General features: G+C 39.6%; 1 protein-coding gene across 1 annotated transcript; it reads left to right on the top strand.

The window, feature by feature from the left end:
• The first annotated feature begins 16,737 nt into the window (after nt 1-16,737).
• On the top strand, nt 16,738-59,800 carry peli1b (pellino E3 ubiquitin protein ligase 1b). Its single transcript, XM_053332887.1, has 7 exons — nt 16,738-16,790; nt 42,946-43,271; nt 50,952-51,081; nt 52,285-52,386; nt 53,939-54,136; nt 54,611-54,799; nt 59,186-59,800. Exons 2-7 carry the CDS (start codon nt 43,189-43,191, stop codon nt 59,762-59,764), a joined length of 1,281 nt encoding a protein of 426 aa, XP_053188862.1. The 5' UTR covers nt 16,738-16,790; nt 42,946-43,188; the 3' UTR covers nt 59,765-59,800.
• Nucleotides 59,801-60,201: the final 401 nt, after the last annotated feature.

Here is a 60,201-nt window from a genome sequence, read left to right as displayed (position 1 = left end):
TTATAGATGAAATGTATCTTAAGTGAGAGGATTGTTGCTTGTTGCAGTATATCATGGGAACCCAAAGCAGAATTTTTAGGTGCTGATCGCTTGACTCTGTCCAGGAAATTATCACCCATTCTGGTTTCCCACAGCAACCGTGTCTTCTCTAGTTCAGCTTGCTCTGTTCAGTTTAGTTTTCCTGTCTGGTGAGTAACAGGAAGTGGTATCTGTGTCCCGGCTCGGTGCGTTACCAGGTGCTTGCAAACCGCCGTTTAGAAATGCGTCGTCATCAGTTCAGCTGTTGTTTTCAGTCTCTGTAACTTGTGTTTTGTGCCTGCATCTCCTATGGGAGAAAAAACTGGGGGTTTCATGTTGGTGATAGGAAAGTTTTCGTTCTGTATCATTTTTTTTTTTTTTTAATACTCTCCACTTTGCTGGACAGAGTGGAGGCCGTTGGGTAGATTATTTTCACAGGTCAGACTCTTCAAGCCGTCCTGCATCCATATGAAATATATTTTTACTCAACAAGCTGTTCATACTTTATATTTTGTTTATTCATCTTTCACCAACAATAACAGATTTTTTTTTTTAAAGCACAGAGGAATTATGCTGTTTTGGACTCAATATGTCTTGGAGATGTGCCTTTGGGATGTTGTGGTGTCACTGTGGGAAAAGGGAAGAAAAATCCAATCAAAATCCAAAAATGAGGAAGATATCTTTTTTTAAACTGCAACCCAGCTGTTTGGGTAAGCTAGACTTTTTATTAAGACTTAAATTGTGGGGTATTTTTCCAATTTGAAGTGCAAACAAAATATGTACATGTAAAAATAACAGATAATGAGATCGGAGTGGCTACTTGCTAAGAAAATGTAACCTGTCACTATAAAAGATAACTGCAGTCTGATTTGAACACGTTATCGTCACTCTACTCTATGAAGACCGGACATATTGATCTCTAAACCAGCAAACTCTTTGATTTGCACATTGCTTGTAAAGCAATGGTTTGACATTTTGGAGAAAAAGGATCATTAGATGAGAGGATGGATACCACTTTTATCAGAAGCATGCTAAATATGAAGCTTAGGTTAGCATAAAGACTGGAAACAGTGGAAACAGCTAACCTGGTCCTGTCAAACGGTAACACAATCCACCCCACAGCGCCTCTGAAGCTCACTATTGATTAGTGAGTATTGATTTCCTGGAGTTTGTTAGGTAATGAGCAGAGAGTCCAGCATATGACCACCTGTTACTTGTTTTTGTGCAGATTAAACAAACTAGATATAACCTTGTTAATTGTCGGCAGTACCTTCATATTTAACTGACAAACATGAGAGTGGTATCCATCTAACACGCAGCAAGAAAGCACGTAAATGTGGTCCAAATTAAGTCCAGATTCACATGTTGTACCAATGTAATAAAAAATGTTTACATTCATCTAGAGGCATGCTTAATAAATCTGAACTTTTTTTTTATTGGCAGATATTTTACCCAGTTGGACTGTAAAACTAGACACATATACCAGCATGTGTTGTGTTTAGATGTGTTTGTGAATGTTCCTTCTGCCTCGTAGCTATATGATGCTACACGTTGCAGTGCCGGTAATGCCAGTAATACTCATGTAATGAAGAACTTGTGTTTCCATTAACAAGATTTATAATGAATCAAAATGACCTTTGGTTTTGCGCTGGATTACGTCATGGTCCAATGGTGTACAAGTATATACAGTATGATGTGTATAGTGTTAGGTGTTGAATATTTGGGAGACAGTTCCCCGCACTGTAAATCTGCTGTTGCTGTTATTGCTCTGCAATACATTCATCAGTGTTCCTATCGCACATTGTTAAGGGATGTAGTTTTCTTGTATGATAGAAACAGAGGAGCGATAGCCTCTCGCTAATAGAAGCAGCTTTCTATCACGATCACATGACACCGAGATGCTTCTAACTGGAGGATATATTCTGTAGCTCTGTTCACATTATTTCCATGACAGGAAGTTGAGGATAATTCTCACATACTGGTGGGATTACCTCATTACCTCATCGCCTCCCAACACACTGACTTTAATATAGATTTACAAAATGAGTTGAAAATGGAGGACAATCTCTGGTAAAATTGGTGTCACTGAGGTGAAAGTATGGACAGTTTCTGGAATATTTGGGATATTATCACCAAAAACTGTGTATGACTGTCACGTGATATAGTGTATTTTAGAGGAATTACCTTATGTTCACTCGTAACATTCAAATACTCTTACTCCAGTCTGTAAATCTACCCATAAAACCAACTAACCATTATATAAAAATAAGAAATAAAACTTCTCATGCATAATACATTTGACAGTAATTACATGGACTGCAATTATCTCACTGAAGACACTATTCAGGGGCTGGTTTTATATCACCATGTTGCTGCTGTGAGTTAACCTTTGAAATGACGAAATACCTTAAAAATTCAAACCTATTTTCTCAATCAGTTTCCTGATGTGAGCGACGGGATCACACATGAACACACTATTTTCTGCCAACAGTCAATCAGATTATTCCACATGGGAGATTTATGTCAGGTATTTCCGTCTATCAATCAGACTATTAGTTACTCTTGAATGAATCTGAATCAGATGACATTTGAGGGGGTTGTTTGTTCATATTTTCTGCCCACTTATCTCAAATCTGATCAAACTACACCCAGTTCTGATGAAGACTTTCCAAGTTCATGAGTGTTAAACTCTAAATAAATAAATAATAATAGCTTAACACATGTTATCTGAACTTTAACTTTGATTGTTGCTTCTTTACTTACAAGTTTAGAGAAATACCAGATTTTAGTGGCTTTTAAGGTGAATACATTCATTCATATTTTACTTTAATTAAGTTGATTATAAAATCCTGCTAACTGTAAGTATCCAGCTCTGATTCTGAGTCCTGTCTTCATCTGGTTAATATGGGGTTATTGCAGTTCATGTAAACATATGAAAGTTTGTGTAACCAGGATGAATAACGTCCGCTCTCCTCTAAACTCCAGTCGACTACCTCCGCTGTCTCTCCCTCAAAGGGCATGTGAAGCATTTACACTCCTGTGTTGTGACATGTATGCACTGTGACGGCAGACATGCCTCGATGAAGTTCTGTTCATGTATTTTGAAACAATAAACCTCGATGAAAAAAAAAAAATCCTCTCTTTGTCCCGTGCTTCTTGCCGTTGTAGAGCGCTGCCAGATTTTACTCAACACCAAAGTACAATTCCTGTGGTTACAAAAACACCCAGAGGCCGTGGACGACAGATTTATTTAATGACATCATGCTCGCTTGCATCACTGTGTTGTTTGCTGCCATGGTGATGAAGGTGACCGTGTTGCCTTTGGTAGAGTTTAGATCCTCACCTGACCGACTGTTTGAATTTTGTTTGTGTGTATGTGTGTGTGTGGATTGTGGGTGTGCCTTGGTATGTGTGTTTTTTTCATATTCACAGGGTTAATGGGTCTGTGCATGCTTATGTTTCCTGTGATGTGTGTTCACTATCTCAGCGTATATGTGTGTGTGAGTTAACTGTTAAAGTGCAGCTTTTTGTGTTTCTCCTATTGCAGACAAAGGCAGAAATGTGTCCTCATATAATCTAAATTTAAAAGCAATCATTTAGCGTTACAGCCACATAATATTTCAGTGAAAAACACAAGAAACAGTTTTAAAGATCAAATAGTGATTAACTAAGTAAAACTTAATTTACTGACAGCTGAAGTGCTTGAAGTGAAAGCAAAATGTTTAAAGGTCAAATATAAATAGCCCACCGTTTTTTCCATTATCCATCAATCTAGTACACTTAAATCATTTTTTTTAAACAGGTCATGAATCTAGAGTTTGATTTGTTGAAAATAGTAAAATATTTGGGGCTACTTTCAGCAGATTAATACACATTTGGTGCTCTGATTATTTCTGCCAGAAGACTAACAACACAACTACTGTGTGTGTGTGTGTGTGTGTGTGTGTGTGTGTGTTCTTTGTAATAAATTGGCATGTCACTCAGTGTACTGCGTTCCCACACATACACAGGGATGTCTGACTTACCAGAACGACTCTCCGGAGACTGAAAATGTGATCGTCGTTAGTCTTTGGAGCCGTTTCTAAACAAACTAACGTGCTCCAAACTCTTTGTGCAACAGCGTGGCTCAATGACATGTTTTAATAGTTTTTGGACAACTCATGCACAGTTGAATACGATATTATTTGTCTTTTAACAGGATTTATTGTCAATAAGAAAAATATATGAAATCATTGCACTTTAAGGATAAAATATTACCTACATATCTGTGTGTGAATGGTTGAATGTCTATATGTTTGAGAATTTGTATAAGCCTAATGTGGTGTGTTCATGTAAGAAAATGCATTTTGTACATGTCTTTGTGTGTGTCTGTGTGTGTGTGTCTGTGTGTTCCTGTCTCAGATGACTTCTCTTCTTAAAACCCCTGTGGAGGGCGATGCTCGAAGAGATCACACGTGGCTGCCAGCGAGTTTCCATCAGATACCTGAACCCCCTGAAGACTCCATGTGAGTTTCCACCTTCTCATCTCCCCTCTATTAAACCCACTATTAGCATTGCTAGTGTGGTTATGTTTCCTGGAGTCACCTGACCCCAAAAACACATGTACGTCAAGAGCAACAACTTATTTCCTCCACAAGCAGTCCCCGTGTGTATCTGTTTCAAATGTACATATGCATACATAAGCTTGTGTGTCGGCAGTTATGGTTGCGAAAATCCCCCGGAGCTATGATCTTTTGTGTGTGAAACTGTTGATCATCATCTGTGTGAGTCTAACATTTCAACAAGGCCATAGCACACCTCGTAATGTGACCACTGGAAAATAGATAACGGCCTTAGTGACAGGCTGCTATTAAAATAGTCCTTAGTTCAGCGTGAAATGAGTGTCTGGTTGTCTGTCTGCAGCCAATTACAGTGGTTGGTAAGCTTAGTGACGACACCATACCTAATTACAGTCAATGACTCTGTAATTACATGCAATGACACCCAAAGTCTCAAAGGACCATATTGTATATTCCTCCTATAATAATACAAGTAACATGAGACAGTATGGACAGAATGTGCAAAGTGCTCCATTGAGTTGTAATGGTTGATGATGATTAATCAAACATGGAAGGACTGATGAAACTCATCCAGATGTTGCAATGTTTCTTAAAACTTTAATTAAAAAAGAATTCCAGTAACCTTTAGAGTTAAACACAATTTACGGCTGTCTGCATCTGGTTTACATTTCCCTTAGTCATTTTGCAACACGTCATATACGGTAATTATATTCACAAATGTTTCCGTTCATTTCTCTCTCTTTTTTTCAGAAAAACATGGAAATTCATCTCGAAACTACACCTTGTAATTAACCCAAGCTTCAAATTAACTGCAGTCCAAGCTACTGTCAGAGAGATACACTAAATGAGAAGACAGGGTATCACATAGTGCATATGTGGCAGTAAATGTTATGATGTAATCGAGGGGGGGATGATTTCATCTCCTCATCTCCGCAACTGGGACATGATCAACAAACCCTGACCAAATGAACCAAATAAAGCTAGACGAATGCTCCACATTTACTGGATGGATTACATCAAAGTTTCGAGGTTGTTTTGAGCACCACATTACACATTTCTGCTGAAGGAGGAAATGTAAATGGAGAAATGGAGCAGACCAATCGAGATTACCCTAACCACAAACATTTAAAAGAAAGGAGGAGTTTAATGATTGATTGTAATGTATTTTATTATACAGTGTGCATGAGTTTAAATGGGTTGAAGGGTTATTTAAAGTCTGGGGATCTAGCCTCTGTCCTCCATATTTTTAAGCCAATATAAGTCTAAATGGACATATTATCAAGTAACCTCTGTCTTAACCCTCACATACTGTTCATACTTGAGCTGTCACAGTATATCCTCACCTAATCAGTATCTATAGCAAACCACAAAGAACCACAAATCATTCATAAAGACCTCATCAGTCACAGATAAACATGATTTATCCTTAATGACACTTTCAGAGAGGAGAGAGAGTTTATTCTTTAGTTTTTTATCATAAAACTATAAACTATAAAAGACACTATACTATGGTCCAATGTTACATAAAACATGAGAACTATTTCAAATATATTTCCTTTTTGTATTCTGGGTCACATTAGGGGAAGACATAAAATTTCAGGTTAAAAGAAAAAATATTTTTACAGTTCTCAGATGTAAAAATGGGTTCAATTTGACCCTGAACCGTATGTAAGGGTTAAGAGAGATGTTAGGTTAGTAAAATTGAAAGGTTTCCAAGAATATTTAACTTTACATTCACCTCTGTACTGACATTACAGCTCAGGACATTCATTCCTCTCAGGCTGGATAGTCAGCAGCACTGGTGGTCACATACAGAATACATTTTCTGTGCATCATAGGCTATCCCAGGATTTTACCAGCACCATGTCCAATTCCAGAGCTTTTTCTCTTAACTCCTGGCTACAGCCGATACCACTATATCTGCTTTGTGATGGTTCTCAGCTGCAGTCTGTAATAGCTTACCCGCCTTTTTCAATTTGTCACTACATCATACCGAGACAGCTCCCTAAAGGAGTAGTCGGTGGACGGTGTTTGATCTCCCGGTGACCAGCAGAATGCCAGTTCTAAAATGTCATCATTACGAGGGTCCTTCAGCAGCTCTTGTTTAGATAGAGGACACATGAACAGCTGATGGTTTTTATATGTTTGAATTACCTTCAGAAAACAGAGTAATTCAATCAAGTGAAGTGCAGTGCACAGTTTGTGAGTCATGAATTGAAGCACTGCAGCCACCAGCTTGCAGGGAAGTTTCACCATATTGACACAAATGATGCAAGCATAACAAGTTATCATGCTAACTGTGCATACAGGATGAAACAGTAAGTAGGTCAAAGGAAGAACTGTGCACAAAGTGGAACTCTGGTCAAAACCTCATCCACAAAAAAGAAAGAAACCTCAATAGCATCTCAAATTTTTTCTTAAGCATAATAGTAATGCAAGGTCAACAAGTGGACATGCAAATTGTTAGCACGCCTTTTGCAAATGTCTCTATTATTGTAGCTTATGTTCATCACAACTTTCCATTTGTGCAACATACCTGCAACAGGAATACGACTACAACCATGCTCACTATCTCAGATAAATGCTTAAATCAAAGTGATCATAGACAACGCTAAAATGCTGATGTTTAGAAAGTATAATGTTTACTATAATATTATATTATAGCGTGTGAGCATGCTGACAGTTGCTAACTAATCACAAAGAACAGCTGAGAAGTATATGTGACAAGTTGTAATTTTGATCTGAGTACAGCGCTAGAGGAAATGAATCATATAAATGAATCATCAAAAGCATCAAAAGCTTCAACAAAGTTCGTGATCATCTATTCAGTTGTTGAGACATTTCACTCATAATGACTCTAGAAGTAAAAGTCTGAAAGGTCATTCAGGTACATTGTTTAGGAATAGGGCTGGGTATCGGTACTCAATACCTTTGTAGTATCGAAACGTGTTCCGTCAAATGATACTTGCAATCAACCAGAGCTAGAAAATATGACTACTTGTATGGACTTGCTGACAGCCAATCAACGCAAGCATTTTTCAATTTAATACGACATGTAATTGGCCCACTTCCACAACAGCTACAACCTGTCTATGGTGGCGATGTCGCAATTTAATGCTTCTATTCACATGATGGGTATCGAATTAATTACTTAGTTGGTATATCGGTATCACTTTAAGGGTACTGGGATTGGTACTGGTATCCCGCCCTATCTAGGAACCAAATTTAGTGCCAGTCTATAAAGAAGATGGTAGTGGTGGCTACTTCAGGAATATTAATGCAGTCACCAAGTATCAGTGAGATCTGTTGTATCGGGGAACATCGATATGTGTACATGTTGCCATCTGTGGAGCCAAATGAATCAAGCACAGATGTTCAGTTCATAAATGCCTCCATATAATCCACACCTGCTCCACAACTTTTATACAGTTGAAATTAACGCATTGTATATAAAGTTTTATGTATTCGAATTTTGCAAAAATCACAGTTTAAACGGCGTTAATCAAGAGTTTTGGGTGTGGTCAGTCTTATCTTGGTCAGCTAACGTGGGAAAAAGAACATCTTGGCTTGGCTTTTATGCCTTTTGTCTTGGCAGGTTTATCTTCTCAAACATCTAATAACCAGTTAATAACCCGCGTGCACTCATAGTTGCCAAGTGTGAGTGGGCCACACTGATTCATTTATGTCCTATGAGGCATCCAGGCAGGTGGTGGTATTTTCAAATATTATCAGAAGACACGTCATCTCTACTCACAATCAAGAAATGCCGTTGCCAAGTGAAGAGTTTCCTTAGTGTTTTGCGTTTACTACAAAACAACATCTGGAGTGAATTATAGCACATATTGCAACATATGTACAGATCACATTATACAGAACATTATACTACTTCACTCTCAAACCGAAATGTCGCCGTATAGTTATAATAATCAGTCTGTCAGTAGGGAAATGGTTAAATGCAGCAATGTTGAGCAGTGCCAGTACATCCATTCACAATATGAGCAGTTGGCTTCAGTATGTTAATTAAATACAGAATGTAGCGCACACACACACACACACACACACACAGACACACACACACACACACACACACACACACACACACACAGACACACACACAGAGCCATGTTTCCATCACTGCAGAGGACATTACATTGACTTACATTCATTTCCTAATCTTAACCATAACCACCACTTCCCTAACTCTTGGATTGTAAAAAAATAATGGACGTAGCCACCGTGACATCACCCATTGATTTATAGACTCCTGTTTTGAAACCTCAAATTTTGCATCGTTTACATTTTGACTGCCATCTTGGATTTTTGGAGCCAGAAATGACCAAATTTGGAGCTGAGCCTAAAGCTAGCTCTTAGCTTAGTTAGCACGGTACATGGAACATGGTGCATTTAAAGTCTGTGGACAACTGTATGCAGTGGAAAACTGAATATCAGACTACTTCAGGGGCCCTTTTAGTTCCACCAAATGCTGAGAAGACTTTTTTAGGTGACCAGAATGTTCTGATTAACTTTGATGAACTAAAAACAAACTGAAATAGCTGTTGGGGGTTGGATTACTTATTTTGATGTAACAACGTTTAAGTACTCAGTTGTTTAGTTACGTTTTCAAAAAGATAATCCATTATCATTTTTTAACCAAATATTCCTGTAGCCTACCTTTTTGCCACAAGAAAAGAAAATCCTCCATAAATTTGCACCGTTACTATTTCTTTTGGCAGGCAGGCAGGCACCTGGCTACGTGCTATGGTTATATCACTACGCGTGTGTACGACAGCTCGGTGAGCAAGATGGGATCGCGTTCACTTTGTGGAAGCAAATAAGGCCAAGACCATTATAATAACTGTGTTAGATGTGGCGGGTAACAAGAACCTGTTGCCCTGTTGTAAGTGATGTAAGTATTTGTTTTAAAAGCTTATGTGTAGTTTTATAACTTGATAAGCCTAGACACTTTTGTACAATAAAAAGCTGTAAATGAGACATTGTGTCTGCCATTCCTGCCATAAATGTAAAGATTTACAGATTATGGGCCAGACTTGGCTGATGATGATGGCTGGTGATGATGGTAGAGTCATTATATTTAATCTTTTCGTCTGGACAAAGGGGTTTTCATTTAAAGAGTTTCTTTTCTCAGAAGGTAATGCTGTAATGTAACAAGTTACTTTTTAATGGCAATAATTTTGTAATGTTCCCCAACACTGATCTCCAGCTATGCCTATCGTCTGTTCTGTGAATCCGGGGTTATGTTACCCACCCAACATTGTTGCTGTGGTCGCGACATGCCTGTGACGGCACCCACCTGTCAGTCAAAGCAGTCACACCCTTAATTAACTTTAAGCCTTAAACATTCATCCCTAGAACAGTTGTCATGAGCAAGAAATTAGCTCTAGAGACTAAAACCATCTTTACCATGCTGTAAACATGTTTAATTCTGTTGTAAAGGGACTACAATTGGTTTTGGCACTTAGACATTGGCTTCATTTTTCAGTCCCATAGGTTTCTGCTCGGACTAACCCTAACCTTAACATGACCCTAATCCTTAGCTTTCAACCAAGACGTTAACCTAAAATTAATGATTTATGTTAGACGGACTTGCTTTTTGGGAGGCAAGTAACCAAAACATGACTGTGAAGACAGATTTACATCCCCACAACATGAGTAATACCTGGTACACAAACACACATACACACTCCTGATGTGTGTGGTCTGATTACAACCCTCAGGTACACATGCTTCCTGCCTGCACTTGTGTTTTCACACCTTATGAATTCTTGCTTGAGTGCAAACCCATGTTATTCTGTAACGTTTAGTGCATATTATCTTTCAGTACTGCACTATATGTCGTATATAGGCCTATTAATTATTTTTATTTTATTCTTTTGCAATGACAATAATTCCATATTTCCTTCTTCCTTTCTCATCTAAAAGTAGAAGATAGAAAAACTAGTTTAAGAAGATATAACAACAGTAAAAAGTAAAACCATTTACAATCCCGTACTGTCCTCTTATCTTTATGTTCATTGATTTTAATCTATTCAAGATAAAAAAGTTTTACAGTAAGATAGACGTCAGCCTTATCTTGATGAGACTGCAATAAAATGCTTGTAATGAATGACTATCTTTATTTAAATCATTAGGAAATGTTTCTTCAAACAAAAAGAAACACAAATTTGCTTAATTAATAACATTTAAATGTAAAATATTTAGGATGTTGATGACAAAAGTATCATCATTCTTGAGTCCTGAAACCAGACTGCAAGTGAATCAGGAGTGCCTGAAGAGAGATTTAGGCTGCAGTAGCTGACAGAAAATGTCTGCGATGCTAAGCATCATGTATAATTATTAAAAATATTCTAATCATATCTTAATTCTAAGTTTCAACCAGAGATGTATTTTGCCTCTTGGTCTGTGCTTGTGTTGCTTTTTCTGCATTCTGACTGAACTAAAGAGGAAAAGTTGCTTCAGTCTGGACAAAAAGTACATTTTTAAGTTCCTTAGTTGCATCAGAACTTCATCCCAAAATACTGTTTCATAACTGATTTTCAATGCTCAGTATTAACATGTGTAGGCTGGGTAGGCTGGGGCTTCCTGCTAACAATCTGGTGCAAATTACATTAAGTGAGCGGGTTACTGTATCTGAGAGGATGCAGGTCTGCTACTGAATGTTTTGACAGAGATTGAACTATGACCTCTGGTTTATGAGTGTGTTTATCCACTGGAAAAGCTCCAACTCATTAAAAAAAAGACAGTTTTCAAGTTTTAAATTGCTTGCTATTTTAAAAGAACAGGGATCAAAATAGCTCATATTCTCATTTTTCTTCACCAGCTGAAGTTTTGTTTTGTCAACAAACTCTTTGGTTACAGCCACACAAACAGTTCTGTTTTTGTCCTGACTTACTTGACTTGATAAATTTCCCTAATATGATGTAAGTGCCCTGAATTTCAACAAAAGCATCTGCTCTTGTCCCATGTGATGCAGACAGTGGACAAAGTGTATGGGATTGCGCTAAGGGCAGACTGTTCTCAGTAAGCATTTTATCCTTTGTTGTTGTTGTGCGATAAGACCAAAACATAGCAACAGCTGGGCTGCGTTCAGGGAGTCAGAAGGGCTGCACGGAGAAGTCTTCGCTGGTGTGACAGGATTATGTGATAGAAACATGCTGTGCTCATGCGTTGCCAAATATTAAATAACACTACTGTCCTGTGTTTGAGGGGCTGAGCTGAGTGCTGTTGTCATGCTGCCATGGTGACAGTAACCATGCACAGGATAATGTTTACAGAATGTTTAGCATATCACAAAGCAGGCACATAGGGTGACTAGGCCAGATGAATCAAGTGTGTGTGTTTGTGTGTGTGTGTGTGTGTGTGTGTGTGTGTGTGTGTGGTCGAGGTATTTTTCATGTTGTGGAGACATAAATCTTTTTACACAGTCATATTGTGGGTATTGTGGTGACTCGCTTCCCTTATGGGGACAAAAAGCAAGTCCCCTTAGTGTACATCAATAACTTTTGGGTGAAGACTTGGTTTAATGTTTTTTTGTGTGTGTGTGTGTGTGTGTGTGTGTGTGTCAAGTGTGTGTGTGCTCTGTCGGAGGCTACTTTTGGGGACAAAATGCAGACTTAGAAGCAGTAAATTCGGGATGGTTTGTCCAAAGCTGTGTCCTTAAATGAGGAAAAGACTCTTTTTAGGGGGTTAGGTTAAGGATTAGATTTAAACAAATAGTGTTCATATTTAGAGTTAAAGTAAGTCACCAGGAAATAAATGTAAGATGATGTAATGTCCTCAAAAGTGACCGTGGCCTGATATTTGTGTGCGTGCATGTCTCTGCTGCATTTTTCATCATTTCCTGACGCTTCACATAGAAGTGCAGCCCCATTGGCTTTTGGAAAGAGAAGCACTTGTCAAAACATCCATCAGAAGTGAAGTGAAGTGAACTGGCTGGAGTGCCTTCGCCCCGTGGAATCAAAGGAAGGTGTGTCTGCTGCATCCAACCTTGGAAACGGCCATGAGGGGTGTTGGCGTTGTTACCATAGCGACATAAACATGAGGGTTCAAACACAGATTAAAATGTGTGCAAAGATTATGTAAGGTGTGTGCAGGACTCAGGGATTCTTAAATTTCTTCAGGCAAAGGCTTAAAGTCTGTCAGCGTCTGCAGCTCGTTGAAAAACACTTCTGCTTGCAATGCCCACTACTCACTGCTGGCGTTCAGGGTTTTGCAGCAGGCGTGTATTTTATTAGCAAACGTAAGAGTGTGTTTTACAGTGTCTCAGCAGCATAAAAATAAGTCTGTCTCTGTGCACATATGCAAGTGTGTGTGTGAGAGTTTGTGATTACCATGAGGGAAGTTAAGTTGTAGTTAATCTGTTCTTGGCCTCACCTGATTTTTCCACTCATTCTCACACTGAAGTAGTTGTCTCCCCCTTAGTCCAAATATATATATATATATACACACACACACACACACACTCACAAACTTAAAGTCTTCTGGTATAAATGATCTTGCAAGAATCATATACACACAGCTGGTGGTGTATTGAAAGTGGTGTTGTTTGCTCCACATCTGGGACAGATTCACTCTCCAAGTCTTTGGAGGAGAAAGGTCATTTTATATGAATAATATAAAAGGTCTTTTGTGCCCTCAGCAGTGATTTTTAAAAATAAAATCTGATGTTTCCCCTTTATAGGTTTCGTTTCATATTATTTTTTAAAGCTTTCTATGTTTATTCCCTGTTTTTGCTGTTAAATGTATTGAATACTGTGTTTTTTCTTGCATGGCTTTGTGGGCTCCTGAGCTAATCTTATAATGTGTGCATGTGTCTTTAATTTTTTGTCTGTTGAAACCTGTCACATTTGTGTCTCTTTTGTTTTTTGCTGTTGTGCGTGGCTAACCAAACTAGTTTCCCCTCAGGAAATGAAAGAAATAATCTAATCTGATCCAACTATATTTGGACTCGAAAAACAGCCTTGACACACTGAGCATCACGGAGCAGTTTGGAATATACAGTATGATAGTCTGATAGGGGGTAAATCTTCAAAAAAAATCCCCTGTCCTTGTTTTCCAGCTTGCAGCTTTAGTAGTGACAGTGTGAAAGACAGATAGGAAACATGGGACATGCAACAAATTTCCCCTGCTGGAGTCAAACCAGGGATGTTGCAGTTATTGGGTATGTGCCTTAACCACCAAGCTACCGGGTGTATGTCTAAATTTCTAATAGTAAAATGGATTTAAAAGGCTAATTATATGTGTGTATTTGTGCAGCTCCAGGTTATTGCAAGAACTAGTGAAGAGATTACAATGAAATTTGGCAGATAATAATGCTGCAGGTAAAATAAACCCAAAACAAAACTTGATTTCCATTTTCGTACCAACTTGAATCCAGATGTGTTCAACATAATTGAGTATTTCACATTTTTTAAAATAAAAAACAATAATGATAAGAAAGTCATCCACATCTATCAGCTGATTTTATTCATTATGATGCAAATCTGGATCTTTATGCAGACTGAAAATCTATCATCCAGCATTGTTTTGGTGATGCAGGTATGAGCTCTCAAGTGACTGTCTAGTTTTATTATCTGACGAAATAACAATAACAAAAACAATTTAAAAAGTCACAGCAGCAATCCAGAAAATGATGCCAGATTTCCTCTCTTACATAAACTATAAACTGTAAACTATTGAGTTGCTGAAACATGCTGAAATTCCTGCATCTGTTAGAGTACGGTATGTGCACTATTTCTTGATCAAAATTAAACATTTTGGACATGATAAAGCACAACTGAATAATAATCTCTCCAACATACTTGCACCCACCTACACACACACACACCTGCGTATTCACACGTGCACATACAGGAGGGAAGAAGGCATGCAGCATCTGGAGCTAAAGATAAATACAGACGTGTCAGCAGCACAGGCAGAAAGAGCCCTACATGCATGGTTTCATTCCAGTTGGGTCCACCCCTAAAAGTTTAAGCACTCATGGTATGTAAGTTGTTTTGAATGAAAGCAAGCAGGAAAGGGCATAGTTCAATGTGGTGGCAATGAACTGCTGAAGGTCTTAGTAGTGTTCAAGGTGAACTCATGTGACCGTCTGCTGTACGTCAACTCACAAGACTTTGAGTGGTGAAAAGTAACTCAACATGTTCTCAGTTACTGTAATCTACAGTAAGAAGGATCTGACCTTTTAAAATGAGTAACGTTTTGTGAGACATTTTACCACATTTATCTGACGTGATATTTTGCAGGTTTAGATATTAGATCATATCCAGAATATACAATACATTTATAGCTTTAACACTGTATTATTTAATCAAGAGTGAAGTTCAAATTTGATCACCTCCTGATTGTTAAAGCTTACAGTATAAAATATTTCTGACACACCAAAACTCCACACAGTAAATATATAGTATCAAAATACTAAAAAACGATTTTTTTAAAAAGGCACAAGATGAATGTGCCTTTATGAAAGTATGAAAAATGCAAGTAATATGTAAAAATTGATCAAATCAGCATTTTTGTAGTAACAAAACCATTGCACGACCATTTGTGTTGGAGAGTATATTTACTTAAGTACTGTGTTGAAGTACAGTTTTGAGTAACTAGTACTTTACTTGAATATTTCCATTAGATGCTACTTTATACTTCCACTCTACTACATTTCAGAGGGAAATATTATACTTTCTACACCACTTCATTTATTTGGCAGCTTTAGTCACTTTTCAGATGAAGATTTGACACAATAGATAATATAACAAGCTTTTAGATATGACACATTGTTAAAGATATTGTTTCCAACCTTTTCGGCTTTTGACATCTTACAAAAAGCAGTATGTAGTCGGGCTCACATTTCAAATGTCTATGAGTCATCAACATCTCCACCTAATGGTGATGTCATTTCCAAAACTCCACCAAAAATGGAAAATTGGAGAAAAAGTCAAAAAATCTTTCCTGCATGACTTTTATCTCTAATGGAGTATTTTTAAATTGCTGTTTTGTAAATGATCTGCATACGTCTGCCACTACAGATGACCATCAATATAACTTAGATACTCAAACATAATGACTTAGTAACTCAAAAATAATGACTCAGTAACTCAAAAATAATGACTTAATATATCAAAATAATGACTTAATATATCAAAATAATGACTTAATATATCAAAATAATGACTTAATATCTCAAAAATAATGATACTAAACCATTATTTTGAGATACTAAATCATTATTTTATGCTAGTATCTCCTTATTGTGAGATACTATGTCATTATTTTTGAGATAGTATCTCCTTATGTTGAGATACTGTCATTATTTTATGCTAGTATCTCCTTATTTTGAGATACTAAATCATTATTTTGTGCTAGTGTCTCCTTATTTTGAGATACTATGTTATTATTTTTGAGATAGTATCTTATTATTTTTGAGATACTAAGTCATTATTTTGTGACAATATCTCATTATTGTTTATAAAGTCATTATTTCAAGAGTGCCTTCCTGCCAGTTGGGTCCCTCTCCATTATTTTATGACAGTATCTCATTATTTTGAGTTACTTAGTCAATATTTTGCGACAGTTTCTCATTATAATGACTTACATAATGTATTTGATCATATTGGTGGACATGGGCTTCCCTTATCAAAAATAAAGTGAGTAAAATCATTTTTTAAAAGTTTTTTTCTTATACTTCGCTCAATGGCCTAAAAAAACTCTAACTCCCAGACTGCTTTGCGGGGACGTCAGCGTGCGTAGTCTCCTCCCACAGCGCGCAGCCTCTCAGCTCAGTGTTTACGTTGAGATGCTCACAACAAAGGACAGCGCACCGCAGAGAGCCTGTCACTTAAAATGAAGCACAGTGGATATTTATCTTTATACGGTCAACATTTCTAACTCACAGCTCCTGAGAGAAACAGGAGCACACATTATAAAACCATATTTTGCTTTCCTTTTTTTAATTTTTTTTTTTTTTTAATTCATAGCACGGGTTTTTATTTTTTCGGGTAAAGCAGCCTTTAAGGGAGAAATTAAAATCCTTTTTTGTATATGTGTGTGTGTATGTGTAAGTGTGTGTGTGCCGGTTTAAACGCTAGCTAGTCTGCTACCAGCCTCAGCAAGTTGGGGGAAAGCCAGACAAGACAGCGGCTTGTGTGGAGAAGCTGCACCGGAGGACGTGAGGAAGAAATAATCGACATTTATATCGCAGTGAGTACATGTTTCACAGTCACACCAGCGATAATAAGACACCGCAAACCATAGTAGGGCTAAGTGAGCGCTAGCCATAGTGTTTTGTGGTACCTGCTTTGTCCTGCTTTCTGCTCCGTCACCGTTCACAGATCATTTATTAACACATTTAATACAAATAATAATAATGCATAAGCTCTCTCTCTATCTCTGTGCAGGTAAGTCATGACAATCAAGGGGTGCTGGTTTTTTTTTTATTATTATTATGTGTGCTGCAGGTCAGCACTTTGCAGCTGCAGCACACACACACACACACCCACACCCACACATTATTACACACACACACACACACACACACACACACACACACACACACACACACACTATAATGCACACTTATGCACCTGTTTGTGCTCTTTCTTTATCACAGTGGAAATCAGAAGCTCTGTAAAGATAACGCCTCTGGTGAGCAGCAGTGGCTATATCTGTGTGTGTGTGTGTGTGTGTGTGTGTGTGTGTGAGAGAGAGAGAGAGAGAGAGAGGTGCAGGTATTAGTTTACATCACTTTCAGTCTCCATGCTGACCTGTCACTAAGAGGGGTGGGTGGAGGGGGAGAGAGGAGAGGGTGGGAAAGGGAACATTGCCTGATAAGGAATTAAGCAAATGCACAGACTCTCTCCATTACTAAAAGCTTGATTGCCAGTTAATGACTTCCCTCCCCTCCCTTCCCCTTCTGCCTTCTCACTATCTCCCATCTCATTGTGCTTTCTGTGTCTCTCTCTCTCTCTCTCTTTCTCTTGTTCCTTTCCTTCCCCCTCTCCCTCCTTTCCCATCCTCCACCATCCACCCTTTTCTCTTCTCTCTGTCCCGGTTGGTAAGCGATGATGTGATAAGTTCTGCTCCTGATAGAGATCACACACTGACTCCCCCACCGCCCCTCAGTCTGTGTTGGAAATGTCACAGTAAAGAAAGACAGAAAGACAGACAGACAGACATTAACTCCATCTGTGCTTCACCACCGCTGCCGCCGCTGCTGCTCCACCAAGATGCCCCCGAGCCTTATTTCCATTGTTTGCTTGTCAGCGTGGTGATTAATCAGGAAACTTTAAATGCTGACCGGTTGTGGTGGTCGATGCTTTTCATTCTTTCAGCTGACTTTACTCATTAACCAAACAAATGGGGCTGATTTGTATGAGAATAGGACTTTCAAATCATAGTTAGATGCCTGCTGAACTATCGATGCTAGAAGCTGAGCAACTCTTGTTACGTCTGTGTGCTTTATAAGCATTGTGGCAGGTTGAGACTGACTTTTTTCACATATTAAGTGTGTTTCAGGGCTGTTATTTTTTTACATTTTGAAAGTTAAACACAGAAGAAAGTAGTATAAAAGTGTATAAGTGTCCAAAATATAGAGGCACAGATGCACATTCAAGCAACCATACAGTCAAACCCATGCATATGTGCTGCAAAGTGCTGTGTTGCAACTCCATCCTGTAATCTACAACATTTCAAAGTTTATAAACGTGTCAAATGCATGAAGAATGATTTAGGAGTTAACTGGATTCCTGCGGTAGATAAAAACGGTACAGCTTTTGATTTGTACTTCAGTGTCGGACTTCACCCGTTGATATCAGCACCGCGACACTTTACAGTTTTATAATACGTGATCGGGTTGTATATTGCTTTAATTATACTCCACTCGGCAACTGTGCTTACAGGGTATCATTTACTTTGACACATTAACAAAGGTGGGATGGTCTGCTTTGTTTCATTACTGAAAATGCTACTATTCTCTCTGGTCTTACTTGTTTCACTCACTGTAATAGAAAGCGGGGGATTGTGATGAGAAGACGGTTTGCAGTGGAGATGGCTTTGCCAGATGTGTGTTGCTGAAAAGGAGAAGACAACTAAGCCTTTTTTTTTTTTTTAGAGGCATCAGAGACATGTAGGAGAAAACACAAGCTGACCAATCACAGTTCTCATGGTGTCTGTGTCCCATCTTGGTAGCAGCTACAGTCCTGATATGTTGTTACATTTTTGAGGAGGTGCACATCAGCTATGACGGCCTCGGAGCATAGGTACAGCCAAAGGTAACCCCTCAATGCAGAAGTATAAATCTAGCCTGAGAGTGACCCAACAGAGATGAATCTGCTGCAGAGAGCTACACAAGAGTCAGATTTCAGCACTGATATCAGCAAAAAAGGCAGGATAAAGAATCTCTTTGTGCAGACTATTTATAGGCTGCAAATGGTGATAACTTACATTTGTGAAGTGTTTGGGACAATGTTTGCCCTGCAACAGGGGAGAGAGTGATATGTGTGCGTGCATGTTTCTGCTTTCACATTTGCTTTGGGTGTGTTGCCTGCAGGCATGTGTGTGTGTTCTCCAGCATGGTTTAGAGTCTCAGTTTCAGGGAGGAAACTGGAGTCGATGGTGTCAGACAGGAGCGCAGAGAGAGCTCTGATGTCTTAATGGAGGCTCAGTGCTGCCTGTATCCTTAGTAACCCAGTCTGTGGGGACTCAGAGAGGCCTCCCAGGCTCGGCCCAGGCTGGATGCTGAGTAACTGCCCGGGAACAAAAACCCCTCATAACTCGGATTTCATCAATTATTGCTAAAAGGTTTTTATTTCAAATTAAAGATTTTACATGGTCCCGTTTTGGCTCTGTAAGATATGTGATCCAGTAGCAGCGTGAAACTCATTTAAAAGATTGTACCATAATTACAGAAGTGCTGGAAATATGGCTTATAGCAATATTTACATTTTTGAAGAGTTAACATTTGCATTTATCCATTTTCTGGATGGAAAAAGTCTAAAGTGCTGCAGTGTTTACAATACAAGTTTTTGTTGCAAAATATCCTTTTCACTTTTATGTCTGTGCCTTTTTTTGTTCATTTTATGACTTTATTAAACAAAGTTTAAATATACATATATATATATATATATATATATATATATATATATATATATATATATATAGTATATACATTTTTATGATATGCACACGTTTCTGGAGGTCTTCCAAAGTGTAGTGGTAAGACAGCACACCACAGTATGCCTCCACTTCCTCATCCCACCCTCGTAAAGCCCCTAATATGCATATTTAGCCTTCAAATTTGAGGGTAGGAATTGTTAATTTCAGGCAACAAATGTCTACTTTGTTGCAAAAGCTATTCATTTAAGGGGTTTTTCTCTTGACATTGTACCTGCTGGGGTCTGTAGTAAAATGAGGAAACCCACTTTTATTGCATATTTGCTCAAATGGAAATAGATGAAAGCTATAAAAATCATGCCAGCTGTTGGTGGCTATCTTCTTGGTGTTGAGTTTGTTTTATATTCAAACCAACGAATCAACAACATGCCAAATGTTAAAAAAAGAATCCGTTTGCTCCCATTTAAACCTTGTTCATCATGTAGTGGAGACCTTCGTTTTGGGAAGTGTTTGCATTTATCTGTGCGTGTCACATGCCTGTGGTGTGCAGTCTCATCAGGGAGAGCCGGCGAGCTCAGCAGGGGTCCACGGGTGTAATTGTCGGCACAGCTGAGCAGCAGATTTCCACCCGCTGTGTGCGAGGAGCTTGGCACCCTCCTCCTGGTCCGGCTTACTCTCTGCTGGGCTGGTAAACAGGCTGAAGTTTGTGGAGGGAGATTACGTCTGTCATGGAAAGTGGGTCAGACAGTGGGCACGTTTTTATGGCCTTGTTTCTGCAAGGTAAGGAAGAAAAGGAGGAGGAGGGGGGCATTAAACCGCCAGCATTTTTCCATAGTGTTGCTCGAGGCAGTTTGTGCTCGGTATAGTTCTCTTATACTCTTCCTGCTATCAGAAACATTATCATTCAAGTTTCCATGTATGTTCACTAATGAGGCATTCACACGGAAACTTAAAGAACCAGTGCAGAGGATTTTGTGGCATGAGGTTGCAGATTACATCGTCTCTCCCCGTCCAAGCATGTAGGAGAATGTACGGCAGCTGCAAAACACAAAAACATTAAAACCCCTCTCTAGAATCAGTGTTTGGTTTGTCCACTCTGGGCTACTGTAGAAACATGGCTGTGCAACATGGTGGCCTCTGTGGAAGAGGACCTGCTCCCGATTATTTTACTTATTATACTCATTAAAACATACTATGAATATGCCAAGTCTGTTCCAATAGATGCCACTAAGTTCTACACACTGCACCTTTAATTAACTACTAGCCTTCTTCGTTGTAGGGATGTAAGGACACAAATATTCAGTAAGTGAGTTTTTTTGGCTCAGTATGGACCAAATATTATTACCACAAAAGATAAAGCAAAATTTGGTCTCGCTTAATCCGCACAAATGTTTGTACCGTTTCAGTCTGTGTTTATTCAGCCTGCTCCGACACGTCTTTGGCCCAGTTTGCATCACTTTGGGCATCAGCTTTTCTGTGGCCGACTTGCACGTCTGTCGTCATGCATATGCCCAGTACGAGGAGAATCACCAGTTTTAGCATTTAGCTTTTTAATGTGGATGGAGAGATTTGCAGAGACTGTCAGAAATGCCTGATACAACTCAGTCAGTACGTGCTGAATTCTGGTTGATAATCAAAATGATCAAAATGAATGATAAGGAGTCATTAGTGCTTGGTTGCAGGGATGCAGAGTCTACAAGTCTACAGTTTGTTATTGACGGTGATGTCATGTTAGGACTAGTATGAGCGTAAAGAGAAAAACAAACTCCAACCAAGTCCCTCCATTTTCCTTCAGTTAGTTTGTGGTTTTAATAAGATGCTTTCTGTCGGTCACCACACATCCAATTATTATATAAATTATGTAAATTCAGAAGTCAGTTTACTGTAAACTGCATACATTATGTAAATCAGGTCTCCTCAGAGTAATAGCATTAAACGGTGCATGTAAATGTACTGTGTGTGTGTGTGTGTGTGCGTGATACATATAAGGACTGCATGGTGAAAGAGGACGATACAAGGCCCATTGTACAGTGAATATACACCTGCACAGTGTCTGAATGCAGATTGTAAGATGACGTTTAGTACTTTTTTTGTCTTTATCACACAATCTGTATTGCTTTTGCTCTCATGAAGAGAATTATTTATTCAAGGAGCTTTTTTAATGACATTTTTATTCACAAAAGGAATAGTGAAGAAAGGTTATAGACTGAATAACAGCTGTAAGAGATTTGATCTCTCAGTACTGTACTAAAAACCTCCTCTGCTCCTGGGATACTGTCGCTCAGCCTTCCAGACCCTTCACTACCTCTCCTCTTATTATTTATCTTTCACCGTTACCTAATTAGTATTTGTCTCTTTCCTCCTGTTGTTTGTAAGCTGTTGAAAGTAACGTCAAGTCTTCTCTCCTGCTGCCAGTACCTGAGTCAGACAAGTAAGGGAGGAGGAGGAGGAGGAAGAGGAGGAGGAGGAGGAACTAAAACATAGTGAGGCTCTTTAGAAAAGCTGTTGGGGAGTTCACAGTCCTATTTGGCAAGTTTATGACTTTAACGGTAATCCAGCTGAATTTATGAATAGGATCCTTATTTGTAAATGTTGGTGGAGCTCCGGGAAAATGTTCGTTAATGTCAGGGATGTGCTGACACGTGTGGAGCTGAAGTATACCGGGGGGAAAAAACTACTAACATTGCAATGTTTAATTCCTTGAAATAAACAGTGTGAGATAAAAAAAAAAAAATCAAAGGGCACAATTTCATCAAAAGCATTTTGCTGCTCTCAATTTTTCCAGTGCTAAAATGTTTTGCTCTTTTCTGTTTTACATCATTTGAGTAATATTGAATATCTATTGGTTTTTGCCTGTTGCTCGGACGAGATGTGACATTAAAAGACGTTACCTTTGGGAAATCTTAACAGCCATTTTCACGATTTTATAGACTAAAAATGCTAAAATTCAGTCCAGATACTTGTTGCATTCCTTTTTAGGATTTAGCCATGATGTATCGTTCTTGTTATCTTTTAAAGAATTTTTGCAAAAACCTGCCTGCCTTTAAGATTAATCACGAAAAAGAAAACTTTGCTATTTTTAATTTTCTATGATGCAGTAAAAAAATATTTCTGTAGTGTAGCATAATGAGCTTCCTTCCTCCTAAAATTTGGGGAAATACAGTCTAAAAATGTACCGTTTCGTGTTTTACCCCCCTGCTAGGTTGTTAGTAGAGCAGAAACCCCCCTGACAGTAATTTATGTCCGAAGCAGCAGGTAGAACGCTGAAATTTCCAGATGTAGATAAAAAGCTATCGTCTGTTAGCTGCTGTGCATTTCCTACTTTGAATGATGGATGATCAGCATCTGAAAAAAATTGCAAATTGCTTTCTTCTTCACCTCTCTGTTGTGGGTGTATTCGATACCACCGCCCACAATCTTTTGCTATGACTTAATTCATTTCCCTCCGTTCCATCGGTATCTTACTTTTTCAAGCAGAAACTGAAAGCCTTGTTGAGGTTATACATATAAATCCTGAAAGGAAGGTTTGTGAGGGTGTGGACATGATCCTCTGTGGTTTCCTTGCTATGTTGTTTTTTTTTTCATACAGTCAGCTTTAGTTGAAACTTCTGATATAATTTGGCATCCCCCCCCCCCCCCCCCATCCCTTCCACAGAAACACACACGCACTTACACCCTCTCAGACACATACTCATATGCACACACAGACCTGTAATTATCAACTCCCCTCTGATCATGCATGATTGCCATTTCCTGCCTCACTTTCCAACCTTCCTGTCTCAAATGAGCTTGTCTGTGCATCCTTACTTACACAAAAGGTCGAGTGTGTGACTTATGGGGGCAGTGGCTTCCCCCCCGGGGAGCGTTGCAGTTTCTGTGAATAATACTGAGACAGACAAGGTAGTACTTGCTATAAAAAAAAAATACATTAAATAATCAAAACCTGAAGGTGCTTGTACTCAACACATACCAGAAAAAACAAAAACAAGTTGCTGAAATGTGAAATGTGAAATGTAAGTGGAGTCCAATAAATGATTACACAATAGGTGAGGCTGTTAAGAGAAGAGCTAAACAAACATTGAGTTCTTCTTATCTCCAGAAATGTTAACAAAGTCTGTTTTATTTTAAAAAGTGTTGCACAGAGAGACAGAAGTCTGAGACTCAAGCTCTGCCAAAACCTAAACTGACCCCTCTGAAGCCTGAACGCTAGCTGCACCGAGCAACAAGTTCATCTCATTTAGCCGGACAGGAGGCTAACGATTACAAACTATCTGTTGCCATTCCCTGACTGTTCCCATTCCCTCCCCAGAGAAAGGCAAACTTCACCAACATAGCAGGGACCCAAACAGGAACGAGTGGTGAACGGAAACATGAATCAGCCTCAAGCACGCAACCGTAGAAAGCTGAGACTGGCCTGTCCAAACCCTGTCCACCAGTTTTCTTTCCCCCAATGTTTTATAGGTACTGTAAAACTGACTATTAGTCTAGGGTTTGTTGGTTTATTTCATGCTGTTCTTGGCATTTTATACCACCGTCCTGAATGTTATGAACTATAGCAGGTCTCAATGTGAAATGATGTAACCGAAAGAGGGCTGCACATTTCCAAGTCTATACATACTGTACATATATATATATTCTGAGGCTCTACTGAAATATCTTTGACTGATCTACAGTTAAAAAAGTCCTTATTTATCTTTTAGCAACAGACTTATGGTTGCCATGGAGGCGTACATTAAAAAACTAAAGTACGTGTTGGAGCCCAATCCTGATGTGAAATATGTGAGTGAACAACATTAACCACCTGTGGAACAACAACACGCTCTTAGCAACTATCTGACAGCATCAGAAGAAGGAAATAGAGATAACACTGCAAACTGAAAGCTCAGAGACTTGCAGAGAGCATTTTTATATATCTTCACTTCAAATCAAATGACATAATAACATTATAACAATGACAGAAATATCGCAAAAGCAATGATATGTCCCCTTTAAAGTGTTTCAACTGTACCAAAGGCCTTGAAATCATTAATATGGGAACTCAAATCATGATTAATTAGACTATTCCTATGTTTATAGTCACAAAAGCTGCTGTGGACCAGATGTCAGTTGTTATTATACCATTCAACACTATCAAAGCTAGATAACCCAGAATATTTAAGTTACATTAACACTAACCAATAGTAGAATTAAACTTTCTCACATTATTATCACAGCATTTCATCCACGATAAGAGTGGTGTAACTGTGGCAACTCTGTGATCACCAATACATTGAAAGGCAAGTGGCTGTAAAAGATTGCTGTAACCTAACTTGTGTAACAGAAGAGCAAAACAACTCCCTTTAAAAGGCAAAACAATTAATCAAAAAGCTGGAATTAGTCTCATTTATTCTGCGGATTTTAAAGGGCTTTTAAGTTCAGGCGGACAGCTTACATGAAACAGCGTGTTTGAGCTTTCTCTAAGTCACGCAATAACATGTGCCATCATTCATTTGTCAAGCAGACATAAACTGGCTAAAGGCTGAAGAGACAGAAAGAATAACCGCACACGGAGAGAAAAATCTGACTGCAGCCGTTGTTGTCTCAGTCTAAGCTGAATCTTTATATCTCATCTCTGCTCTATCGTACACACCCAATAACGTAATAATGTCCTGAAAATGACTCCATATATATGTTTATATCAGGTGTCATGTAGTAAGTATGTAATGCTTATGTATACCGCCTTTAAATTAATTTATTTTGTTGGAAATCTGTGTCATAGAGAGTGAAGAGGAAGAAGGTTTTGGGAACAGTTACCCCTCCAGAAGCTTGTAATAGTGTTATTGTGGTCCATGTTGCATGTCCTTGAGTTTCTGCACATGTGGACACATGGCTTTGTGGTGCTCACAGTCCGCACTTTAATCTAATAGTAATCCAAATGTGGAGCTCTGGACTGAAAATGAACAGAGTATGAAGTTATCCATCAAAAGCATTATATTATAAAGACAAATAGGGGAAAAACACCTGAAAATGTAATAAATTCCCAATAATTTAATATGGTGTTACATAATCGGTAAAAATGTTATTACAGTATTACAGTCAGGATATTTTATTACTTTATTGGACAGGTTATTACATTATTAGGTTTTATTACATTTATCAAGTTAAGTGCAAATTTTATTACATTTTCAGGAAATTATTACATGATTGGGTGCTATAAGCATTGCTATGGCTGTATTACATTCTTAAAGAATGACACATGTTGATCTCAGTAACACCTTACAGTAATGAGGTTTCATCAGACGCTTTTCTCAGTTACTTAAATTATTCAGAGCTACAAACCTGCTTACAGACTTTAATATGTATTTTAATAATAAATAAGTAATAACTAGCAGCGATTTAGATAGATTGTGTTGTTTTCCCAGCTGCACTGAATCATCCTGAGTTCACTATTCACTCACACACATCTCTACTACGTATACTGGACACTCTGTGCTGCTGTGCTGCGCTTCCAGGAAGGTCACATTGTTTACTTTGTACAATCAGAAGACAGCGTTTGGCATCAGAAGCACTTGATTTATGTGTTTGACTGCCTGACACACATGTATGTTTAGGTGTCTGGTCCATGTGCATGACTGCACACATTTCACTGTTTGCACATGCATCAGCGTGCGGCTGCATGTTCAACACAGGCGCTTTGTGCTTAGATGTCTGCGTCTGTGTGCATTTTTGTGTGTCTGAGACCTCACATGAGCGAGTGTCTTGTTGCACGTCCACCGACAGAGCTGTTTGTTGTCTGTGTGCATACGAGTGTCTGTGCTCTTCACACTGAATCATTGATGAGACTGTAATCCGAACACCGGCCCTCCTATTTCTTTCCCTACCTTCTGTCATCAGTTAGCCTCCTCCCTGTGCCGCTTACAGGAAAACCAGCAGGCTGCCCTGACAAAGCACATTCAGCGGACCTGCCCTGGAAACTGAAGAGAAGCAAACCAGTCACTTTTAGGGTTTTTATTGTAGTTGTATTGTAGCACGCTTACATGATCAATCTGAAATGGAAAACAAAAATTACTCAGCTTTTTGGCAGTTCATCTTGTCATAACACACGTATATTTCCATATTTTCATGCCAAGGTCTTAATTTAACTTTCTGGATATCAGTACATCATTCTGTTGTGGTCGTTTTTATTAAATTGAACTATTTAAACTATCACATCTTTTTCAAAAAATCTGTTTCTTACTGTCAAAAATTAAAAAAAAGATAGGGCTTCAATAATTAGTTGATTAATAGTTATAATTGAAATAACAATTATATTAATTGACATTGAAAATGATTTTTAGTTGCAGCCCTAAAAACTGGCTTTCACTGGTTTATTGATTTCTTACTGGTGCCACTGGTTCATGCAGTCAGTCATATTAAAAGCACTAAAGAGGAACTGGACAAAAACAAGGGGATCATAATTACATTTTTAAAAAACAGAGCACAGTAACAGTTTATATTTAGTATTTTGGGAAAGAACAGATGCTCTTAGCTTGATAAGTAGACCATGATGTAAATAGTAGCAGCATTATGTAACGTAGGACTGTTTTCTGAAGATGTTTGAAGAATATGCCAGTATTTCTCTACAGATCAGGGTCTTCATGAGTCTCAGGTGCTTAGTGTTTATACAATTCATGTCTTCCACTCCTCAGACAAAATGCGCTTTATTGTTTTGGTCACTTTTTCGAGAATTCAGGCTTACTGTAATCCTTTTTTAATTTAAGGCAGCCTAAGTTAGATTTAGGGAAGTCTGATGTACACAGATATTCCAAACATTATTCATAGAAAGAAGAATCAAAACAGGATCAGTCGCTGTTTTTAATTATTGGTATTTATAACAGCAGAAATATGGACACTATGAGATGACAGGAGACTCATTTCACCTGACATGTATTGTAGTAGTTCACTGAGCCTCTAAGCCTCCTGACCCCAGATACAAGTCCGGCCATCCAGCACCTCAGGCGGAAACTGAGGACCCTGTTTTCGATGGGAGTGGTCCTGGATACTGGATTCCTTAGAGATGCCAGTCTCTCTCGGAGCCTGCAGACTGGTAGTTTGTTTTGATGAGTTAATTTAATTCTCAGCAGGAATTTGGCGCCAAAGGGTCCGACTCCAGTCTGCTGTTTTAGGAGCCGGCGGGCGGAGGTGGGAATGGTGCTATTGTGCACTATGGAAGGTCTGGGTCTGCGTGCACTTAGCGTATTTTTGCAGTTTAAAATGTGTATTTTTCTTAAAAAGGGGATCACGCCTTGCTTGACATGTGATGCTCACATTTTGAAATCGGTCAGAGAGGTGCAACATGTGTTTGCTTTGCAGCAGCCTAAAACCTTTTTATGGGACGTTTCAGCGTGTGTCTTCGTGGGTTGATTTTGTGTAGTTTTGAGACCCGAAAGGTTATGATGCCATCTTCACCATGTTCACATCTGCTTTCAACAACACAGCGGGGGTTTACATTCCTCACCTTGTTTCTAATGCTCAAGTCCTCTTCCTGACCTCCTCCACATATTTCATGCCTCGCTGTTTATAGCTGATGAGTGTGAGTATTGTTGTGGCAACGCTTCCTCGGGTCAAGTGTTTGGCATCGAGCCCAAGTGGATTATTCTGATCGGCCTTGTTACCAACTACTCCTTTTTTCCATTATAGCCACAGCTACACGGGATCCTCTTAAAAGCTAGCTCAGCGTGGCTTAATATTGTCTACTTCGGTGTATGTCGACTCACTGTGTTGGTAACAGCACATGGAGAAGTGGTCTGCTTTGTGTACCAGTTTATAAGCCCTCTGGTGCAGGCTAATGGTTATTCCAGAGAGCCCAGACACCACAGAGTGTGGATGTCTTGTAATATGTTTCTGTAAAAAGGGAGGAAATGTAACCTACCACTCATAAAACATGACAGATGGGCCGAAGCTAATTAATTTTTTATTCACTATGTTAGAGAGCATGTGTGCACCATCCTGAGTAAGCAGGATGTTCATCACACAGTAAGTCTACTGTTTATTCACATTTATATTTACGGCACTTGGCAGATTCTCTTATCCAGAGTGAAACACAGCTCTGCTCCACGTTCATGATTCACACAAACAAAACAGAATCACATCCACTGAAGAAAGATGTTTATCAACTAGTGTAGAGCTGAAACGGACAATTATTTTCATTAACGGTGAATCTGCGTATTATTGTCTTGATTAATCTTGGAATATATGAAAATTGCCCTTTACCAGCGTCCAAGGTGACGTCTTCAAATTACTTGCTTTTTTCCAAATAACAGTCCAAAACCCATCAATGTTTGTATTACTAACCTGTATAGCAGAGAAAAGCAGCAAAACTTCTATCTATCTATCTATCTATCTATCTATCTATCTATCTATCTACCTATCTACCTATCTATCTATCTATCTATCTATCTATCTATCTATCTACCTATCTATCTACCTATCTATCTATCTACCTATCTACCTATCTACCTATCTATCTACCTATCTACCTATCTACCTATCTATCTATCTATCTATCTATCTATCTATCTATCTATCTATCTATCTACCTATCTACCTATCTACCTATCTACCTATCTACCTATCTATCTATCTATCTATCTATCTATCTACCTATCTACCTATCTATCTACCTATCTACCTATCTACCTATCTACCTATCTACCTATCTACCTATCTATCTATCTACCTACCTATTAAATGACTAATTGTTGGAGATCTAACCGAGTGTTTGGGTGACATTAAGGTGCTGTAGAGCTTACAAGCTTCAAGTAAGTCTCTTACAGTTCACTGCAATATATGTCTGTAGATCATTTATGTGCTGGTTATTCTGGTTAGGCACACAGTCTTTCATTTTTCATAGATTTTTTTTGGTAAAAGGTAAATATATATATACACTTTACAATCTGCCTCTAATTCACACATGTTCACACACCAATCGCCACAACTGACTGTCGCTGCGGTAGCTTTAGGCTTCAGTGTCTTGGACTTGTGGACAGGATGAGCCGAGGTTTGAACCACTAACCCTACAATTTGTAGACCAAACACTCCTGAGCCACAGCCTCCCCCCCCTCCTTGAGGTGTGTGTTTCTCACCGCGGCGTCATTAGAACAACTCTAGAGGTTACACTGACCCCACTACCTTTTGTCTTGAAGCTGCATGTACTCTATCTGTTGCCTTCCTTCCTCTCAAAGGATGTATCATGGAGGTTGTATCATGTGAAGCTGGCATGTTTCCATCCATCTCGGTGTAAATATTGAACCACGCACACACATACACACCCTTACACACACGAGACACACTGGAGGGTACCTCTAGGGACCGTTGAACGAGAATGAGAAGTGTGCCTGTCTGTGAGTGGGGAGGGAATTGGGACTTCCTGTGTGCATCGACACGCTGACTCTATGTATAAGACTCTAGAGCAGACTGGCTTCAGGCGTGTCCACGGTTTCTGCGTTTTAGCTTAAGAATAATAAGTAAAATACTCAAATGAAGCAAAATGAAGATATATTTAAATCATGCGTACGTGCACTCACACTCTACATTATTCTGTTTCTTTTGTCTAAGCTCCAGCTCAGTAACACATCCAAGGATTTCACACTCTGGTTCATATTGATAATGCAGTCTTATCTCTATGTGTACACGCAGCTGCAGTTTCAGGAGATGTAATTCACGCTACATAAATTTTCTAACGTTGCATCAGCAGTGATTTTTTTTTTTCTTTTTTCCCTGTCATAAGGTCCTGTGTTGGCTTTTTTAGTTCCTCTGGATGGAAATGGTTTGTGTGCCAGTACACACTGCGGGTTTTTAGTCTGAGACAGAAGACTGGAGTTTCTGGGTGATCTGGTGCATGAATGGAAATGACTCTGATCATTTCCACATTGAAAAGTTTGACATTTCCCGTTGGAGTCAGCAAAAAGAAACAAGAGGTTATGAGTTAATTGCAGTTACATCTCAGCACATATTAAATCAAACACGCTTAAAATCTTTACAGTGTAATTTGAATTTTTAAAAAAAAGGGATTTGGACTTTAAAAAATGGAAAAAGGTGTTGTATAGCCCTGCTTCTGAAATCTGCTGGAAAATTAACTCGAGCCATTTGCCAAAAACTGGCAGTGTGTGCTGTCATCCACTCAGGTTGGCAGGTAACCAAAAGTCCTCTGGAAGGTCTCTGTTCTGTAAATCTGTTGGCGACTGTCGTGATGAATGAAAAAAGTAGTTCCTAATCATCTTGAGAGAAGAAAACATGACAGTCATTTATCACCCCTGTTACGAATCCTGCGGTTTCCTGCTGTACTTTTCGGTCAGTGAAATTACATTTTTTAATTTAATGTCATCAGCTAAATAAAACTTGGTCAACTTCCAAGCTTTTGTTTATTGCAACCCATTGCACTCTCTGGGTACAAACCATGAACTTACCATGGACACTGGAGCCTGTTTCTAAAGCACAGTGTTGCAAGCATGAGAACTGTGGATTGGCTTTAGTTATAATTAATGACATCCGCAGTACCATCCTCGGTCAGCCAGTGATGTGAACGGAGGGCACTTCTCGTATAAAACTCTATATTTCAGCAACATTTTGCAGGTGCACCATGCTTTTAAAGTGCTGCCGTAGTGAACTATACTTAGTTGATGCAGAGCAGATGTGAAACGTATCTTTATTTAAATTGGATTGCTCTGCTAAGTTTTAATGCAGCACCACTTTAGGTTGGGAAAATATTTACATTAGACTCAGATGTTGGCGGATACCGAGTATAAAAGTTTGATCTATGTGACAGTACGATGTTAAAAATAGTAATCATAATAAAAAATTGTATGTATAGAGTGCTTTTTAAAGACTTTACATGACAAGTCATATAAAACATTTTACAGAAGTCAAACTAAAGCTGCGACGATTACTCAATTAATCAATTAGACTGACAGAAAATGAATTGGCTGCTTAATCTAACTATTTTCTCAGAAGTCCAAATGATAAAAAACACACGTTAAATATACTCAACTTGGCACAAGACATTATATCAAACCCAGGTCCAGTACTTGGTCCTGGATTATGGGGGACAGGAGGTTGGCATCAGATGAACATGAGTGAGATGGTGGAGGGCTTTTGTGAGGTTGGAAGGAGGCCTGGTTAGGTTTTAAGCATCAAAGTACTGATGTAGAAGTCTTTTATCATGCCTTTATTTATCAAGACAATATGTGTTGCTTACCCACTTCAGTCAATTTCACAGAAAAAAAAAAAAAAAATCATTTTCCTCTCATGTCCCAGATGACAGGAGTAGAGTTCCTGCCCTCCCCTTCCCTTCCTCCCCCTCTTTCTTTACATGTCCTGCTATGCCGATGCCATCTGTTTGTGTTCATCGATCGGGGGCCAAGTTCGACCAAGGAGGAGACAGAATAGCATACAAAGAGAGAAAAGAGAATCTGGCGTCAGGTTTGCCAGCCCCCCCCTCCCCCCCTCCTCTCCTCCCTTCCCTCTCTCCCTCCCTTCCTACACCCCACAGATCAGTTTCTGAATCATCGGGCGTCTAATCTTCACTGTGTGCAAACCAATCCCTCTCCACTGACCCGTCCATGCAACTCTACACACTGGAGAGCAGTCCCAGGGCGTCTGAAAACGAGCCGGCGCCCACACAAATGCATTTCACTTACATTAAAAACACTCGCAGAACGTTAACACACACACACACACACACACACACACACACACTCAAATCAAAAGACTCTGAGATACTTTGCTGTAATTCATAGGGTTAAACTATACTATGACTTGTTATTAAATGCCGTTAAGATTAAACTGTTTTCTAGACAAACACCACTTACAAGGATGAGGTTTATGGTCGGACGCAGCAGTCATCCCTTTTCCTACAACCGTAAAACCTCCAGCATTATGTGCGGCATAATGCTCCACTTTAGTCACCATTTGGAAAAACAATGAAAGACATTCCAAGAAACTGTAGGAAGCCTTTCATCTCAAGCTCTGCGCTCGAGATGAGCCCATAAACAGATGACTTATGTCCAGACCCATAAGGCTGTTTTTTCTGGGATTTTTTTCTTCTCTCCTTTTTTTTTAAATTTTTTTTTTTTTTATCCTGCCATCGGAAAACTAGCTTCAACAACAGAAGGGCCTCGGGCTTACATTTTGTTTTAATCACTTTATCTGTTGTGAGATTCAGTGTCCTGTTTAATGACCCTTTGACACGATAAAAGATCAAACTTGAGACCAGATACGTTAACAGTAACGCCTCAGCACCTTGTTCTGCATTGTTCAGTGTGTGAATCTGAAAAAGGTTTATCTAGAAAAAACGTTTATCCAAGGAGGGGTCTTTTTAGGTCTCTCACTAAAATAAACATCATGTCAGCTCTCCTCAGAGGTGAAGATGTGGTTTAAGATAATGTGTACCTTTTTATAAGTCTAATTGTAGATTTTAAACTCTTTAAACAACCTTTAAATTAATGGTGCAGCCTCTTATAATGTTTCATAGTAGTTCAAATAGCTACTGGAGACAGAAGCCCCTTTTTTAATGATGTCAAAATAGCTTGAAGCTCATCCCCGACTGATTAAAAGTCTTTTAAGTGTATGCTTGTGAAATTCTGACAAAAAAAAGGCAATTATACACTGTAATTCTCTCCTTAGTCTTTTGGTTAAGACAGTTTCACATTATTAGGACTTTTTTTGGCGTTAAGTTAGAAATGTTCGATAAGAAGAAACGTAATCTCAGCAGTACAATAAACGACATGTGCATGTGTGTGTGGGACATGTGGATGTTTTTGCCCTCTTTCCAAATGTTAATAAGATTTATTATCAACACAAGTAGTGAACAGTTCTTTAGGGACTTGGCCGGAGGTGCGTTGCATTGCCTCATATGATGACTTATGCATATTGTCACTATGGTTAAAATTCAATATAAACATTCGCACTTCAGACAAATTAATATTGTCATACAGTTAGTACAAAGCTGCACTTTAGATAGCCAAAAACTTCACTTTAAGCTCGCAGTTAGGCCTCCCGAGAGATCTTTTCACTCGCTGTCATGTTGAGGTTTGACTCTACTTCACCTCTCTTCCTTAAAGGCTTGTTGGTTAAGACTTTTCTCTTCCAATGAACAGAAATACTTTCCAAACAGGACACGGCCTAAGTGGTGAAGAGTTCCTCTCAGAGTGGGAACTTGACAAAGAAAGCTTTTGTTACAAGAGGTGAGGTCAGCTAGATTCTTAGCAGCATGAGGTGGATCAGCTGATGCTCGCCCCTTTCCCACCTCTTGTTTACCGGCTCCATAATAAACAGCTGCTTTTTTTTTTTTTTTTTTTTTTTTATAAAGTTGGCCAATCCAGTGAGGATGCAACAGGATCTGTTTAAAAGAAATCTGTATTAATGTTTGTGTGATACGTCTAAAATGTTCTCATTATTGTTAGTTTACTTTTAGCAGCATGTGGTTTTAAAAAAGCTGCATGTCCCTTGATTTAATGCTGCGGAGGAGGTTTAGAAGTTTAGGCAAAATAGAAACAAATTCAATAAGATGATACACATCTGAAAACAAGAATAACAAGATAAAACATCTCTGTAGTGGCAACAAAATCCCCAAAATAACCCAAAAGCAGAAGCAGTAAGGTCAAATAAAAGGACAAGGGAGGGGAGGGGAGGGATAAAAATGACTGATTGATTATTGTGGTAATGATTCTTGATCTTGTAGACTGATGACAGAGCTGCAGCAAATATCATGTTCATTTTCAATTAGTAATCATATTTACTGACTAAACAAACGGTGACATGTGTTCAGTCTTTTCATGTGAGATTTTTTGCTGTGACATTATTTTACCTACATGGAATTCCCTGGGGTTGGATTCATCTCTGTGTGGTAATCTAACCATTCGTGATTTAATCAAACTGAGGTTAGCACTACAAAATGGAAACCTGGCTAGTTAAAGGTGGGCGGGCGCCACTGACTTTACTATAAACCACTGCCTTTATCAAAGGAAAACCGAAGTCACTAAAACATGGTGATATCATGTTTCTTGTCTTGAATAATGTATAAAATTACAGAATGTATGAGATGATATCTTCAAATCTGCAAAATCTAAATGAACTTACACTGATATACAACAGAGAATAGCATCAAAATGTCATGTTTGAGAAGCTGGAATCAGTTAATTTTAAGTGTTTTACTCCATAAATGACACTAGATTAGTAATTATTATAATAATAAACCAAACCAAGGTTACAAAGTGCTTCACATAATACAATATACCCCATTTAAAGAAAAAAATCAGTGTACCGGAGTTGTTAAGCATGAACAGAATCAGTTTATAGGTTGATAAGCCACGCTGAAAGGCAGAGTAAGAAGCCAGCCATCATAGAGGGAAGGGGTGACGTGATATTGTTTAAATACATGAGAACGGTGTCATTTTTAGACAATCTCTTCTGGTCGGCATTCATAGTGTTTGCACTCAGCTGCTCACATGAAAAAGTGACAAAAATAGTTGTGTCAAGAATGAAAAAAGAGAGCCAGAGAAGGAAGAAGAAGAAGGAGGAAGAAGAAGAAGGAAAAAAAAAGCGGGTGTGAATGTGGGATCGTCAGTTTTGGAAAGTTCCAGAAATAGCCGGACACAGACATAAGCAGATGTTTGCTTTTAAAGGGTCGTGAACTTCTGTTTTCCATGTGAATAATGTCTCTCCTCATCGCTCCTTACTGCACCACCAATACTGCTGTTTACATGCTTTTTCAAATTTCTACATCATCTCACAAAGTGGCACTTTGCTGAGCGTCAGTAATCCATTTAAAGTCTTGCTCTGTCCATTATTTGTTAGATAGCCGTGTTCTTTGTAAATGTTGTGTCTCTTTGGTTGCAGACTTGGCTTTGGCCTTTCTTGTAACTTAATCTAATTCGGACAGTTGCCTAGAAGTGAGCATCACAGTGTAAAATGAGCTGTGGAAAAATGACATAGACACACACACACACACACACACACACACACACACACATACATTACAGCGGTGCAATATAAATGTATGAGTATGTGCGCACATAACACATAAGAAGTTCAGCCATCTATTTGCGGTAAAGGGAACAAGCAAGTTTGTCGCAAGGGATGCAAAGATGAAAAGACTGAAGAGGAGGGAAAGGAAGGGCGGAGAGAGACTTTCTGTTTTTGGAAAATTGTTGCTGTAAGCTTTTGAAGAACTTCTGATTCTTGCTGCTCAGCGTGGAACAGCTGGGGAGCTCAAAAAGTATCTCGCTCGCAAGCTGCTCATAGGAAACATGAAAGGTATGAAACCTACAGTAAAAGCCTTAGAGTGTTTAGAGGATGTGGCGAGTGCCAGTAATACAGTGATGATTAGCTATCTGATGACCTTCTTGATGAAGGGCTTCGACAAAGATCACAGCAGCCACAAGTAATAAGATCAGCTATTTTTTTTCTCTCTGTCAGATTTCACATAGTGATTAAAGTAAATAGATAACTCACAGGTTTCTGAACACATTCACTAAACAGCTGGTCAATTCGCTGACACATTAAACCATTTCTTGCAAACAGGAAAGTAAATATGAGAACTCAAACTTCTTTTTAGAAATGTTTTAGTTCAATAAAATCAGATCTTCCACAATGAACCTGAACTCTTTCTCTCTCTCTCACACTCACACACACACACACACACACTACAAACATAGTGGCAGGTGTGCTTCATATTGTTTAGCCCCACATTTCCTGAGAGCCAAAAACATGTCATCCCCCTCCGAGTCTATTCCAGGCATCAGTTATTATTTATTGATCTGATGACCCGCTTACTAGGAAGAAATGATTGCCGCTTTCCAGTAATGAAGATGTTACATCATCATATCGGTCCGGGATTATTTTTTTAATGTAATCGAACTTTGCTGTCCTACCTTGATCTGCTGTCTAATGTGGGCCTTCTTTTGCTCTTTTAGTCACATTTTTGATCTAATATTGTTGTTTTTTGTTCCTATATGTCAGTTTATGTCAAGCATTTACTGCTAATAAGTTGATTTAATTATGTTTTGTTTTGTTCAGTTTCATTGTAAAAGCAAAAATGACAAATTTTCTGGTTTCGGCTTCTCAGATTTGAGATTTTCTGCTTCATTGCATCCTACTGTGTGTGACCTTTGGTGAGGAAAAAACAGGGACCACCTACTCTGAGTAACCTTAATGGGCACTTATGATTGACTAATTGAGTTAATCATCAGCACATAAGTTGGTAATAAAACAATCTTAAATAACCTTTTTCTTATGTCACAAATGTATCATTGAAGCATCTTCCCGTTTCTGTGCTGGAAATTGAGGATTTTAATCGAAGTGTGACGACTTACTTGAAAGCCCTTGCAGCCACAAATGCCTTTTTAAGTAGGCCTATTGCAAAAACAACTGGGCTAGTGTTAGCTGTCTTGTTATATCGATGTCAGGATTTAGAAGTGTTGTTACATGAGCTGATTGCTTAAGCTTTAAGGATTTGAATCGAGCCAGTGGTTCTCGACTGGTTATGTATCAGGACCTACATTTTTACCTCCGTAGACTTAACCGATTAGTTAGCAGAGTCCCTCTTTGTCCACGAGCATGTTACAGTATCCCCTGACCCATTTTAGGTTCCTGATCTACCAGCCGAGAAACACTGCCTCTGGTAAAGTTGTTTGTTTCCGCCGAGCCGTGCCTTGTGATCCTGAAAGTGTGTCACCCTTTTGACTTGCCACAGCACTGACCTTTTTCGAGCATTACACACCTTTTAACTCAAAATGAAAGCATTGTGCAGCAGGTCTGTGTGAACTCGAACCCTGCTGAGAACTCGGTGACATCTGGGAAGCGAAACGGTGGATTGATGCAGGCTCTGCTTCTTTTTGGCGTATGCTAAATAGGACCGTTTGACAGGTTTCTCTGCAGATCAGCTGGCAGCGCGTTCAAAAGGAGAAGTGCAGCTGTTACTCCGTGCTTCCGTGTTAACATGAACACATGTGAGTGTATGTTCGCCTCCGCCTGTTTGCATGTGTATTTGTTTGTCATGTGTTGTGCTCCGTTGGCAGCCAGTGGAAGTGGCAGGTGTTGTCCGTGCCTCCTCGCAGTAAAGTTTTATGAGAGCTTTTGGAAGTGTGAGGTTGCTGTTCCTGCTGTCAGCAGCACGCTGTTACAATCCGTGACCTCGGCCAGCGAAGTCAGCCTCGCTGAGCTCTGGATCTATTGTTGTAGGACTGTGTGTCTCGGTAGCTAAGCAGCAGTTGGCACGCAGCCACACCGAGCTCTGTTTCTTGCAGAGTTGCAGAGACCGAGAGCTTAGTCAGGAACACAAACGCACACACACCAAAAATGATACACGCACACACACCCATAACCTTAACACATGTGTACCAGAGATGCCAGTTTGAAAAAATTTCTTCAATTAACATGCAATCTGAAATACAACATGCATATTTTTTTTGAGCAACTGAAAAGAGATATTTTACAGCATTACCCACTGAATAAAGTGTCAGTGAAACATGCCCATTATGGTGACATCTTCAAATGTTTTATCCCATCAACAAAATCCAAAGATATCCAATCATGTGATAAACATAAAAGCAACAAATCGTCACATTTGAGACACCGCAACCAACAAATATGCTGCTTAGAAAATGACTAGAATGATGATTCACTTATTAAAATAGTTGTTAAATAAACAAAAAGTTAAATAAAACTAAACTACGCTGCTCAAATTTGCTCCTGCTCCACTCGTTGTCGTCGTTATTTGAAAATGTGTTTTTAAGTGGAGCTTTAAATGTTTTGATGGGAATCTTAATGTGCCACAAAATGATCCAGTATGAACTAGAAGAGAATGAATGAATGAATGATTCTGTGGGTGAGTTGATGTCCTTGAGCTACACATTGGAAAGCAAGAAGAAAAAGTGTTTGTGGTGGAAGAATGAGTGTGTGTAGAGGCACAGCTGATGTTTGTGTTGAGTTCTTCATAGTTGATGTTATATAGAGAGATAATTCAGCCCTTTGCACTCATGTTTAATAACAGGACCCACTGCACTCAGGCTAACATGTCTTTTAGTCTTTAGTGTCTGGATCCATAGGTAAAAAATCAATTCCTGGCATGTTAGCCAAGAGCTCCCCTGACACTGCTGCCTGAGCGTGCATGTGAGTATGTGTGCAAAGAGGATTTCACGTGCACACACAGTTCAGAACAAAGTGTTTTAATATGCACTGACAATGCTGCATGTGTGTGTATGTGAGATTAACCCCTTCTATCAGGGGAGCAGGTGGGGCTAAGGCTTACATGCAGTTTTGCGGTTTGAACAACCCACCCCCCCGCCCCCCGCCCCCTGTTCTTCCTGCACACTTTTCCACATCCTCCATCTTGTTTTTATTTCCTCCATCCAGAATACAGATTTTGATATATAAATATAATAATTTAGATTTCACCTTTTTCAAAACTTTTCACACAGTTCTCTTTACCAACATGCAGCTCAGCACATCCAAAATGCTCTAATTCAACCAAAACATATATCTCAACTCTCATCTTGTGTAGCATAACGTTGACCTCATAGCACAATGACCTAAAAAAACACAAACAGTCGACGCCTACTTTCTGCGTGGTTGTGCTACCTTACAGTAATATGTTACAAAAATGAGTCAACGTGGATGTGGTGGGTTTCTTTTTGTAAAACTGAATGAATAAATTCCAGTAAAGCAATACTCTTTCTGTACATATATATATACAGTAGCCTATATGTGTGTTAGTCAACCCTGTTCTCTGTGCTTCTCATCCATATATCACCTCATTTCCTTTCCTTTAATACACCTTAGGGAGAATGGTTTTGCATGCTTGATCCATCCCTGCAAATCTTGTGCAGATATATCCAGGCATCCAGCATTTGTTGCATCCAGGAGTGAAATCTGATCATGAGAACAGAGGTTATAAACTTTTATGATATTCCATAAAAAAGAAATTGTTCTTTTTAAGATGTAGAAAGATTGTAGACGATTGCAATCTAATTTATAGTCACTGTTGTGTGTTGTCAACGAAGGTAAACGTGCAAATTAGGCTGTCAATAAAGTTTTGCTGGTGGAAAACAGTTAATGAAACTTGACAGTTGTGGTCATTTAATGCATTTTGTGTCAAAGCAAAATGAATAGTTACCCATAGTTTAGTCCTGACCGTGTGTAAAATCAGTACTGAGAAAAGCTTGTAGCCAATTTAAAAACCATCCTTCACAAAAAAAATCACAACCATTCATACAACCTGCTGAACTCAAAAATATCAAACAAGGTTGGTGGTTGAACTAAACCTTTTTTCTCTCTCTCTTTATTTGAACCTTACATGTATTGAACTGTGGTGTATTTTTTACCAAGCATTTCTAACACTCTTTCACCTCCTCCCTCTTTTCTCCCTCTGACTGTGTGTAACGAAGCTGTTTATAGGTTCACAACTATACTGATGTTGTGGTGTGAAACTCTATATAAAGATCTATTATTAGCACAATTTTAACACTTCGGGACAGTTTGAATTATACTTCTTATGAGATCTTTTGTCATCACATCATTTGCAAGTAAAGACTTTGTTGGTTCTCAAGACCAACGTCGGAAACTCCACAGTCACCCACCGTTTATGGAAACTGGTCAACCCATCAGTATATTTTGGTAATGATGCAAACACCTTATAACACCTTTTTATCTTGCTGAGTGGGAAGTGTTTGTATGAATGCACCTATAGTTCAAAGCGATGCCCGTCAGAACAGTGAGCCACGTGTTATATATGAGTGGAAGTAATACGTTATATTTGCATTTGACCTTATTGTGTTTGATTCTGTTGAGCTTTGCATTGTACATATTGTACCATGCAAGTCAGATCATAGAAAATCATCTTCAGTAAGTAAAACTTGACGCTTTTCGCTCCCACAGGTTTCCATCCAAATGTAACAATGTTTCTTGAAAGTTGTCCAAAGAGACTTGATTTAATGCGTGTTTCAATCCACTGCTGTAATGTGATTTTTTTTTTTTTAATGTGGAGTTGGGTCATTGAGAAAAACAACCGGTTGCGCAAATGTTCCACTCTGGGATCGTTAAACCATTGCAGAAAGAAGAGGGTGCAACAAGTTTAGGGCTGCAACTAAGTGATTAGACATTTGGTCCATAAAATGTTAGAAAACGGAGAAAGATATGGAGAACTGTAAGCAAAGCCCCGTGTGATGTCCTCAAATGTCTCGTTTTAGTCCACACAACCCAACAGTATTCAGTTTACTGTCATAAAGAAGTAAATAAACCAGAACATATTCATATGTGAGAAGGAGTCAAAGAATTTTAAAACATGATATAGCGTTATTTCATTTAGCTGCAGTTGTTCAATGTTGTGTTTTGAAATGCTCGCTGAACTCAAGAATGAAGATTAGTTAAATTCACACTCTGCACTCTGTCAATTAATATAATCCCTCATCCCGTACTGTACTGTACGTCTCATTCAAATACATGAAATATCTTCAATGTTCAGCGTATCACAAATGCTCATACAAACAATTCATTTGGCCCGTACTGAATAATAATATTGCTTCTGTTTGACATCTCTGACGTGTCTGAAATATTTATTTGGAAGGCCTCCGTATGAACTTCTCCCACGCAGTCTGATGGGACTGTATCTGCTTTCCTGCTTTTCATTGCTCCGAGAGAGTGAGAGAATACAGAGGAACACAAAGCTACCATCCCCACTCATCATCAAAACACTTTGCTTCCTATGCTTTATTCATGTCGGTCTCTGCATACTCTTAGCAGAAAGGCACTCTGGGAATTGTAGGAGGAAATATTCTGCTTCATATAAGGAGCACTGCCTGGATGTGAAGTGTTATGATATTGTTTCTGTTACTTTAAGATATCTTATTATGTTCATATAATTAGCTTTTATTGCTGAGGTAATAGGAGAGAGTGGGGGGAACATACAGGACCTCATGATGTGAACCTGTTGAACCTGTGATGTTGAGCATACAAGGTCTACAACAGGAAGCAACGTCTTTTCTCGCACAGCCTCACTTTCTCTTCCTCTCGCTGTGATTTCCTGTGTATTCAAAGAGCTGTGTTTGTGTTTTTTGAGTCATCCTCTGAAGTCAGCGTTTACAGACACCCACCTGGCTCTGCTAGCACAATAAGTCACATGTACCGCCGACCTTAGTCATGTCCTCGATGCTCCGAGGATTGCTTTTTTTTTTTTTTTTTTTTTTACGTGAATCTTTGCAATCGAATCTCAAGAGGTTGGAGTGTGTGGGGGAGTATTTTTGCTTTTTTTAAAAATATTTTTTTACCTCCCAGGCAATTTCAGCCATTTACAGTGGCTTGAAATATCTTAGTGGGAATCAGGCTACAGAGGGCTTAAAGGGGTAGCTTTGTTTCTCTCTGTTTTTTATTCTCACGCTTTGAAATGTCTTTTTCCTTTCGTACCGTCATGCATGTCATTGCAAACTCCTCTGCTGACCCTGTTGAGGGAATAGAGCGAGGGGCCACCTGCTTTTTTAATCTGTCAGGGAGACGCTTCATTTGAAAGGTGTAGGAGTCTATGAGCTGCTAATACTGTAACAAAAAAAAAAAAAAGATTTGATCCCTCACTGTCTTCCCACCCTTAAAGGAGCATGCCACCTGCATTTTTAACAAGTAAGTTAACAAGTTCGATCCTTCGCACACATTCAGACTGAAAAACAGCCCTCAGTTTGAAACAGAGCATTTGGTTGTATTGACGGAGGCGTGTTGTTTAAGGTGCTGCTGAGATGACTATGATGAAAGGCGATCCAGGAAGTTTGACAAACAGATCCTCGATTGTTTGTGTGAATGCACCTATAGTTCAAAGAGAATGCGAAGGTTTGTCAGATGGTCAAACATGATAAATAAAAATGACACTATGTAAAGTTCACAGTGCCGTGACGTTAACAGTATAAATACACTGTTAAGTTATGAAGTCATTTACAATTCTAGGAATATGCTCTAGCAAGTATTTGGTCTGCCAGCTGAGTGTTTTGCCAGATGACATCCTGTTGTTGTGGCATTGTTGTGTCAGGTTTGTCTCTTTTACCTGACAACCTTTTGTAAGGTTGCTAAGTCAGCGTTTCTTGACCTCTGTGATAATATATGTACTACTTGGACTAAAACTATTTTTTTAGATTTTCTTTTACATTTTTAGCCACAAATTGCATTTAAAACCTGTCACTTCCACTTCAGCCATCTTGATCAAAAACACACTAATCTTTGTGTTAATCCTTTCTTTGTCGCTCCGCAGGGCAGGACAATCGGCGCCGCGAGAGACGGACACATGAAGCATGAGAGGGTGGAGCTGAGGCTCAGCTGACCCTTCCCCTTTCCTCCTCCTCCTTTCCCCCCCGTGCGCCATTCGATTAGCACCCCCCCCCCTCCCTTACCCTCTTTTCCCCTTCCTGTCTCCCTCACCCTGGTGGATCTCACCCATCTTGCCTCCCCTCCTCTTCCTCCTCCTCTTCCTCCAAACCTCAATCAGCCGTGCCCAATGTACTCCCCGGAGCAGGAAAACATCTCCACCACCGCCTCCACCAAAGTGCCAGTGAAGTATGGAGAGCTCATTGTGCTGGGGTAAGCATCAACATACAGACCCTCGTCATTACATACAGAACACACACCAGAATGATCCAATCAACACTAAAATGATGGTCTAAATAAATTATTTTGTGATGAAATAATGGTCTGATAGTGTTATCATGATACACAAATCAACACTATTCAACCCTAATTAAAATCTTACAGTTTTAGCCATATGTCACCTAACAATGCCCTTCAAATCTGTGAACATAGCGGATTATTTTATGCCATATTACATTTTGTCACTGGAAGCTGAAATCATTGTTTTTCCAGTTGTGTCGACTTTTATGTTTCATGTTTGTCCACTTTTGGAAAAGAAAAGTATTTTGTGGATTTGTGGAAAACAGCTTTGAGACTTTGACATTAAATTTGGTGATACCTCTGGGAGATTAGGTCTTCTTAGCTGCAGTATGTTGTGAATATAAACTGTGTGTAACTGGCCATGATTAACAGTACTGGTCATTTTTGGATCTATGAGTCATAGCTGATAATGATTGGATGTGTTGCTCATAGTTTTTGGCTGTTCTACCTCAGTCCTGTTAATACACTTCTAGTATTTTAAGGCTAGTTTGGAACCACATGGACGGCACATGTAGACCTGTTTTACCTGATTTTAAAATTTGACCTTTTGGTTCTCATGGTGCACATATTAAAGACTCTGTTGCTGAGTTTCAATACAAACTGTATCTCCAAGCAGGGGTGTGTGGCGCTGGGTCACCACCCGCCCTGCAATTCCAATTGTGAAATACAGATTTTATTGAAAAGTCGTTTTTAATATAGTTGTGTGTGTGTGTGTGTGTGTGTGTGTGTATGTGTGTATGTGTGTGTATAAATTTCAGTTGATACTCGCATATAAATTATACATAATTACCGAAATGTGTGATGACTAATGAAAACGCAGCCTCCAATCTTTTTTCTGCTTGCCTAAGGGTGTACTTTTCCCCCACCCGACGACCGTATATGTGTGTAACATATTTGGCTTTTCCTGGTGGCCCCTGATTGGTTGATACAGCACGTCCGATCTGGATCTGGGGTGGAATATTTTATGCCCATGAAATGTAGCCAGATTGGGCTATTTTCCGCCCAATTGCTGCTTCCTTATTAGATAACATTTACCCTCCTGAAGGCAGGCCAAGCGTACATGGATCGTTGTGGTGCTGTGGTGATGGTTGTAAAGTGAAAGCAGCTGCTAAGTGGTCACCAAAACATACTTTTTAAAAAAAAAAACTTGTAGAAACTGCTAGCCTAGCTGCTAGCCTCCAGCAGCTGACTCTCTGCTACATTATACTGAACATACTCATGGCCAAAATACACAGAGATACCGAGAGCTGTAGCCCCAACTATTGGAAAAAGTCACACAATGCCACCGCCTCCCAGCCATAATGTCATTTGTGCCCCTTTAATCTACTTGTCACATCCACACACCCGAAACAACAGCGTATAGACATCAGTGATTTAGATACACACTTCTTTTCCCTCCAGAGGCACCAGAATACAAACCGTAAAGTCTAAATTACCTACAACAGACACTCACTCTGAGCACAGTCTTGTGTATATTTGCAGCGACAATATATTGTTCTTTTATTTACACGACGTTCCAATGATAGCACAATAGATAATCATAACTCAAGAACAATGGAAACAACAGTGACAAAGAGAGCAAGAGCTATTGCTGTGGTAAAGGTGTCCTTAGGGGGGATATATTTAGGATTTAGAAGCATTTCTAATGGTCAATTAGCTGGCAGATATCTTCTAACAAGCTTAGACTCTGAGTGATTCACTTGAAGATTCGACAAAATGCAGCAGAAAAGGAAAGCAACATAAAAAATGTGTAATATTTTTGTGTGGTTTAGACCAGCGAGCACTCAAATCACTTAACATAGTTATGATGAATAATAATAGTCTATTCTTAAATCTATGAGATATGTAATAAAAAGGAAAGAGAAGACATCAAAGGTATCAAAATAGGTGTTTCAGGTGATGATTCAGTGGAAGAGCTTTTTTTTTCTTTTTAGGAGAGGAGAGATGAACCACATTGCTTCTTATATTACAAGATGAGATGAATGTTGGTGACAAGTAACACTGATACTCATCTTAAACACCTTGGCTTTCTCTCCCCCCCGAGATTCGTTTTGACTGAAGTCCACATACTCAGCTGTAGGAAAAACCCTCCTCCCCGCCCTGCATCTTCAGCATAGAAGACATACAACTCTGTCCCAGCCCACTCCACAGAGGAATGCAGATGTCGGAAAGACTCCTCACACGCATAAACACACACACACACACACACACACACACACACACACACACACACACACACTTTTTATCTTGTGCAGCACACACACACACATTTTTCATGTCTCGCACAGACACACACACACAGTTGGTCTCTCAGCTGACTCACAGTTTGTTGTTCTGGAGCAGTATTGTCAGGGAGATGACCGTGGAAATTTTCCCTAGTGGAAAAAAAACGCAGTGAGCAGTAAACGCAGTTCCATGCCTTTACAAGGGAGAACCCCAGTTTTCCGTTTTGCTCGGCTTTTTCCACTCCTAATTTTTTTTTTTAATCTAGGTCAGGCCACCATTTTTAAAAGGTCAACAGGGGCAGTTTTTCGCTGGATGACACAAGTAGTCACACACATTGTACTTCAAGTAAGCCTGCTCAAACATTTTAATACGCATTACAGTGCTGGAAATGGATACTTATTGTGTGGCCTAAGTGGGAGTTGAGCCCTTAACTCTGGCATTAGCACCAGGTCTTAACCTCTGACCTCTGACAACCTGTTTAGTATCAGTAAGCTGCAATTTCTGCCATTTAAAAGCTGCATAAAGTCACTGCAACATTTCCCCAATACAAACACATATGAGTAGAAACATAAGACGGCATTAATATTATATAGAGTGGAGAAGCTTATTGATTGCAAATAATCCATCACATTAGCATTAGGCTTCTCTGAAAGAATGCAATGAAAAATGCAGCTAAAGTAAAAAGCACAATGCATTCTCGATCACATCCTAAATTGACGCATTTCCGTCGTAAAACTAACCATGTCATCGATCTGACAAGTGGTGACAGCATCCTTCTTTTTCTCACGTACAGTAGAAGGTGTGAGTGACTTGATGAAGGTGTGAAGATAAAGGGTTTTACTTTTTTTTCCCATAAACTTCAAAAGACATCCTGCATGAGGTCTTAGTCAAAGGTGCGTGGGATCAAAACCTGTTAAAAAGCAAAGAATCCCACACGCTGTCCATCAATTCAACTCACTCTCTCATACAAAAATGTTTGCTTTCATTTCTCCCTAGCTGATTATACAATTATGGTTTGTTTTAGTTTGCTAGATGAAAGACAATTGCAGTAAACTACTTAGAAGCCAGTATAGAACATTTTAATGATTGTGTAAATTAAAAAGCTTTAGCTGCAGTAAACTCCACCCATCTGGTGCTCCCAGCTGGATGAAACAAGTGCTTGGATTTAACTGTGACTCCTGTGTGACCAAGAACAGACACACACACACACACACATACGCAGATACTAATGGATACTACCCCGTCAACACGTAGCACGGTGTTGTGTCTGACCTCCTCACTAACCCCTGTGCGACATTACCATGTTTGAAGCCCAGTGATGCTAATGGACTAGTCCTGAGGAATGCTGCAGCGTCTCTGGAGACGATCTGTTTACATGCATACTGGACACCCATGTGGCTTTTTAAACAGCTGTGACATCACTCTATGCGCTGCAGTCCAACCTCCGAATCCACCTCTGTCTGTCTATATACAGTATGGCTGAGATTCTGTATTAGCATAGTAATTGTTTCTACAGGTTGAATCTTCACCTCTACTGTATGCCATAAACCTCAAGTGTCTCTAAAGTTACAACCATAGACATCACCCATTAGTTTGCAGTGGAGCCGGTTTAAAGTCCAGAGTTGCATCTTATATTTGGGGCCATCTTCTCCATGGAGTGCGAGGTGTTACCTTTAACACTCTGGAAACACGTTCTGAAACCTCGGACCCCATAACATTGAGATATCATAATGAAGTAGCATTAAACTTCCTGAAATATTGCGTGACAGCATCCAGTTTGGGTCTTGTTAGTGTAACTCCTGAACCACAAACACAGTCAGTATAACTGCTGCACGCCTGCTGAAAAATCACTTTATTCTTTAAACAGAAACTCTGAAAGTCCGTCTCAGCAGGAGTCCCGGAGCCGGGAGAGCTGGCAGGCGAGCAAACTGTCAATCACTACTTCTGTCGATCAACGCCTCCACACAGCAGCGACATCAAAGCTACTATAAGTCTTTAAATCTTATTAACGGGGCAATAATTTCCAAAATGATCACCGGCATATTATTAGAGGGGCCTGAATTTAGCAATTGAGACTAAAAGAGAGAAGTTGACGCATTTTTTCAGTGGGAGTCAATTGAAATATGGGATTTTGCACTGGTTGCCGTGGTAATTGCCACCTGGTTATTTCCCAGACAGCTTCACATGTGGAGACGGAGCTCACTGAAATAAATATTCTCTCTCTGTCTAACAGTTCACATCCACACGGTGTACATTTGGTCGTTTACTGAAGAGAAAAAAAATCTACTGTATCGTCTAATATCTACTTTTTAACATCTACTATCTACTAAGCGCTGAATGTTTTTCAAGAAAATGACCTTGTACATTTTTGGGAGTGTCTAATAAGTTTGTGATGTTCACACATGTAAACAGAGACACAGTGAATGACTCAATCATAGGCAGCAATTACTCACACAGGCTGTCTTTATATTTTTATGGGTTTACAGTGTAAATGGTAGCTTGTTGCTGCACACTGGGCTTTAGTTTACTAGTGTTTTCAGGGCACACACTCACAAGCTTGTTGCTAATTGTGAATTGAAGAGTAGCGTATGTGTCTGAACACACAAAAAAACTTTCTTTTCCTAACTTTGGTCCATCCTGCAACGTACGAACAACCTGTACAGTATATGCGCACAAACACACTAACTTCTTTTTTAACCCTCGGCCTTTCTGTCATTGTTTAGAGAATATTTGGATACGTGTATTTACAGGCACACATTGCTGCTACCCATGGGAACCTGGGTTTTAACTGCCAGCAACACTTTGAGCTTTACTCCGGCAGACTGCCCTGCCCTCTCTCCGGATACAGGGCTAAACTTCACCATGGTTACGCTTCTTGCCATGGTTACTCTTCCCAAACGTTGCTGCGGCTCTGTTCTTTCACCATGGTTACTCATAAACCCTCCCAGCGTTGTTTGATCCCAGCAGATCTGCTCTCTCTCCAGTCAAACAAAAACATTTAGCTGCGGGCTGGGCGTCTGTATGACCTGTCTGTGCCGTCTTTACTGGACTCAGTACAGTGGGTGGGTTCATTTAAGGAATCTGATTGGTCAGAGACACGCTCCATACAGGACGGCTCATTGTATTACACTTGTTACTGTGCAGGACCAAAAAATGGGAGCTGCAGCGTTTTCTTATTTATTTTTTCTTATTTTACTTTACAGAAGATTTTTAAGATATTACATGTGCAGTATGAACTCTACTTAGTTTTCTATTTTTCTGTTTCTGTGTCCAGTATGTGGAAACTTGAATCACTAAAAAAGTTCTGAAGCATTAAAAGTTCGCTTTTTGAAAGTTTAGACCAGTGGCACATGATTAAAAGATTTTGGAGCTGTCCAAATGTTTGTTGAAAACTATATTTATTTATTTTACTTGTGTGTGTGTGTGTGTGTGTGTGTGTGTGTGTGTGTGTGTGTGTGTGTGTGTATGTGTGGGCAAACTTCCTCAGCTGAATAATTAAAAGAAAACTTAGTCGATATTCAGCCAGCATTGTGTCTGTCATCACAGTGTTTGTAGTATAATGCGATTAAACAATGTTTAACTTTTGTCCATGTTGCCTGCACCCAGAGCTTCCTGCTCATTTGCTGGTCTGATGGGTGATGTAAAATGGAATTTAATGGAAAACTGCATTAAAACTCATCTCGACCATGCGCAGCTGTCAGTAGGTTTGCAATGATCGACATAACTGACACTGACTGGTTCGATATATCCAGAGTCGATTAGGTAAAATGTTTTGTAAATGAAAATAAGCATCATTAAAGAGACACTGCTCACCAACTTTGTCTCTGTAACTTTGTCTCTGTACTCGCTGCCTGCGCACTGCAAATACACCATCAGTAGATGATTGGACGAGATGTTCGCAATGCATTCTGGTTGTTGTAGGATCCCACCTGAAGAGCGGTATGGGGAATCTACAGCCTTTTTCTCAGTTTTCTCCAGTTATGGGGCACCGATTTCAAAAATAATTGCACTCTTCTGCCACAGAGGTGATCTAGTTTTAAGAAATCATCACATCCACAGTGGTGAATTCACCCTTTAAATATAATATTTGTTGATATTGCAACACATTTCACAAGATCCCAAATTTGTATGATGATTTCAATAGCTGGAAAAACAATGAATAAAGACAATAATTCAATATATGAATAATGCTTCAAAAGTCATAACTAATAAAATAAAAAGCCGTTGGATGAATTGAATCTGTGATCATGTCCGTGCCATCTTTCGCTGAATTATGACATTGCATTTATTACACTTTGAGTACGATGACAGTACATCAGTGAAGTCACAGGAGTCCATAACTTTTTGCGGCTTCTGGATGTCATAACAATGTTAAAGTGGCGAGCAGTGTTTATGTATGTGGTAATGTTTACAAAGCCACGGTGCTGCTAGCAGGAATATCACTTCACGCTGGTGACGGCTTATCGAAAACACGTGTGCGCAGTAAGGAATAAAACCTCTGTATATTCAGGGAATAGGCAACTGGAGTGTGCTTCACATGGATTTATACCTGGAAATCCAATAGCTCCACCGCAGTGATTAAATTATTGGCTGCAGGAGCAAATGTGCACTTTATAAGAGTTCCTTCACCAATCCAAAACTTTTACTTATTATTGTTTTTTGCATTATTGTTGTCGATGACTGAGATATATTGATTTTTATGATGCTACTTTTTTTGGGAGGCCCCTCTTCTTGCATTGAAGCATGGGCTGCAGCTGGATCAGTTTAAGCCACTTCTCAGAAACGATATTTTCTGGCTACTAACTGAACACACACACATACATACACCTATATATACTGTATATACAAACATACCGTTGACAGTGTTTTCTTACTTAAGGATATTAGGCAAGAAACACACTCTCAGAGACACAACGGCACAGTCACGGTGTTGTCGGGACTCACAGAGACTCTATTCTGTCAGAGGGAACGCCTCTGTTTATTCCCCTTTCCTCAGCCATGTATCAGGGCTAAATGAGACTCTCTGTGTGTTTATTTTCTCAGCCTTTCTGGGGGTTATGTTTGGAGGGCTTTGTTGTTTATGAGGACATGATGTGCTTTTGTAAAAAAAAAAAAAAAAAAGAAAGAAAGAAAAAAAGATGCATGCATATATGAAAAGTATAGTCTGCTTTTTGTGTGTGGATATGTGTGTGCGTGGTCTTAGGGGCACGAAGGGAGTGCACCAAATGCCTCAAGCATTTTCCACAATGTTTTTCCAGCGTATTATACAGCTGCTCAGACAATAATGCCCTATTGTTTTTTTTTTGTGTGTGTGTGTGTGTGTGTGTGTGTGATTGTCTTTGCGTGTGTGTGTATATGTATGTGCAGGTACAATGGCTCTCTGCCCAATGGGGACCGAGGCAGACGTAAAAGCCGTTTTGCACTTTGTAAGAGACCGAAGGCAAACGGGGTGAGACCCAGCACAGTTCACGTCGCCTGCTCTCCACAGGCAGCCAAGGTAAAATACGAAGACACACACACACACACACACACACACACACACACACAATACAGTATCATTTAGTCAACCCAGAGACCACAAAACTGCAGCCACTGAAACCCAACACATCAGCAGTTTTCTTCCTTCTTGAAAGTTTACGCTGTGATTTAAGTTTCAAGTTCAAGTCTTCCTATTACATAGTGAATAATTCAAAATACACACTGCACGTATCGGTGAGAAAATGGCTTTCTTTCCTCCGTCTTTTGCAGAGGTTCTCTTTGTTAGGTGTGTGATTTTGTTTGTCTGACAACATCAAATAAAACACACCCAGTTCACTTGAGTTGACCTGCGCTGCTCCACCAAAAGGCTTTTGTGAAATTCTGTTTGCTTTTGTGTCCTGTGATATAAAAGTGTCACACACACACACACACACACACACACACACACACACCATCCAGACAGAAAAAGAAAAAAGTACGAATATTCAGCAAACCTTTGCCGAAAAAATAAAAAGACTGTCAAGAGTTGAAAAAAAAGCTATTTGAACAATGTTTTTTTACACAGCGTTTGATTGGAACACACTGAAGGTTTATAAGAGAAACAAATGTGAACGGTTCAGTAGAAGGTAACAGAGCGTTTTCCACCAAAAAGTCCTGGGAAGCATATGTCTATGTGTTTCCATCATCAGTTATAAAGCTGGCCAGAAATCCTCCAAAATCTGTTAAATGAACTGGAGGACAGAAAGTGGTGTGTGTGAGTGTGTGTGTGAGAGAGTGTGTGTGTGAGAGTGTGAGTGTGAGGACCTTTGCTTCTATGGTTTAACATCTGTACTTAATGTATTTTTGTGTGTGGACACTCTCTCACACATACACACACACATATACAGACACAAACACACAGAGAGGCCAGCTTTTGGTAATTTAAAGAGTCTGGAAGAGTGATTGTCCTTTTCTGTCCTGTGGGTGGTCCTGAATGACAGAAAAAGGGGGCTGAGTTAGGGTCCAGAAAGTGACTATATAACTGAACTCTTCACCCTCTCCACCCTTCCTCTGTCCATCTATTGTTCTCAGCGAGCAGATGTCAGAGCTGTTTTTGTTATCAAGCATGTTAAGGTTCATCCCTCTTGTGGATTTTAAATGAAGGGGTTTTTATTGGAGAGTGCCTAAAGGTCTTCTTCTGTATTGATCTCTCTCCTTTCTTTTCCCTCCACGTCCCCGCCAGGCCATAAGCAACAAAGACCAGCACAGCATCTCGTACACTTTGTCTCGAGCCCAGACGGTGGTGGTGGAGTACACCCATGACAGCAATACAGACATGTTCCAGGTAACAAGCCTCAACTTCTACCACCAGGACTGAAGCCTTAGAACCAATTTACAGTCCTACTTTCTCCCCACTTTACTGCTTTACTACTCACACATACTTGCTGAAATGAGAGTTAGTAATATTTAAGTGTCAGCAGCCTTATGGTATTTAATTTGATAGAGAGCATTTCATTTAGGTGAGAATGATTAAGATGGTGATGTACATTGCAGCAAAATTGTCTTTTTTAATGAGTTGTCTTTATCAGAATATTGTGCAGTATAATTGAGACAGTTATTGAACACACAGCTCTATAAGTCCTATATGATATAAACCTAATTTGACATGCACATTTTGGGTCATCTCTATGGATGGAAAACCCAGAGACATAAATCATTGAGCTTAGGTTCATCTTTGACATTGGAAACAGCAGTTTAGGAAAACTCATCTCCACTTCGTTGCTGTTGTGGAGCTTTTTAATCAGATTTTTCTTCTTTTTTTTGGATCTTGATTAGCTGCCGCACAGCAGTTACTATGGCAACAGCAACAACAACAATAAAACAAACAGCAATTTAAAATCAAAATTGATCAATGAAGCCAGAAAACACAATCAAAGCCAAATATAATGATCAAAAAAATGACTGAAAACAAACGTACAATAAAAACAAGGACTAACAACACTAATTTGTCAAGTTAGAAACAAAAAAGAAGATAAACATAATAAAACAAAGTTCCAACACTGTTAGAGTAACGTTATGTAGGATTCATCAGATTTTGGTTTAAAGTATAAAAAGAAAATCTGCTTTTCATTTGTCTTATTTTCACATCACATGATCTCATCAGCATGGAGATGGAGTTTGCCCAGTTTGTCTTTGAATCGAAGACGTTCAAATTTCCATTTTCTGAACATTTTAATGACTTCTCGTCTATTCTGGCTTTAAATCTCAGGTTAGAGTTCATTCTCTAGCTCGGAAACAAAATTTAGTTAACTGTTGTGGAGCTTTCGATTATGCCACATAACTCTTGAAATGAGATGTGTGTGAAGGTTTTCTCTTTCGCTCAGCGTTTCACATCATCATCATTTATATTATTCATCTCAAGACAGACAAGGACAAAATGTGTCTTTCTAGAGCTGACTAGTGTCTTTTAAAGTCACCTCGTTCTTTGCCTGATTATAGCATTAATGCTCCGGGAGGCAGTGATTATGGCAGAGTGGTGATTCAGATAGCTGTCAGGGGCAGCAAAGTGCCCATCATCATAGCACAGAATGTCCCTAACGTTATTATAGGTTTTAGAGAAGCTAGTTAGACATGCGAACCGGCTAAAAACTTGTCTCCAAGGTCATCGACATACATGCAGTTTAAAAATGAGAAAGCTGTTTTCTATATGCAGTAGCCTGACATCATTTACCAGTTTAATTCATATATATTTCAACATTTTAAAGGATGTACATGCTGTTTCATACTCACAAAAGCTGGTTTTGTTTCTATTTTATCCGTTTTATAGTCTCATACATAGCTGGAATCTCGTGTGAAACTTGTCAGAACCCATCTTCATCTCTCTCTCCCCTCACCAGATCGGGCGATCGACGGAGAGCCCCATTGACTTTGTAGTGACGGACACGGTGGCGGGCAGCCAGAGTAACGCAGACACCCAGTCAGTCCAAAGCACCATTTCCCGATTCGCCTGCCGCATCATGTGCCAGCGCACGCCGCCTTACACCGCACGGATCTACGCCGCAGGCTTCGACTCCTCCAAGAACATCTTCCTCGGGGTGAGCTGCGTGAACGTCTGCTGCTCCACAAATGTGTAGGCGAGAGTGAGAGAGAAAGATGAAAGAGGAAATGAAAGGTTCACAAGGAAATAAGAGGGAAGATGAGAAAGGAAAGCAGAGACGTACTGGTTTTGTTCTGATATCTCTATTTCTATCTTTAACCAAGGCAACACTGAACTTGCCCAAAAAGATAAATATCTTGCTTTTTTTTTCTCAAGTGGCAGCGTCTCATTTAGATGTTTTGGCACCAGTGTGCTCAATAGCATGCTGCTAAACATGTCAAGAATTTTCCATTACTCCCTTTCCTTCCTATATTGTGGTCTGCTCCCTGTTGAGCTGTCAGTGGTTGAGTGCTGACGGAGTTGGCCCGCTTCCAGTGTAAATAACAATATACGAATAACATATAAAATGCATTTGAATTGTTCCTGTACTGATCACACCTCCCCATGTTTTTTTTTTTTTTTTTTTTCTCAGGAGAAAGCTGCAAAGTGGAAGACGTCGGACGGACAAATGGACGGGTTGACCACCAACGGCGTGCTGGTGATGCACCCTCGACACGGCTTTACCCAGGACTCCAAGCCGGGAGTCTGGAGGGAAATCTCGGTCTGCGGTAACGTCTTCACCCTGCGAGAAACCCGCTCGGCACAGCAGCGAGGAAAGATGGTGAGAGAAGATAAAAAAAAAAAAGAATATTCAAAAACACAAATTCAACCAGTGAAGAGCTTTGTGTTTCACGCTCAGCATGTGTTCCCTGAGCATTTATTTCAAGCCTGTGCCAGTGGCTCGAGATTAACCTTAATAATAGAGAGGAGCTGCTTTGGAAAAGAGCAGCACTTATGTGTTTTCTAAATGTGAGAATTCGACCTTTTTTAAAGAAGACAAACAATGTTGAATATCTTTTATTTAAGCCCTCTAATGACAACAAAGAGGCAGAGTGTTTTAGCACTGAGGCGGCTGACACTCCGCAACTATTAAAACCATTAAAATGAACAAAGAGGTCGCACAGAAGTTGGTTTTAGTTGCTGCTCTCATTTTAAAAGTTCAATATGGAGCAAACTTGGATGTAAGTATAAGAGTTGGACACGAGTTCATTTTCCTGCGTGACCAGATTTTTGAAATTATACACATCTGTTTTTTTTCTCCTCGTCCGTCCACTTCCTGTCTCTCACACTCACGCACCGACACAGTTACTCAGGCAGGAAGGGGTCAGCCACAGCTTAACACCACCAGGAGGTTATCACGATGCCGTCTCCAGGGCAACAGGCCGGGCTGTCAAAGCTGTGTGTAACAGGACCTTGTAAGGGGATCCTCCAGCTGACGTTAGAGTCTCTCAGCCAATCGTAGCGCTCCTGCTCGTCTTGCCAGCGTGGCCACCGGTAGCATGTGTCTGATTGGATTTAAGTTGTTGTCAGTATATTGGATAAGATATTTGTTTTAAATGGATTTCAATCAACATCCTCTCTTCTCCATCCTTTCCCTTCCCTTCCACACCAACGCATAGTGAATGAGTCTGCAGTTTAAACATGAACCTGTCTCTTTATCTGGACTCCCACCTGTTTTCTAGTCCGTCCAGTGCAGCACAAATGAGCCGCTCCTTTATCTCTGCCTGCCCTTTTACATCCACAGAGTTAACTGTGTGTGCTTTATGCGCCACCACAGAAACTGCTCATTATTTCACAGTTGATTGACAATTTAGATAGTCGTGCTGTGGGAAAGCATCTATTTTCATTATGTACGGTGATGGAACATGATGGGGTGTAATTGCTGTGCTGATTGAACACAGAAGTGAGTCTTTTCTCATTTCGGGTGACGGTTATGCTATAACAGAGACAATATCTGAGATTTTTCGACACATTGGAAGGAGATACTATTATGCAGATGTAGAGACAAACCCAAATCAATTTGTTGCTCACTGACAACATTTTTTCTGTTTGATTGATTTGCAGATAATTCACATTTAGAGTGTAATAAACCTGCTGCAATGATTCATCGATTAGTTGCCAACTATTTTGATAACTGATTCATTGTTTTGAGAAATTTAAAAAAAGAAAGAAATCTCATCATGTCTCTACTATGACAGTAAACTGAATATCTTTGTGTTGTAGATTCAATTAGATATTTAAAGGTGTCATCTTGTGCTTTGGAAAACAGTGGTTAACATTTTTCACAATTTTCTTACATTTTATAGACCAAAATAATCAAATCAAATAATCAATAATGAAAATAATCGTTTGTTGCCAACATATAATCTGCAGTAATTTTAGACAACTATTAACTATTTTAAAAATCATTAAAGTCAGTTTTAAAGCAAAAATACCAAATATTTGATGGTTCCAGCATCTCAAATGTGACAATTTCCTTTTCATATATTACAATAAATTAAGTATTTAACATTTTACGCACTTAGTCGGACAAAACAAACAAATCGATGACATCACTGTGAATACCATGTTTTTCTGGGTTTCTTTTTTTTTTACATTTCACTAACAATCAATCAAATACTAAAGAATATAATAATAATTGACAGATGATTAATTATTAGTTGCAGCTCCCTCCCTTCGATGCCTCACAGTGGGATGACTGCCCTGCTGTAGCCAAGGTTAACAACTGAAGGACGTTCTGATTGAATGGGAGGAGAAAGTCCGCTCAGCAAGTTTGCCAGAAAGCGGCCTGGGCTGACCATAACTTGTGTACGTGTGTGTGTGTGTATGTGTGTGTGTGTGTGTGTGTGTGTATGTGTGTGTGTGTGTGTGTGTGTGTGTGTGTGTGTGTGTGTGTGTGTGTGTGTGTGTGTGTGTGTGTGTGTGTGTGTGTGTGTGTGTGTGTGTGTGTGTGTGTGTGTGTGTGTGTGTGTGTCAATGTCAATACAGTAAGCACCCAAGCTATTATGTTGAATTGTTTTTTTATTGTTTCATTTTCAGTCAAATTTCCATCTTTAGAAACACATGCCACCTAAAAGTGATGAAATGAAACGATGTGTTTATTTAATACAAAGCTGTAAACATCTGTAATAAATTATTGCGAGGTGAAAAGGACTCAGGAGTGAGTTTTTGAAAAGACTCAGCCCTGCCAGAGGGTCAGCAGGTTGTCCTTCTGCAGTCTGTCACAAGGTTGAAGCCAGCGTAATTAGGAGTATCTTACAATGCAGTTTGCAAACACACACACACAGACACACACACACACACACACACACACACACACAAAAACACACACACACACACTGCAGGACTGTTGTGAGTGTAACAAATGAGCAGAGTACAGTGTCTGAGCCCCTGCTGTGTTTAATAAAAGCGTTTGTGCTGATAAATGATTTGCTTCAGTGTAATTAAATTATAAGTGTGTGTCTGGTGAGAGTTTGTCTGTGTTCACATGGATGGAATCGACTCACTCTGATCGTAACACTTGAATGAGGCTATTTATTGATCGGGCAAACAGTTATTTTTTACATTTTTTTATATGGCAGTAAGTAAATGATTAGAGGAGCAGCCTTGTGAGCAGAAGGTTGCCAGTTTGAGTTAAAACAATAACAGACACTGAAGTCGTTCCAGTTGCTCGTTGGATTAACAGCAGACAGACTGTGGTTTTACTGGGCAGATGTGTGTGTGTGTTTGTGTGTGTTTGATTGCGTCGCTGACATAAAAAGGCACACATGTGTTCAGCTCAGCAAATCTTCCCGGGATGAAATGAATGAAGGTTAAAAAGTGTCACCGGGAGGGACACGTCAGCTTGTGGTAGTGGAATGCTGCTGCCACAGAAACGTGTTTGCCCCGAGACACTCTGTGACCTCGACGTCAGCATCATGAGTGATCTCATCAGAAATCCATGGGAGCTCCCCCTCCCTCATTTATGTGTGACTTTTTAAAAATTCTTTCTCATATCTTCTAGGTTTTTTCTCCTCTCTTCCCCCTCATTTTTATCTAAATGTGGAAATTCCCATTCTATCTGATCTGTGCACCACCCAAACTCAGCGCCTTCGTTACTAAATGTCCCAGCGGCTCTTTCTTCTGTCCCCTGTCGTCATTCTTTCGATTCTCCCATGTCATCTTGCCACCAGCTGTTTGTCCCCTGAGTCCTCTCGAAGACATGCAGCAGGTCTGAGGCACAGATGGAAATACTCGTGTTATACTGCCACCTGGTGGTCATATATGAGTACTCCAAACAGCAGCAGGCAGCAATCATCCAACAAAAACCATTCAGTCACTAATCTGTTGATCCTGTTTGGGGTCATGTAAGGGTTGGAGCCTATCCCAGCATGCTTTGGGTGAGATATGAGATGGGACACACTGGATGGGCCGCAAATCCATCCAAGAGGTTGGAGACAGAATAATACAAGAGATTAAATAACTGAGGAATAATCACTTCTCACTCAGATACAGTTTATGTGTATGTAGCAATTAATTGTATAAATTAGAATTTATTTCATTTTATATATTTTATAGATGTTTTGTTGTGATGGTTTGAGGCTGCTTTAATTGTTCATTGGTAAAATCAAGACATTTGAAGTTGTCACCTTGGACTTTCTGACCTTCTGATGGACATTTTTCATTATATTGTGGACTGGATTGTGGACTGGATTAATAATAATAATAATAATAATCTTTATTGCATCCTTATTATTGTCATTATATGAGACTGTGTTCAGTATTTTGAATGAAGTGAGGCTGGAAAAAACAAATAAAATGAAAAGTTACAGTGTGTATTATAGTTCTTTGTTGCCAAGCTGGCTTTGTGCAATGACTGTGTTGGTCAGTCAGTTCTGAAATGACATGAATTTGTGGTCTCTGTTTGGTTTTTCTTAATCTTACTGACTGTGGTGATCAGCTGGGAACTATGAGCTTCACATTTTAAGGCTTTTTTGCATGTTTTCCTCAGTATGTATTGTAATGACTTTAATGTGATCCTGACTTTTTCATTGCTCACCATCATAAATTAATATGATATTTATTAAGCACTGAATATGACTTGCTGTATTTTGTGTTTTTATGCTGAAGTTGTCTGCAGCAGCTTCCTCTCTTTAACCTCTCTGTCTGTCTGTGTTTCTCTCTTTAGGTGGACTCTGAAAGCCAGGAGCTGGTCGACGGCTCTCTCATCGACCTCTGCGGTGCGACCCTGCTGTGGCGCACAGCTGAAGGCCTGTCACGCACGCCTACCCTCAAGCACCTGGAGGCGCTGCGACAGGAGATCAACGCGGCTCGGCCTCAGTGTCCCGTGGGTTTCAACACGCTGGCCTTCCCCTCCATGCGTCGCAAGGACACGCCGGACGAGAAGCAGCCCTGGGTCTACCTCCAGTGTGGCCACGTGCACGGCTACCACAACTGGGGCAACCACCGCGAGGAGAGGGAGGGCCGCGAGGGCCGCCACAGGGAGTGCCCCATGTGCCGAGCTAAAGGGCCCTACGTGCCGCTGTGGCTGGGCTGCGAGGCGGGTTTTTACGTGGACGCCGCCCCACCCACTCACGCCTTTAGCCCCTGTGGCCATGTTTGCTCAGATAAGACGGCGGCCTTCTGGAGTCAGATCCCGCTGCCCCACGGCACACACACCTTCCACGCCGCCTGCCCTTTCTGCGCCCAACAGCTGAGTGGCGAGCAGGGCTTCGTCAGACTCATCTTCCAGGGACCCCTCGACTAGCCGGGGGGCAGCTTCCCAGCATCCTTTGGGAGAGGCAGAGCGCGGAGTTGTTTTTTTTTTTTTTTGGCTGGACGCTGACCTTGATCTGCTCCCCAGATTTGGTTTCTTTCCTCTGCAGTTGGAATATGAACTTTTTTCTGGACTTTTTGTCTCTTTCTCATTTTTAAGTGACCTTTGTATTGCTTTTTCATGAATGACGACAAAGATTTCTATATTTTCATGTGAAACCAGAGACACAAAAACCAAACAAAGAACACTGCTGGGTAAAAAAATTTTGTGTTTGTTTCTCAAAAGAACTTTCAACAACAGTATTTATCTAAATTACTAACATACCGTACTGCAAATATACGGTTTTTATTCATGTTTATTGTTGCAATATACATCTGTGTACATCTCTTAGAGCTAATTTAAACAAAGATGTTTATTTATGGCCCAGG

Source organism: Scomber japonicus, chromosome 14 (assembly GCF_027409825.1).
Source record: "Scomber japonicus isolate fScoJap1 chromosome 14, fScoJap1.pri, whole genome shotgun sequence".
Classification (NCBI taxonomy): Eukaryota; Metazoa; Chordata; class Actinopteri; order Scombriformes; family Scombridae; genus Scomber; species Scomber japonicus.
The sequence above is the reverse complement of the archived record's forward strand: the minus strand, read 5'-3'. Positions and strand labels throughout refer to the sequence as shown.

Excerpts from the sequence above, each read along its gene's own strand:
- peli1b (XM_053332887.1), top strand. The coding sequence starts at position 43,189 with ATGTACTCCCCGGAGCAGGAAAACATCTCCACCACCGCCTCCACCAAA. Across the intron at positions 43,272-50,951 it reads GGAGAGCTCATTGTGCTGGG|GTACAATGGCTCTCTGCCCA; the intron begins GTAAGCATCAAC and ends ATGTATGTGCAG. Across the intron at positions 52,387-53,938 it reads GCAATACAGACATGTTCCAG|ATCGGGCGATCGACGGAGAG; the intron begins GTAACAAGCCTC and ends TCCCCTCACCAG.